This window comes from Chanos chanos, chromosome 2 (assembly GCF_902362185.1).
Source record: "Chanos chanos chromosome 2, fChaCha1.1, whole genome shotgun sequence".
In the NCBI taxonomy this organism is placed as follows: Eukaryota; Metazoa; Chordata; class Actinopteri; order Gonorynchiformes; family Chanidae; genus Chanos; species Chanos chanos.
In genome coordinates this window covers 37,180,327-37,241,274 of record NC_044496.1, presented here as the reverse complement: position 1 = coordinate 37,241,274, position 60,948 = coordinate 37,180,327, and the positions used below count along the sequence as shown (strand labels likewise).

Below are 60,948 nucleotides of genomic sequence, written 5' to 3'. Positions count from 1 at the left end.
GCTGTTCATTACAGGGAAGATACAGGCAAATCAGAGTGCATGTTGAGCTTGCAGTGACAGAACAAAGAGTGTGATCATTCACTGTGTGCCTGTTCGAAATCTGATAATGTCAAAAAAGGGGTTTAGTGTAGCTCTGAGTGATAAAAAAGTCCCTTGTCTTGTATGAAATTGATATGGTAGCTCACTGAAGCGACACCCCCGGCAATTCCCTCCCTCTCATACACAGTCACTTACGTACTCACTCACTCATGTAAATCCGAACAAAGAGTGGGGCAGCAAATTTAGCATGAAAACTTTCCCTGATGTTTGATGTCAGTTCTTCATTATTGTATTTAGTGAATAAAATTATTAAGTTGAAAAAAGGATATTGTATGTCATGTTTTCAGCTAAAAGAAATGTTCAGTTTCATCACTAAAATGACCTTAAACAAGACTGTTTAAATCTTATTAATGCCCTGGATGAGCAGCGATGGTTTAATTATCATTTATTACTTCGTTACTGTCAGTTATTACTTTAGTTAATATTGTTTTCCAGTCTACTCCTGCAAGCCTGTTTATGTGTAACCTTTTAATCCAGCTCTAATCAGGCTGGTGTTCTCACCAGCTGATCACTGAGCCCCAAATGAGCTGAATCAGATGTGTGGATAATGTCTAAACTGAAAATGCTGAGGGCGGATGTGTTGGCTGGAGTGGGTAGGTGAACACTGTTTCCTGCTGTGAATTTGTATGTATCTGTGTCAGCAGTGGAGACTACTGTAGATCTAGGAGCGCCAGCCTCCTCTGGGTGGCCAAGTGTACAGCAAGATTTTATAGACTTAGTTAAAATATCTGGTAGAGTCAGTAAAGGTCTTGTGGAGCATGTGTCAGATTAGGGTTAAAGGCAAAGGTGTAGAAGGGTAGATCACTCCCTTCCAATTCCAGTCACAGATAGAGAATAAGAAATGGTCATCTCAAAAAGCCGTCGAAATCATAGCATTTGCATCCTTTTATTCTGCGTTAGTCACACACACACACACACATAAATTGTATTCTCTGTGCTCCAGATATTTGGTATAACCCACTGCATTTATATGATGTCTGCTGTAAATCATCCTTTAATTACAAAGCCTTTGAGTCAGTTGTGCTAGTCCAAAAATAAGTGGCCCTAGGGGCCTAGGAATGACCTGTCCAAAGTCACTCCTGGAGAGGGCAGGTGTGTGTGCGTGTATGTGTGTGTGTGTGTGTGTTGTGGGGCTGGGTGATTAATCAAATTTTATTTTCAATTACGATTTTGGCTTCTGACAATTACCAAAAAAAAGGTAATCGAGATAAAAGGAGTATTGTGTCGCACTATTTATTTAAGTGTACAGTATATATTTATATATGTGTGTGTGTGTGTGTTTGTGTAATTCATTATTTATTTTATTTATTTTTTATTTGTTTTTTTAGTTTAATTATATTTAAAGTTCAAGGAAATCCCCTGTTAAAAAGACGATTTTTTAAAAAGTTCAACAAATGCGTGATGCTTCCGAAGTCAATGAGTAGTCGTGTTAAATAATCGTGATCTCAGCATTGACCAAAATAATCATGATTATGATTTTTGCCATATTTGAGCAGCCCTAGTGTGTTGCCATTTGGGTTGAATTAAATTCAGTCAGTTCCTGACTAAGACCCAGAATACCAGGTGAGAGTGCTCTTTGGCCACACATCTCCTTTAATAAGTCAATGATCTACTGTGTTTCAACAAAAGCTTCTGCTTACCTTGATCTCCCAGGAATGTCTTAGGACATAACTTGTGAAACAAACAATATCAAACCGACTGTTTAAGATTAAAGTTTGGATTTAACTTTCACTTAGTGGGGAAGAAAAACTGTGGCATATGGATGAAGAATGCTCCAAAGAATCATTCACCAGATTTTTCCAGAATACTCTTCAATGCGTTTTGGCATTCTGGCTTCCTAAGTTTATCAGGCCTAAGGTTTTACACATCTTGAGTTATGAAACATTGATATAGCAGCTGAAGCAGTTTGATTCATTGTCTAATATATGTGTTAACATCCTGAGGCTATCTCTTGAATGTATACATGGCTGTAGTGAATGAAAGCTGTGCAGGAAGCCTCGGGTGTTTTGCCCTGTGCTCTCCACAGGGAACTGTTCATTAGCTTGTGTGCTAAAGCATGACACCTCCCCACTGCTCTCCTTCGCCCCTCTCTGTCCTTGTTTACACTGCCAGGGCCTGGCAAAGCCGTGCGGAGAATGCCCTCACTCTGTCTGCTGCTATTTAGAGAGGAAGGCCTGACAGACACAAACAGACGACAATATTTAGCTCTTGCAGTGCCTCAATAATTCCTCTGTAATGTTTAATGTTTTCCTCTTCCTGTTTTATTTTCTTATTGTTTTGTAATATATAGTAATTTTGAATTTTGTGCTGTCGGTATATTTGCTTTGAATAAGTGTGTGTGTGTGTGTGTGTGTGTGTGTGGGCATGTGAGATTAGTCATAAGCTTCCCTGATTCCTACAGATGACAGCGTCTCCTGATAGCTCCTAACCTCAGTACTGTTTCAACGTACTTGGTGCTGACCTGTGATTTATCAATAAAGAAACATTGATCTAAGCTTTTAGACAGGCCTGCAGAAGAGAACAAGTCTTTCCAGGCAGGAAGTGTTCCCAGCTAATGGATGTCTCATCAGTGAGGGGAAATGAGATGGACTAGCCTTCACATTAACGTGTTGTTGGGCGATGGGTGTCGTCCGCAGATGAGGATGGGAGAGAACGTTTCCTGCAGCAGGGCCACTGCAGACTGCACTGCCCAAGAGACTCATACCCAGACAGAGACCTTTACATGTGCCAACCCTGCATGCCCAACTGTGAGCTCTGTGCTGACGCCCATGTATGTGCCAAGTGTAGAGAGGGCTACAGACTCCAGAGTGGACTGTGTGTGACGGCCCTTTGTAGATCAGGTAAGGCTGACATGGAATAATATTGTCATAAGGATTGTGAGCTCTCTACAGTGTGATTAATGCCGTTCGTGTTGGAAGTTGAGAACTGGTCAGAAAGTGTTATACTTAAGTGTGTGTGTGTGTGTGTGTACATGTGTGCATGCATGTGTGTGTGTGCATGCGTGTGTGTGTGTGTGTTCCTGTGTGTGTGAATTAGAAAAAAAACTTGTTATCTGTGGTCTATGGAATAGAATCTGTTGAGCTGATAACTGATGAATTGTTTCTTTTGTCCCAGGCCAAGTGCAGGATCCTGACACAGGAGAATGTATTGACTGTGAGACGGGCTGTAAAACATGTTCCAGCGGTAAATGTCAAACATTACCAACATTAGCTAACCTCACACCCCTTTCCTCTGTCCATTTAACCCCTTTTCCCAAATATTCCACAATATGTCTGTATTTTAAATATTTGGCCCAACCAAGCTTTGTACAAACTTGTGATCATTTAAAAATGTTTGATTTGATATGATTTCCATTTTTCAGGTGCCATGATTTCTAACGTACTCTTTTGAGAGAGTGTGTGAAAATGTTTTGACCCATTGGTTTGGCCAGTGCTGACCCCGCCTCTCTCTTTTTGTTCCCTCTAACAGATGATCCGGAGCTGTGTGACAGCTGCACTGATGGCTATTTTCTGTGAGTTGACCTCTTTCTCCTGTTTGTGTGTTTTCTCCTCCTTCACCTCATGCTGAGAGGTGCCAATGGCAGTTCAGCTGTGGGGAGCTGAATTCCGTGTGTATTGAGTTCTCCCTGATCCACTCCAGCTCCAGTGTCCTACAGTTACTTTCACAGTAACAAGCGCCCGATTGTGCTTTTTGCAGCCTGTGTCGTGGCCTCCAAGTACTGCATCAGATTACCTGAAACTCACTGTTATGCCTGGCTGCCTGAGCTCTGCTCTCACTACAATACACAGATCTGATTCTCTTACTTTTCCCTACACCCCCCCCCCCCCCTCTCTGTTTGTCCCTCTCTCACACACACTCTCTCACACACACACACACACACACACATGCACACACACTCACACACTTACCTGATCTCTGCTTCTCTACTATGTATTAGGGATTATTATGTAGCGATTACATTTTTACATGCCCTCTCTCTCTTTCTCAGTGTCTCCTTCTCTGCTCTCTCTGTTTGCAGAGCGAGTCATTTCATTAGCTCATTTTTAGTTTTATTTCATATGCAGAGTAGGGACTTGAGGACATGACTCAGTTTGATCAGGGGAGGAGGGCAGGAGAGTCAGGGTGTGTAGTCTCTGATAACGAGGGTTCACTAAGCAGAGAGAGAGAAAGAGAGAGCTCTGAAAAATCCTCTCCACACTCTGCATGCTTTCATTGTCCTTTCCCTGTTGCCATGGCGTTCCTTTGACCTCCGCCCTGTATTTGTCCTTTCACAAGGAGTTTCTCTGTTTCTCTGAGCCAACAACATACATCAGTCTAGTCATGCTCACAAAGCCAAAGGTAATAATGACATTTTTGCTTGAATTGAAACTTTTGTAACAAAACTATTTCATGTGCACCAGTTTGCCCAGTCACTTTTGTGAGGTTAATGTGTTCATTTAGACAGGGTCGCCAAAGAAATGCCATGCACTGGAAAAGCTAATGCTAGTTCTTCTGTGGAACCAGTGAGCAGACAAGTGTTTGTAAGAAGGGATTCCTGCAGCTCTTGAGTGTGCTCTGAATCTCTGAGTCTAGAGCTGTGAGTGTGTGTATAAGGGCATGAATGTGACTGCGTGTGTGTGTGTGTGTGTGTGTGTGTGTGTGTGTGTGTGTGTGTGTGTGCGTGCGCGAGACCTTCCTCTGTCTCAGCTGCTTTGCACAGCAGTGATGAATGCTTTGCGGTGCTCACAGCTGTTCCTTCTCAAATGATCTTAGCGCCATGGCAACTGAGTAGAAAGTACCTAAGAAGTAGTAGAAATAGAAGTAGGAGAGGATGGTGATGTCGTAAAGGAAGCAATGGAACTTTGCACGGGAGCCAATCGGATGTTGAGTTTCAGTCCTATCCTTCATTTCTTGATCTTTTACAGGAAGTACCCAGAAAGACTTCCACCATTATAGAGTTTAAGGGGAGAGGAGTGAGTGGGGAGAGGAAGTGATATTCCATTCGTTATCAGCCTGCCCTCCTTTATCACTCTAATCCCTGTTTTTCTAGCCTATCTCTGCTCTGCCTTCCCGAACATGAGCCTGTCTACTGCTTCTTTTGTGAACTTTGTGAAGCGTTTCGTATTTTAAAGCGTGAGAGAGAGAGAAATGGAGACAGAGAAGAGAGAGAGAGTGGATCAAGCATTGTAATGACTGGAATATTCCACTTAACCACATAGCTGCGACGGACGCCTGCTCTTCTTTGAACTGGAATGAACTATGAAAAACATGAAGACTGAAGAAAAGTCTATAGGCCTTGTTTTCAGTCTTGGCTTATGTCTGTCTGTCTGAGCATCATTTGATTTAGCCTTTGATAATGAAATTCGGACAAAGGTGGAGAGGCAACAGGTGTGCCTTGGCTTTGTAGTTACACTCTGTGATGTTGCTTTAAACTGTGGGTGTGTTGAGCAGGCTCTGGTTACACACTGTCAGAAACTGGCACATGGACTACCTCAGGGCCCTTTACTAGTCTTCAGCCTGGAGAAGAAAGAGGGTCTCAAAAGAGCTTTGATCCGTGACCAGTTCCATTATGGGCTACTTCAAACCTTTTAGGTCATTCAAAGTCCAATGTATTATATTCACATCCTGTCAGTTATGTTTAGTCTTGATATCTAGGTCATAGCATGTTAACACTTGTTTTGCTGAAAATAAATGTCAAGTTCTTCATGCTCACGCACCTCCTCTGTGCATTTTTGTTCAAGTTTTAACCAAGTCATTTGGGAGTCAAATTGTTGGAAGTTAAATTGTGTGATTTAAAATCCTTTGATTATCTCTCTCTCTCTCTCTCTCTCTCTCTCACTCACTTTCTCTCTCTCTCTCTCTCTCTCTCTCTCTCTCTCTCTTTCTTTCTCTCTCTCTGCAGCTATAGGCACCAGTGTCGTCTGCACTGTCCACAGAGGAGTTATGAGGACCGGAGCAGGCGGCTGTGTCTGGGCTGCCCGGAGCCTTGCGCTGACTGCAGGAGTGAGACTCTGTGTCTGTCCTGTCAGCCAGGGCACTTTCTCAGCGGTGCGTACGGAGTCAGTCTCACCCTTCACCACACAGGCCTCTGCGCTCATCTTTCTCTCCCCTTCCCTTCCACCTCCTCTCTGACCTGACCAGACAACAACACAGGCCCCTGAGCTGATCTCTCTCTCCTCTCTGACCTGACCAGACAACAACACAGGCCCCTGAGCTGATCTCTCTCTCTGACCTGACCAGACAACAACACAGGCCCCTGAGCTGATCTCTCTCTCCACTCTGACCTGACCAGACAACAACATAGGCTCCTGAGCTGATCTCTCTCTCCTCTCTGACCTGACCAGACAACAACACAGGCCCCTGAGCTGATCTCTCTCTCTGACCTGACCAGACAAGAACACAGGCCCCTGAGCTGATCTCTCTCTCTGACCTGACCTGACCTGACCTGACCTGACCAGACAACAACACAGGCTCCTGAGCTGATCTTTCTCTCTCTGACCTGACCAGACAACAACACAGGCTCCCCAACACATCTCTCTGTGTTATCATCTGCTTTTCAATCTGTAATTCCTCTGATTTTCCCCTGGTTTACCTACTTCTCATGCTGCCCTGTCTCACCTGCCTTTAACTCACCCCTTTCTCACCTGCCTCTAACTCTCCCCCAACTCTAATTCTTACAACCCTCTAATGTTCACTTGCTTCCAACTCTATCCTCTCATATTCTCATCCACTTTATGTCAAACTCTTCCAGGTCTGTCCATGGAGCTGTCATTTCTTTCTAGGTTTCTTGGCCATGGTCATGTAGTGTTGTCTTAGTCAAGCCTCACTAAATTTAGCATTGCATTGTGCTGTATCCACTGCTATATGGATATGTTATGGTTATAAACAGACAGACTTCTCTGTAACAGAAAAGGACAGATAAATTTACTCAGTAAACTTAAAAGTTTGAATATTAGTTATATGTGTGTAAGCATTATACGTCTTGAGTGTGATCTAACCAGCGTTTGTATGAGTTCTGGTTGCTCCTCCCTGAGCTTTAGTTCATTTGGCTTGGAAATCGTGTTCGTATTGCTAAATCGATGCAAACCTGGTGAATGCAAATAATGCAATGCGGCTCTGCTTTTTTTTTCCTTTCAGAGAGTCCTACAGTGACCCTCACACTCTCTCTCTCTCTCTCTCTCTCTCTCAGGCAAGCCTTGTTTCAGGTCCAGTTTCAGCTGATTTGGGTCACAATTTCATGACTGAGCAGGCTGACGGAATGTGTTGAGAGACACAGAAAGAGAGAGGGAGAGAGAGAGAGGGAGGGAGAGAGAGAGAGAGAGAGAGAGATGAATGTGAGACACTGCAAACAGATTGAAAAGAGCAGTCACTTGGAGAGAGAAAGAGATTGAAAGACAGAATTGAACTAGACAGAAAGTAAGAGAGAAGTGCAGAGCAGAGCTGTGTTTCCACCAGTCACTCTGAAAAAACATTTGCACTTTTAGTACGTGAGTAATTACCATGACCGTAATATGAGAGAACATAGTCCTATTCATTGTCCATTGTAACATATTGTGACTCTGTATTCCGTTAGATGGGACATGTGTGAAGGAGTGTCCCAAGGGCACATATGGTGACACCAGAGGGTGGCGCTGTCAGCCTTGTCACAGCTCCTGCCTGACCTGCCACGGCCCAGGGGTCAGAGACTGTGACCAGTGTACAGGCTGGAAACAGCCCATCTACGGAAAGTGCCCTTCAGTCAATTGCCCTGAGGGCCAGTATTTGGACGGTGAGTGAAGCCACCCAGATATTATGGTGATCACTGGGGTATGACGAAACAATGCATATCTGTACACAGGACTGCTAAAAAAGCACAGAGGTCATATTTTAAAAAATGATTAAATTACTGCTTTGACCTGTTTCACTTTTTATTTCAAATACTTTAGGAAGCATTAGTGTATCTAGGAGAATAGAGAGTTGCAGCTAGTTAGCAACTCCTTCCCCAAATATAGTGAGAGAAAGGGAAAAGAGATTATATATAGTGACAAGATAAATTCCAAGAGAAAATAGATAAATTTGAAGAAAAATTAATTTCACACATGTTAAGCTTTTAGGTGCTCAGTGCAACATCATAGTTTCTGAAGAGGTATATAATATTTGGTTTCATGCATACACAGGGTGTATGCTGTGAATTCTCTAACCATAGATAATGCAACTCTGACCTCTACTGGCAGAAACGAGGTACTGCCTTTCATATTTGCGCAGCTCTTTGCCAATACCTAAAATGAATGCACAAGATTTTTGTCAGTGTTTCTTGTTCACTTGTTTGTTTTACAAATATCCTGCAATCCACAAACAAACACATTATGTTTTCCAAATATGCAGTAGAACTGCCAAACCACTGCTCAACAGTCTACAACTGCATCGTGCTTCACAAATAAGTACAAAATGTTGTACAATTTCAAAAGATGAAAACAAATAAATAAAGCATATTTAGAAAATAACTCTTATTTATTAAGCAAATAGAACATTTTATAAAAAACACAGCTTCCAATAAAATGCAATGAGTATTGTGAATATATTCCCTCTATTTGTGAATCATGTGGTGGCCAGTAGGGTTTTCGCACAAAAAAAGTTTGTTATTTTTGTTGTATATTTGGTGTTGCACACATGGTGGGTGAGACACAGTCCACACCACCAGGTGGCACTATGTCACGCATTAGTACATTACATTACATTTATTTAGCTGACGCTTTTATCCAAAGTGACTTAAAGGTAGGAGTAGTACAGTATAATGAGAGATAGTATACTATTATAGTAGTCCAATATAATAACATGCTTTGTTCAAGCGCTCATGGTCAGTTCATCTTTCTGGTTTTGTAGCAGTGGAACAAACTTGTCGCTACTGTGATGTGACTTGCAAGACATGCTATGGTCCGAAGGCACAGAACTGCTTCACCTGTGCTGTGGGTATGGGCTGCTTTCTATCACCTCTCTGTTTGGTTAATTCTGCCAGAAAAACTCTGCTTTAGAGGATATCAGGAAGGGAGATGTGTCTGAAGAACGGTATGGTTGGGTGTCACTGTATTAGCAGTAGTGGGTTTTTTTTTTTTTTTCTCCTGTAGAGCAGTCAAACTCTATGTGCCCTCTAATGACTATGATAAAAAGACAGCACTGATATCCTCACAGCTCATCTGACATTCGATCAGTATTTGTTTACACTGATATGATCTTTAGGAATCTGTGACTTGTTATCTCACTTTTGCTTCCCTGTTCTTTACCTAGGTTATATGCTGGAACAGGAAGCTGTGTGTGTTGAACGTTGTCCTGCCGGTTTCTTTGCTAATGGGACCAGTTTGCTGTGTGAGACATGCTCGCCCAACTGTGAAGCCTGTGACAGTCATGATCTCTGCACGCAGTGCAGGACAAATGGCTATAAACTCTATTTGCACCAGGGCAGCTGCTGGTCTGAATGCCCAGAGTGAGTGTCAAATGTATACAAACATGTTATTATTATTATTGTTGTTGTTGTTGTGGATATATATATACCCCCACACACAAATATAGAACAATACAAGTACATAATCCTAGAGTTGTAACTTTTATATAAGAGCTGCAAACACCAGTGGCAGCTGGTGAGCTGGAAACAGAGGAGGAACAAATCTTCCCTTTACATCTGTCATTGATTTCAACCAGTTCCAGTTGATCCACGTTGATTAGCAATAAAAGTAACGATTCGCAGGATAATTAACACCAAACGTGTAAACAGAGTAAGTGATTATCAGTGTCGTTTTGTGATAGAGTTACTGTTTTTTACAAACTAGTTGAGGCCTCGGTGCTAAACTTTATTGTGTATTGCCCTCAATGCTAATGCATTATTCAGATAAAAGATCCGTTTTTTCCTAACCTAAAAGTTTATTCTCAGAAATTGAGATCGATTTCAGTAACTTTACTTCCGTTTTTAAATTTGAATTTCCTAACACAACAAAGCTACAATGTAAAACACATTGAGGGATTAGTTTTCCAGTGCGTATTCAGATTATTGCCATCCTTGTTAAACAATTTCATGTGGTGGCTTTCACTATAGCACACAAGCTTCAGACAATCCACGGTGTTTCGCGAACATTTAAACAGCAGAATCTTGCAAATCAGACGAGCCCATTTGACATTGCTATTCCCTGACGACGGTCAGAGAGCGAAAAGTATCCACAAATTACCAGAACATACTGGTATAACAAATGCAACCCAGTTCAGTAAAGAGAAGTAATACTATCACGAAATGACATTGGTAATCATGTACTCTATATATGCAGTTGGTGTTAATTATTCTGCAAATCGATAGTTTAATTGTTGATCAAGGCGGATTAACGGGAAAAGGTTGCAATCACTGATAGATTAAAGGGGAGGTTTGTTCCTCCTCTGTTTCCAGCTCACCAGCCATCATTGGCATACACATACCCTACATATAATGGTACACACACATATGTATGTCCTGTGCTCTTGGGGCCATAATCAAATATGTCCCTGTCCGTCTGGATAGATGTTGGTGACAGCAGGAGTATTGTAGGCTTTGGGGTCTATTCTGGCCACTAAATTTGTGGCTGATGTGACTAATGTGTGACCCACATGTGTAATTACAGAGAAGGCCTGCTGCTGGAGCTCCCATTAGTGAGTTTTGCCTGTGACAATTCTCCAGCCATTTGTCCACTTGATTGTTTTTACAGATTTCAGCATATCCTCTTTATTGCTGCATGCCACAAATCGTGTTCATTTGGCCGTTCTCTCCCGGGTGGAAGTGTCCACACCAAACCTTTTCATGCTGGTTTTGCAGGAATCTTTGAAACAAATTTTTTGGTCTTCTTTCACCCCACAGCTCACCACATACATTTTCTTCAGAGATGCAGCTGTTTTTTCTTCTGTGCAGATCAGCAGAATCACTTTTTGATTTAAGCTGTGATACGGTTTAGGATTTCCGCCTGCTGGATAACTTGAGCAGTTGCTAAGTTTCAGAAGGTGTTAGGTTTCTTCTGCTGCCTCACATAGGCAATCTGTAGTTCTGCTCCACAACGTAGCAAACTCAAGCTAAGCCTGATCATTTTTCGTTCTGATGTTTAGCTGTGGATTGTTCTGAACTCTTTTGGACAATTTACCGAAAGTAGTAGCTGCTTTGCTAACTAAAATGTTTTGATCTTTGATGATGACTGTGGAACCACAGAGGCAAAATTCCATTCCCCTTGCCATTCTGTCCCATTCCATTTCAACATTCCATCTAAGATGATGAACTGTTTGATGGTTGTTTTGTTCTAGAACAGTATTTTTTTTTACACCGGTAATCAAGAACAAAGAACATTTGCCAGGCGTAAGCAAGCTTTTCCATCAGCAATAGCTGTAAGGTGGATTTTATGTGGACATCTAGGGCAACAACCCCAGCAGGGAGAAGTTCTTTCTGTGAGTTCTCTCTTGATTTTTCTTGGGATGTTAGGATGGGATAGACTGTAAGGAAAATCCATTTAAGTGTGGACAAAGACATCACAAGGGGAATCCCAAAAGCTACAACAGAAGAATTGAGAAGGATGTATGGAAGAGGATGGGGTGGAGGCACATCCTTCTTTTACTCCACAGTTCTTTGGAACATTCTCTGGGGTGGTCCCATTAAATGATGTGTAACGTGCATGTTTCCATGGAACAGAGTGATCAGTTTGGCAGATAAACAGATATTGGTTATCACAATGTAAACGCTGGGACTACTCATGCTGCCAGATGCTTTTGTTATGTCAACAATATGATATGAGTACAATATGATTATAGTTTTTAGCTGTCATTATTATATATTTAATTAGAAACTTTCTCAACCATTATTGCTCAGATACATTGTCACTGTTCACTGAAAATTTAGTTTATTTTTGTTATGCTTCCATTTTTACCTCTCTCTTTTCTGGCCGGTCATAGCTCTGTTTTGGTGACTCACCTGTTCAGTCAGATCATTAGCAGATTAACTTGCTTACCTGCCTGTTGTTCATTTACTAGATTTGCCACCCACCCAGGGTTTTCTTGGAATGTTCTGGATTTTGGTCATCTGTCCTGAAATAATCAACTCAAAATGTCTCAGAATATGAGCATTTTCGGTGGCTGAATTTATTGTTATTGCTTACGAAATGTGGTTTGTCGTGTGTCCTTTAACCCGATTTAGTTATTTCTAGAAAAAGACCACATTTCATTGGTTTAGATCACACATTCTATGTCACAATAACTGTTTCAGAAAGGTTTGCTTTTATGACATGATTGAAAAGACTGCAACACTAAACAGAGATCATTTTATGACATTTCTGTTCTGTACAAGGAGACTGGGCAAGGAATGTTGAACATTAAACATTTCTTGGCTGATGTTTTTTGGATTAAAGTTTGCCTGCATTTGTATCCACTTTCTCTGTGAATTTGTGACGGGTTTTCTGTGTGATGAGCCAAGAGCACTGGCACTCTCTTTTTACACCATTATTCAGTTTATTACATCTATATTTTTACATTTTTCCAGTTTTAAGACCATGTGACTAAATCAGGGTTCAAGTGGGAGGAATAGTCTGATCTCATCCCTAAGGTGTTTGTGCTGCATGTTCTGTGATTTGTTAAGATCCTGTTTCGCTTTTCTAGTGGTTTCTTCGAGACGGAAGAAGGCAAGTGTGAGATGTGTGATGACCTCTGTATGACCTGTGATGGTGGAAAGGCTCAGTGCCTCTCCTGTAGAGAGGGGCTTTACCTGGAGAATGGCGTCTGTCAATCAAACTGTTCCCTGAGGAGCTACGCTGCGGAGGATGGAACCTGCAGACGCTGCCCCGCCCACTGTGATGTCTGCACAGACAGCAAGACCTGCACCCGTGAGTGCTGTGTAGACCCTGACCTCACTCAGACTAGGCAACAGGAAGAGGATCATCAGTTTAACAGAAAGGTTTTCATCATGGTGGTACTTGATAGATTACAGGACTTAAATTTATTTAAAGCCTGAGAAATCTAAGAGTAGAATAGAAGATTTCACAGGAATAGAAAGCTACAAAAATGAGGTAAACCTTATCAGTTTGCAGTGCTGTGCAAGTTCACACTTCCCAAGAGCTAGCTCAAAGTTCAGTGCACGCAGATTAAAATGAAGAAGTTCACATTCATAGTTCACAATTTTGAATTTTGAACAAGCGCACAGTCCCAGTTCACAATTCCTTTTTTTTTGTTAAATTAGCTGGTCTAAGCTCTTTTTCAGTAGAACCTCCTCCTACCCATTCATCCCCAGCCCCCAGTCATTGCCACTTCCCACTGGTTGTGTATACTTACACTAGTAAAATACATAACTAATGAATGTATAAGTGCAAGAGCAAATTAAATTCCTTTTTTTTCTCATGTGCATGTATATGTACATCAATGCACTCAGTAGTCACTACTCACCTACTAAAAACCATGTATAATACTCTTCAAACAAAAGCAACAACTGATTACGCATATCCTGGCCACCTTGCAGGAACTTAAAAATTTGATGGTGATGATGTGGCTGACGTTCAGATTTGTTTGTTCAGACTTGGGCACAATTTGCATAAAATTTTTTCCTGTCAGAATCTGTACTGAGTAGTTCATAAAACTCCTTCAAATAATCATATGAACTGGCTTCAGCAGTACCGCCAGCTGTGTTGTCTGAATTGCCACTTGCACTGGCCATTTTGCAAAAAAAATGGTTAAGACAGCCAGTGTTGTTTACAGTGCGGCATGTGCGCATGCACTGTGTTTTACCGCACCCGAGTATTCCGAATCTCGCGCATACCTTAACGATGCTCGAGTTCACGTTCTTTAGTTGCAAATGGATGCAATCATGTTCACCGAAAAAATGAGCACGTTCAGTGAACGCACTCTTTTCGTGCGATAACGCAATAAACAGCTGTTCATACAGGCTGACATAGACTGTAAATTACTGGTGTCATATTTGACAGCCATAAAGAAAGGAGTTACGATCCTTTTACGATAAACAGTGACACGACTTACAAATAACACATATTACACACGTAACTTTCATTGTGTTTTTTTCTCCCAAATGCATATTGCAAATCGTCTTTTTTCTTCATTAATTGTAACTGCTTTCAGAAAAAAAAATGAAGACTGGCTTCCCATGCTAAGTCAAGTGCTCAGTGGATATATGATTGATGATTGTTGTTATTCTTATGCTACATTTAGTGCAGTATGAGTATGATAATAAATGTATTCTTTACTTCTCAAACTATTGTGTTTCTGTTAACCTCTGTTTAGGGTGTAGTTTTCTCTACCTCCTTCTGAACGGTGCGTGTAAGGCCAGCTGTCCGGAGGGTTACTTTGAGGACCTGGATAAGGGGCTTTGCGTTCCCTGTGACCCCACCTGTGCCACCTGCTCGGGGCCCCTATCTGACGACTGTGAGAGCTGCTCCGCCCTGACCCCAAAGCTGTATGAGGGCTCTTGCTCTGAACAGTGCCCGGCTGGCACATACTATCAGGTTACTGAGCACGAATGCCAAGGTTAGGTTTTAAAACCTGGCTGTTATACTTCCTTAATTGTTGAAAGGTATCTGCAAACATCCTTGAAAGATAAGATTTGCAGAAGGTGAAATTTAATATGAATGGGTATTTCTAAAGAAATGTACATAGGACAACTGGTGTATCTGTTGACTTGGCAAGTTTAATGGGCAAGGCATGTGTAATTCATTTTAAATAAAGACACCTTACAAATGTTGATTATACTGAAGTTCGGCAGATATTGCAGCCACTCAGCTTAATTATATTTGTGTCGGTAGGTATGGACAACTACCTCCAGGCAGGTTAAGAGGCTACTTGACTTAACTGCATCTTTTTGGCATTTGTTCAAAATAGACCAGAGTTCTGCAGTGCATTGACAGGATGGGCATACTGAAATATGTGTTGTACTCAGGGTTCAACTTATCTTAGAGCTTCAGGTTGGAATTCACACTGTATGCTGAGTTCTGACTGTAAGACAGTTAATGTAGGTGATCCAACTGAAAGCTAATGTCATAAAATAATCCAGCACCAACGCTCAGTGAATCCCACATCTTGTGTGGCTTCTGTATGTAGAAGCTGTGGTCATGCTAATATTATTGCTAAATCAGTTCTAAAGGAAACTCCAAAGCTAATATTTACTTGACTCGGTGAAGCCCACTGGACTGAATGAGTGCAGCCTGAAAGGGATTAAATTATTCATTGCACACACATGTTTTTCTGTTGACTCTATTCAATACATTAAAGACCACTTGTGACAAAGACATGTCCATGCAGGTGTATTAGTGTTGTCTTACAACAGAGATACTCGATCAAGGGAGATGTCAGGACCAAGGAAACCACAGTGGAGATTGGATTCACTAGTACTATTAATTCAATGAAATGAGAGGTTTATATTGAGGGTTATGAGTTGATTCAATGAAATAAGAGGATGGTGTTGAGAGATCGAGTTGATCCAGTGAAATAAGAAGTTGATATTGAGGTATTGAGTTGGTTCAGTGAAATAAGAGGTTGATATTTAGAGATCGAGTTGGTTCAGTGAAATAAGGTTGATGTTGAGGGACTGAGTTGAATCAGCTGTTGTGTTTGAAATTAAATGATGTACATTGGAATAGACACTTAAAAGCCCTGATCGTTTTTCTTCTCTTCCAGAGTGTCACCAAACATGTGCCCAGTGTGTAGGACCTGAGGCCACCCAGTGCTCCCAGTGTGAGAGAGGTCTGGTGCTGGATCCTAACACCATGATGTGCGGTGTCACTGGTGACTCGGACTGCCCTCCCAGAACCTATCTCCTTGACAACCAGTTTACCTGTCAGGCATGCCATGGCGACTGTCAGTCATGCGAGGGCCCGGACACAAACAACTGCGTGACCTGTGCTCTGCCCAGGTTCCTGTACAGTAAGGAGTAGTCTCTTGTCTCACTGTGTCAACACACTACACCTTCTCTTTGAGGGTCTGCTTCATTCGCCGCAGTACAAAGGAGGTCAAGCTTATCTCTATACATTTAAACCGGTATCGAACATACACAGATAAGCCACACCTCTTTTTTTTTTTCTTTTTCTTCTTCTTTTTTTTTTCGCTTTCATCTCTGCATTCTCTTTGAGGCTTCCATTGACAGCCAGGCTTTGAAAGGTAGACTGAAGTGAGTTTTGTGAAGGAAAAACTCAGGCGTAAAGTGAATGAGGCTAACTCAGACCCGGTTTATGAAACTGCATTACATGTCACTGAATGGACTGTGTAAGCGTAGGGTGAAGCACAGAACAGTGATCTGATAACCAATCAGATTGCACATGTCCTCCTAATGCTGTCCAGTCCGCAGGTCTTCCTGAAAAAGGAAGATGACTTCTGTACAGACTTACCAATCTAAAAAAACTGGAGACATAAACCTAATTATGTCAAACAAGTAAGACAAAAGTTTGATGTGGTTCATAAGCCAAGTAGCCAGGAGCTGCTTTACGATAATTCTGTTAATAAATTATTATTCACGTCATTGTGGGTTCTTTTAGGCTTTATATGTATGAACAACATTTTTTCAGGAGCATGATCCATGCTTTTCCTCCTGCTCTTAAGGTCACCGGTGAAATATATACTTGTTCTTTTGTTTGATTTTCATAATAGGACTGTTGCCACAAATTTACATATGAATCCATGATTGACTGGGTACGTGCTGTTGAACTGTGGGTTTTATTGCCGGTAATTCAACAAACTGATTCTGAGAAATCACTTTTCCCGGAGTTCTCACACCCTCTTTATCAATTTTAGTTTTCATTTTAAACAATAGAGATGGTGATGGTTAATCAGCTTTTTTTTAAATTAAGCCATGTAAAAGTACCTCTCTTCTTTCAAATGTGACTGTGTACGTCACATTTTTATGCTACAGTTTTGAGATGAACTACTTCAGTTGGTTGGAAGTCCACTTAAAACATAAATGTGCAGGAAACTGCACAATTTTAAATCCATGAGAGATATCTTTCTGCCAAAAATCACAAGGTGTATAGCTAGACTTTGATACTTATTGTCTGACTAATAGCTTTTTATCTCTGTTCTCTATTTCCTTTTTAAGAACTTAAGCTATATATGTATAAATACTTATATACATACACGCGCACATATATATGAACATAGTCTTTTTTATCTAACCAGAACAGAACATACATATTTGTCATAATGACCTATTTGTCAAATGTCACTATGTCATTACCTGGTCTCTAAGCCCTGTGACAGCACAGTCAGAAGGATGTGTGTGTCTCTGTTTGTGTAACAGTGGGCTATATGGTCACAGTGATGCATGCAGATCATGAAGATCTGTGAGCAGTGATGCCTGGATGATTTCTTGTGTCAGTGACACGTCTGCTGGTTGCAACCCTTTCACTGAGTCAGCCTTGTGTGGATACCGTATGTTGGTACTTTATTTCCCACAAGCCTGATTGGTTGTCTCTGTGTGTTTCTGTTAGGAAAGACGTTGTTCTGAACACTGTACCAAGAAGTCTTTTGTTTGCTTCAAAGTAAAGTGCGCACTGATGCTCAGTCAGTATGCTGTGTTGTGTCAACTTTACTTTAGAAAAAACTGGCTAAACAAAAGTGTGTTCCATTATGTTTAAATTTCAGAAAGAAAGCAGAACAGCCAGTGTGGCAATAAAAAGAGGAAACTAGGCTTTGCCAGTGACTTGTCTCCCCCTTTGTGCTGTACAGTAGACCAGTTAGACTATTCTGTGTGTGTGTGTTTTACATAGCTCATGTTTGAGCAAGCATATTCTGTGTGTGTGTGCTGTAGATAACTGAGGTGTGAGCAAATGTACTCTCTGTGTTTGTGTTGTGGATAGCTGATGTGTGAGTGAGTGTACTCTGTGTGTGTGTGTGTGTGTGTGTTGTAGATGGCTCATGTCTCAGAGAATGTATTTTTGTGTATGTGTGTTGCAGGCAGCTCATTTTTGAGCCAGTGTGCGTGTGCATGTGTGTGTGTGTGTTGCAAACAGCTCATGTCTGAGTGAATGTATTCTGTGTGTATGTGTTGCAGATAGTTCATGTCAGACCGAGGGTATTCTGTGTGTGTGTGCTGTAGATAACTGGTGTCAGACCAAGTGTATTCTGTGTGTGTGTGTGTGTGTTACAGATAGCTCATGTCTGAGTGAGTGTATTCTGTGTGTGTGTTGCAGATAGTTCATGTCAGACCGAGGGTATTCTGTGTGTGTGTGTGTTGTAGAAAACTGATGTCAGACCAAGTGTATTCTGTGTGTGTGTGTTTGTGTGTGTTACAGATAGCTCATGCGTGAGTGAGTGTCCAGAGGGCATGTACAGTGCCCATGAAGAGGCAGACGGTGTTGAGTTGGGTTTCTGTCTGCCGTGCGATCACGTCTGCTCCACATGCATTGGGGCCTCTCCCAAAGACTGCCTGCGATGCTCTGCAGGCTACCTCCGTCTTCTTCACCTCTGTGTTTCCCACTGTCCCACGGGGTAAGACCGCTCACAATACTGAGTTACACTCACAACAGCCCCCCTGGCTGCCACTGACCAGTGCTGTTCTTCTTTTCATGGAGTATCAAATGGGATATCATAGTAACTCATAGTAACAAACTCAAATTATGTGGCTCTTATATGTTATACTTAATTATTTTAAGTTTACCTCATAATACCCTGAAATCATTCATTTCATGAACCAAAATTCTTGAGAGCGTAAATAGCCATTTTCCTAGTGTAAGTGTTTCAAATAACCTACACAGTCTTTCAGAGACATCAGAAACTTTTTGTTGACTTTGACATTTTATATTTGATTGAACTTAATGAGTGGTGTTTGAAGTTTACAGCCTCATATCTACACTTCTCCCTTAGTGGTTCACAGCCTGAGTGATGTAATTCACATATTTGTAGGAAATCTTTTGACTTGAGAATGTAAGAAAAAAAATAAATAAATAAAAACCGAACCATAGTCTGACATACAACTTCAGGTTCATTTATCTTTTGTCCAGCAAAACCCTGAATGGATGTGGGTATTTATTTATTTTTTTTTTACATGTAAGAGGAGTCTGTGGACTTTCTAGGCGGTGATGTAGTATTTGAATTACATTACATGGTATTGTTTTCTGTTCTCTGATGTCATAACAGCATCCTGGAGGCTCACCTTGTAATTCTGACAAACCAAAACCGTAACAAGAGATACCATAAAAGCCATATTTGCCAGCTTTTTCTGAACAAACAAGGCGAGAGTGACTCAGCCCCTCTACACCTTTGCAAAACATGTATCGGCATTTAGAGGAGCTGCCTTTAATATTGCACTAGTCTCCTGCCTTGGAGGCAACCAGTGTTAAAAATTAGCCCATTTCACTGCTCAACAGGAAAGTCTTTCATTACTGACTATTACAGTCAAGTCTGCCTGTCATCCAGAACCAGCGAGATGCCATTTGTCATTCAGGCTCAGCGGATCCATGCAAGTTACAGGGATTGTAATCAAATGCATTTTACAAGTAAATCAAACTGAAAACATTACACTCTGACAGCTCTTTTTTCTTTCACAGATACTACGATGCAGGGGGCCACTGTGCGAAATGCCACCGCTCGTGTGAGCAGTGTTTTGGGCCAGGGCCAGATGCTTGCAGGCCTTGTACGCCTCCACTGCTAGAAGTAGAGGGAACAAGGATGTGTGTTGAGCGATGCCCACAAAGGTTCTATGAGATGGGCCAAAGATGTGCCCAGTGCCACACCAGCTGCCGCAGTTGCACAGGTACCTAACCCAATCTAGCTATAACGTTAACAGCCTGTGTGTTACATTTATTAGTATATAATATGTATAGTCTCTCTTACCCTCAGTTACACTCAACAACTGTCAGCTTTCCCTAACACCCCTAAAAACCCTAAAAATCCTGAAGTTAAAAAACTTGTTAAATGTCGTGGAAACACCAGGAAATTACTGAACTTAAAATTTAAAGACAGTTGTTTCTATGAATATTTTTGTTGATGCAACAGACGATCTGGCAATAAATTGAAAACACGGCACTGAGACAGGTGAGGGCAGCGTCACACGAGTGGGCCGGTGTGACTTTCATATGGCATTTGTATAAGTTAAGCTGAGATAAGCTACATAAGCACACGATGAGAATTAGAAAACCTGTGTACATTTACACTTGTGTTGTGTGGGGCTGTGTTTACCTGTAAAAGATCACGGAAGATAATTTCTTATGAAAAAAAAACAACAACAACAAAAAAACCCAAAAGTGTGGAGCCTTGAAGTGTACCATGGATGAACTATAGTGAGATTTCCCCAGTGCTGATCTAACAGTAGAACACTGGCTGTGACTATGGTCTGAGACCACCCACTGTAAACACAAATCTGACAGGCCTCAAATTGCCCATAGACGACTGAGCTCGCACTGACGCTGTGAGGAATTCTGTGGGTTGCTTAATGTTGCTGTTTTATCACACTGATAACACTTAAATAATATCACCTCATGTTATTAAACAGTATTATCTTGTATCACAAATGCAAATGGCACAAACACACTGATTTTAGTCTCGGCTATTAACAACAGCACACTCATTTTACTCTTAACTACTGAGAATTCAATATTCAGGTCTTTGTCTTAATCATGCATTCAAATATTTGATTAAAATATTTGATTTAGTAATCATTTGATTATAATATTTCATAATATACGATACAAGGTTGCTGATATTTTAATAACTGAACAAGTCCATCTCAGTTCCTTTAAAGTGGGTAAAATCCGTTCTAAAACAAGTACTGAGAAAAAGGTCAGCAAAAAGGGACTATCCAAGTCACGCTGCTCAAATATGTTTAGTTTGAAGAAAGTGAGGACAAATATGTGTGTAGTGTGCCCAGTCAGCAGTCACTGGAACATTTATATAAACAATGTAAATCAAAGCATGGGGGACATTAAACGAGTATGTTTTGCCATCTAAATCAATAAAAGCAATAAAGCTATTATTCTCATTGTTCCTCTTTCTGACATTGAGAGCTTGTTAAAATGGCTCTCCATGAGTTCTGCTGTTCAGTCACATTGTCTGCTATTGCATAACATTCGTTTCGTTTGGTTGATCTTCTGATAACATTTTACTGAAACAAGTTTGCAGGCCTTGCTTCTTCCGCAATCGCAACAGGTGTAACATTTGTTTAACATTACAAACAATGTGTATATTACTTCATCTCTCGTGCGTGTGTGCGTGCGTGTGTGTGTGTGTGTGTGTGTGTGTGTGTGTGTGTCTGCATGCGTATGTCTTTGTTTGTAGATAACACACCCCAGGGGTGTGTGACATGTGACTGGGGCAGCATACTCCAGGATGGTGTGTGCTATCCACGATGTGAGGAAAGGCGTTTCTTCTCTCAGAATGTGAGTGGAGCAGCAATAGAGCTTCAGTGTTTCTGTCTCTCCGGAAACCTGTTACAAACAAGCAGACATTACCCGTCTTTGTGTGTTTGTAAACATGGCGTATAATGAGGTGTGTGAACTTGTTGACACAAGTGAACCATGCTCATAACCGTACTCATACTGTCTCAGGAGGAGTGTGAGCTGTGTGATGACTCGTGTAGGCACTGTTCTGGTGCGGGACCTGAACACTGTTTAACCTGCCACCCTGAATTTGCCCTTCACGCCATCGACGGCCGCTGCATGCGTTGCTGCCAGTCTGCGGAGCAGGACAGGGAAGCAGACGGAGACTGTTGTCTCTGTGACACAGGCTCAGGTATAATAAAAACAAATGACCAAAACCCGGCAGTTACTGGTCTGTTTTTCCTCTGTCTAGGGTTTAATCCTTGCGGAGTGTTTTTGCGGTCCATTTGATTGGGAAAGGTTAAACTGTCCAATTTGTGATTGAGTGAATCATAAGACACAGTGGCTCCCACACCAGCCCTTTAAACGGAAGTCATTCCACGCTTTTATTGTTTTACTGCACAAGTCCACCTGAGTCAGGTGGTCATGGTCTTAATTACCGTATGAATGTTAGACTCTGTTGTGCTGATACTTAACATATTATAGATGGCAGGAGATCTTTGAGAACTGCAATTGAGTTCCCCATAAACAAGTTCACCAAATTTTTTATCTTTTCACCATTGCTGTCATTAGCGTTCTTAGTTTGAAACAGCGGAAATACATTTGAAGATGAGTTTTGAACAATACTTGGTGTCTGTTGTAGTATTAGTCAAATGTTAGCTTTAAAGTGAGAATTCCAGAATTCTAATCTCTCTGTCTGCGTTCAAAGCTTTGTGTCTGGAGGTGCCAATTATCGGCCGTGGCTGGACGGCCAACGGAAACCTCAGCTCTCAAGCGCTACAACATGCCTCTGTGGCTCTGCCCACTGCTCTGATGGTAGCTCTGCTTCTGGCGCTGGTTGTGTTTGCCCTGGTGCGGGCTCGAGCCAGCAGGAAGCTCTGCTGGAGGCAAAGCTACGAGAGGCTTAGCGGGCTGGCCAGCGAGGGAGTCAGACCTGCCCCCCACATGCCCCACGGTGTCCCAGAACCAGAGGATGGTGGAGAGGAATCGGACGTGGTGTACACAAGCAGGAACGGTTCTGTATACCGCCGCTGCGGCTTCATCCACGAGCCAGACACCGAGGAAGAGGAAGAAATCAACGAATACAGTCAACTGAATAGAGCATAGGGCTATGAAACCACCATAAAACTTTTGTAGTCACGCTTAGATTGTATTTAATTGTAAACATATAAATGTTAAAAGAACATTTTATTACCTTATTAAAGTGACAGTAGCACACTTATCTTTCTCATATCTCACACTATAATCTTATGAAGACACTAACGAATTTGACAGCCTCTTTTTTCTTTGTTGTTGTTGAGTGGAGTTTACACAAGAAACTAATATGTAATGATTTTAACTGAACAGGAGGCGCTATAACAGGTTGTTTGGATCTATGTTCTCAGTAAAAATCATTGTACACATATTGTACACCTATGAATCCTCGCTTTCCCCCCCAAAAAAGATCTTCATTGGTAATAAGACCTGCTTTCCACTGTCTATAAAACACGAAGTAGAATCTTTGTCTATGTTTTCATAGAACTTTTTGTAGTTCTAGAACATGTTGTAGTTGATACCTTTTTTATATCTTTTGAAACTTGGAGAAGGTGAGAGGGTCGTTTCAATGGCCAGTTCATGTCATATTTTGAACATGAATATGAAAGTCCCCATTGTAAATATAAATGATGAAATCAATCTGCAAAAGAAAAGAAGATATTGAACGTCAATGAACTGCAGTTACTATAAGGAATGGTTCTTGAATATATAAAACATTTTGTAAACCAAACACTCAGAATACATTCCAGGCTATTTTGTTTTCTGTTACATTCACATTTTGTTTTAAGTTTCTTTTTAAGTGTCAACCCATGTCTGGTTTTTCACAGTACATGTTTCCCTGTTAAACTTCCTTGTCAGTAATGAGCTCAGCAAAGTTTAAGGCAAATTTAAGGAAGTGATTTTTATCTCTGCCCTCAGGGTAATAGACTGTGGTGTCTGCCTCATTTTTTTTTAAATTCAAATTTGCCGACCAAACTGAACACAACTCAGCACACATAAGAAAGTATTTATAACATACACTGACCTTATGAACACAGTCCTAGTCAACTGTTAGAACACAAACAAACAAAAAACAGCCTTAGAATTCAGTGTCGCACAAGCAGCATAACTTAAGCCAAGCAGAGATATTTAATGTAATATTGAGTTTTTCAAATTAGGGCAAAAACAAAACCAATATTGTCTTTTATCGATGTACTTACTTAAACCTAGTTTTAAGTACCGTAGGAAAACAATTACATTATTTTCAGTGACTTTTTATATATATGACAATATAATTGTAATTATTTTCTATTATTTGTCTGTTTCTGTTGTACTCACTCACATGCTGTGACAATGTTCTGGGTTTTGAGCAACTATGAATATCAAAATTTAGGAAAAATTATTATGGCACTATACAAATAATTCCTACTCTCAAAAGCCCAAGATCTCTGTGTAGTGACGTCTGTAGAGACTTAAGCCATGCCCCTTTGACCACACAAGTTATCACACAGCCCCTCCCCTTTTTCTCAGAACTCTGCTGCCCTGCCCACTTGTATTTATACATTGCATACCCAGCTAATTGTCAGATTGCTCATGCCTCATTTATGTGTGGTGACCGCTACACATCGCTAAAGGGTGAATGTGGAATCTGTACATTGATCTTAATTATTATTATTACTATTACTATAATTATTTAAAAAGTTTTGATTTAATGTGACATGGCTCTGGTGAAATTCTCCAAGAGACAGAAAATTCTAAGAAACATCTCTTTCATTCTTCTTAGCACTTGTCTTTTGTTTGTGATATGGAGAAGTCAAAGGAAATCTTGCTCCAAAACCAGTCAATGCTTGGAAGTGGACCATTTGTTGACAAAGGATCCGGTGGAACTACAAGGTTGTTCAGCCATCATTCGAGGAGACATAGAAGGGCTGGACAGGAACATTTTAACCAGTCTTTTGGCTAACCACAAGAAGAAGCCTCTGTCTGAGTCATTCTTCTTAAACGCCACCACAGACTGCAATGCTTATGTCAGAAAAAGAGGGTTTCTCACAGTTCCACTCAGCAAAGAGGAGAGAGATTTCCCTATCGCCTATTCCATGGTGATCCATGAAAAAATAGAGATGTTTGAAAGACTCCTGCGTGCCATATACACTCCGCAGAATGTCTACTGTGTACATGTGGACCAAAAGTCCTCTGAAGCATTTGTGAAAGCTGTGAGGGCTATAGTGTCTTGTCTGCCAAATGTATTTGTGGCCAGTAAACTGGAGTCTGTGGTCTACGCCTCATGGTCCCGTGTCCAAGCAGACTTAAATTGCATGAAGGATCTTCTGAAGTCACCTGTTCGGTGGCGATACCTTCTCAACACCTGTGGCTCTGACTTTCCCATTAAAACCAATGCAGAGATTGTTCGTTCCCTCAAAGTGTTGAACGGAAAGAACAGTATGGAGTCTGAGGTCACAAATGAATACAAGAAGGGTCGCTGGCAGTTCCATCACAACGTCACAAACTCTGTGGTGAGGACAGGTGTTAAAAAGAGTCCACCGCCTATCAGTACGCCCATGTACTCTGGCAATGCTTACATCGTGGTGTCGAGGGACTTTGTGGAGCACCTGTTTCAAAGCGCGGAGGTTCAGGTGTTTATGGAGTGGGAGAAGGACACGTACAGTCCTGACGAGCATATGTGGGCGACCCTCCAGAGGATGCCCGCTGTGCCTGGGTCCAACCCTGCCAACAGAAAGTATGACATGTCGGACATGAACTCCATCGCTCGGCTCGTGAAGTGGAGCTATTTGGAGGGGAGCTTGAAAGACGGGGCTCCATATCCACCATGTGCTGGTGTATACAGACATGCGGTATGTGTCTATGGAGCAGGAGACTTGAAATGGATGCTACAGAAACATCACCTGATTGCCAATAAGTTTGACCCAGAAGTAGATGATCTAGCAATAAAATGCCTAGAACTGTATCTAAGACACAAAGCTCTGTACAGAATGGACATTATCAGAAGGTAATATTCACAATATAACTTCACTGGACTTTTATTTAAAGATTGGTGTTTCACAGAGGATCACTGTTTTTTTTTTAATTTACATTTAAGTGTTTTTCTACAGTGCCACAATGATAGTACTGTAATTCATAGTAATAATAATAAGATGAAAATGTGGTTCATGGACTTAATTTTATCTCAGGTTTACTTGAATCTCAGGTTTTCTTGAATGAATGAGTGCTTAGTAGCCTATTACATGTAATTCAATTTATTCGAAGGTTTCAGCCTACATTTAATGGAATACTTAATATACCTGCACAGATTTCAGCACATTGAATCCATACAGAATATAAAATCAAAGATGTAGATTTTAGAACAATAGAACAAGAGTTAGTGTTTACAGCAGACTTGGGGAAAAAATACATTTATCTTGTGCTTGTTCAAAGATGAAACGATAGGCCTATGTGCTCAGAGAGGAGCAGAAAATTGTAGGCTAAATGTGGAGAGAGAAAAAGCGAGGAACTTAACTCATAATAGCTAACCTGTTACAGGAGAGACGAGGAAAGCAAATAAAAGGGAGGGCTCCACAGTATTTGCCACACAAATCGCTGAGATAGCCTATCTAAAGTTGCCTGTGGTCTAATGTTAAAATTACTTGTCTATCGCGATTTATCGTCAAGTTTGTTATTAATACCCGGCTCCCGCACGTTATTGATAACGCGGCGAGGTTATGCAGGTTATATTTAAAAAAAAATTACGATGGACCAAGGCACTTTATGGTGAATAACTATTATTCGAAAAATTGTCATTTTATTCCCTCGGAAACCATGAACTTGACGGCAAATCTCAAAAAGTCAGTACTTGGCCTGTTTGTCTACATCTCTCCAACACATCTCCTGAATAACTTCTTTGTAGTCCCGGATACTGGGCACGGAATAACTTTGAATGTACGCAGATTATTGAAAACACATTTATTTAAAAAGAAAAGAAACTATAAAAGATATAGTATAAAGTGTCCTATACTCGAAAGGCTACTTGTTTACAGCGGTTTATCATCTAGTTTACTATTAATTCCCCTACCCCGCACGTTCTTGATAATGGTTTTATTAGTTGCATAAAATGTTGTGCAATATGTGGTAGGCTGAATTTCAAAAGTTACGATTAACTCTTTTTGAAAAGGATGCTGCTGTTCCACTGGTTCACGAATGGGCTTCGGTCAGCTGTAGCGACGCGCGGGTTGGGCGGGTTCGGGTAAGCTTACGACTAAGTTACACATATCTTACAGAAACACTGCGTGCAGTAGACTTTGCGTTTTAAGCTCTCCGAACTGCGTGCAATAGGCTAGGCTGTCCACCTTCCACCATCTCTTCCCCTCTGTCTGTCACTGTCTCTCTTTCAAACACACACGCACGCACCGGAGCGTGCAGGTCCTCTTATGCCTTTGCTGTCAATAGTCTGCATTACCGAGCTATATAGTATGGAAGCCCTAAAATACCATGAATTTACACTCAATTTAGATTCCGTTTTCTCGTGATGACGTGTATTTTTCTTTGTTTTCTCGAGATCTCGACTTATTTAGGCCTATGTCATTATCAGGAAGTAACGAAACTTTGTTTTCTCGAGATCTGGACTTATTATCATTACATAAGGATGCTTTGTTTTCTCGAGGTAACGACATAATTAATTCGAGATGTCGAGAAAACAGTCTTGTCACCTTGTCCTCCACCATTCTAGAGAGGTTTTCCTCGGGTATCCCTCTCTCCCTCAATGCAGCATATTCTATACTACGGTTCATCCAGTTCTAGAAGTTTGAGAGAAAGCGCGCTGACATGCGATTGCTCTTTCTTCTGTACTTGATTACCCTGAACGACATACAGCAAAGCACAGAACGCTTGACTATTATTTTGTTATCACGAGAAAACAGTTGTTTTCTTGAGATCTCGAATTAATTATGTCGTTATCTCGAGAAAACACAGTTTCATTATTTCGTGATAATGACATAAATAAGTCGAGATCTCGAGAAAACAAGAAAAGTACCACGTTATCACGAGAAAACGGAATCTAAATTTAATGTAAATTCATGGCATCTTAGGACCTCCATAATAAAGTAACCTACATCTATCACCTCTCTGCAGTCAGACTATAATTTATAATGCAGTAGGCCAGGTCGTAATTTACAGGCCTATAGCCTGGCCCAACAGTTCATCAACAGCTTCACCATCAGTTTCCGATTGTGGTTTTGGTCAGTGCATGTGTTTTAGAGTGTTGATAATAGGCTTCACCCAGGAGTTTCTCCCTAAGTGGTATCAGTAGCTTTTGTTTGGATTATACACCCCCAAAACTTTTTTCGGTCAGAAAGAAGAGGCTACCACTGACGATATGGCCGACTTAATCAGAAAAGTTAAAAACGGACGATGCTAAGGTTGCACGCAAAGTGAGCCCAAAAAAAATAACATATAGGAGAGATTCGGGCAGGTTGTCCTGTCCGATGACACCATTACAGACTACGTTATCTGCTTGAGTTGTGAGGCACTGTACAAATATGATGACCATAAGACATGTACATCAAACCTGAATCGTGTTGTCATGGCGTGTCGAAATAGGTTAAATCCTGGAACTGTGGAATCCGTTCTTTCAATACACAGTGAAACCAAACAGCTAAAAAAGACAGTATAGACCTATACATGCGGGCTACTATTTTGTTACAGTTCACCTTTAAGATGTGAAGGATGCATCGTTTGTGTGTGTGTGTGTGTGTGTGAGAGAGAGAGAGAGAGAGAGAGTTCATGTCTTCAATGAAGGGTTACTTGTTTTGCTGCTGTGCAACAATAAAGAACACCGTGTGGAACAATTCGTCTGTTTATTCAGTATTAGAGCCAGACACTATTAGGCTAAGATACAAGAGGCCATGCCTTGCAATCAATGTATTATGCTAACGTTTGGAGAGACAGCCCAGAAACGAAACGGGTCAATATCGCCGTAGGGTGCCTTTTGGTATCCTGCACATAAATAATTCATTTGCCATGTTAACATAAAAATGACTATGAAAAGGTTTGTTATATTGGGCTAAGCTTTTATATTCATTAAAAAGCATTACTTGGCTCTTTAGATACTTTTTTTTTTAGATTTTTTTCAGTTTTGTATAAGAAGATGCATGTTATTTTGCTATGTCTCATCCACGGCTCATTCAGTTTCAATGTGAGTAAAATATAGTCAAATCATAAAATTCCAAATTGTATTCATATTATTACTCTGTTAAATAAGTTATTACTCAACTTAAGTGCGTTGATTACTTGGTAATAACATCATATTTTTATTTAATAAAAAAGAAGAGTTTGTGTGTGTCCCTTAAATGATTGTCCACCCTGTCATATTGGGGAATCCTCCCCTTTAAGAAAAGGCCATCCACTCTAGTGACATCACGATGACAGTTTTTTTCTCTCTTCAGTGGTGGGAAATTCAATGGCTGAGGTGAGTGAGTAACTGGCCTTCCTATTGACAAATGTTCTTTGTATAAGTTTGCTGACTTGCTCTGCCCAAGCTTAGCATGTTCACCCTGTTGGCATAAAATATGCCGGAAGTTATTAGAATACAATATTTTCAAAGTACGTAAGTTTAACTATACCAAATTTTCTTTAACAACCAGACTAGGTAGTTAGCTATACACAGTTTGTTGCAAGCTAAAGTGCTAACTGAAGCTCAAAATGTCCACCCTATCATTGTCCCAAAATGTCCACCCCGTCAGCCACTTAGACCCAACAAAGGGGACATGCCCACGACAGGGCGGACATATCGTTCATTTGTAATTTTTAGATGGATGTTATTTTATCATCCCTTTGATCATGGACCCAGCCACACAAACACACACACACACACACAGTCATATTTGTCTAAATTAGTCTTAATTTCTCAGGACATGCCTCTGAGTGCAGCAGAAATTGCACAGCGACATAGAGAACACCGGAATGCAAACCCTGAACGAAGAGAAGCATACCTTCAGAAAGAAAGGGAGAGATGGAGGAGAGATAGAGAGACAGGGAAGAAGAATTGAATTAATGAACTCACTGAGAGAGGAAAGCAAAATGGAGGGAGGCAAAGAAAGCTGAGCTAAAGCTTGCACAATGGTGAGGTTGAAGACTCCTCCCCCCAAGTCCTGAAAGTCCACCACAGCCAGGGCCCTCAAGGTTTGCATAAATGTAGGATGGAAATAAATGAATGAAACATAACTCTTAGCCAAACAATTTACTGATTACATTCACCTATATAATACTCACCTATATATGATACTTACCAAATAGGCTCCCTGGGAATAGTTATTAAATCTGCATATAGAATTTCAACTGGAATTATATTTTACATTAGTAATTGTACTTACCTCTAGAATCATATTTCATATTATTATATCTAAACTGTTATATATCTGTATATATCTGTAAAGACAAGAGTTGGGCAAATGCATATGGTACCACAATGCTGTTGGATGTAAAGTCTCCTAATCCTATAATCTCCCACAACTATTCATCCACTCATTGTTAAAATAAATATATTGTGATGTCATTGAATTCTCAATATCGTTTCATCTCTCCTCTCATCACACATCAGATACCTGCCATCGCTCCAATAAAAGGAAAAATGAAGGTGCATCAGGTGCTAAGTGTGTCACCAGGCAAGTTCAAATACCGGGACATCACATGTCTCTGCAAGAGAGAGGCAGATATGTTGGAATGTCCCTGTTACCAGTTAATGGAGGCAACTATAAGCGAAGAAGATAACACTTTCCTTGCATCTGATGGCACAACTGAAACCAGACAGCATCCACAATTCATTTAGGCAAAACACATTGGAGAATGGTGTGTGGTGAATCATGATGATGAAGCCTATCCTGGCATTATCACTGGAGAGGAAGAGCACAATATAATGGTTAAGTGTATGCACCAAAACAGGATAAACAAATTCCTCTGGCCTAATCGACATGCACATCAACAGATTCTCTGTCTTATTCCAGAGCCACAAGTCCTCAATAAACGCTCTGTACAGGTAGACAAGGCTTCATGGAAGTATGTAGAAGAGCAGTTGAAATGAGCCAGAGAGCAGGAATTCATGCTGGTGTTCAGCTGTTCTCTCTGGTGTTTACATGACTTTTAAAGGTTTTTAAGGTGTACTTCTTCAAGAATGTGTTCAAGAATGTGTGTTTATGTAAATCATCACATTTTTATACCTACAAATAAATTAAATTCTAAAATGAATAAGCAAGGGGGAAATTATTTATTTTAAATAGACTGAGAATGTACCCATTTTAACAGTTGAATAAATGTTCCATTTTCATATTTTGTCACGCTTTGTGTATTCGGCTTTATCTGTCCACCCCGTCATGTGCTAGTCTACCCTGTCATGCACTGGTCCTGTCATCTTGATGTTTTTACATAATAATTCAATCATAGTGTGAAATATCTGTATATATGATCTAGTGTGTTCAACAGCTAAGTGGCGGCTATAATATGCAAATAAAAAACTGCATCCAAATATCAAAGTTTTCTCCAAATTAAAAAAACAAATGTATGAATTGTATGGATTTCTTTAAAAACAAATGGTTTCCAAAAAATATTTTAATTATTTATAATTTAAGAGCAAACAAATAATCCTGTTTAGGAAAGGGATATCATATCTTTCAGATAATGTAATTTTTTATCCTAATATTGCAATGAAAACATCTTTAACAGTATTGTATATGTCCATGACAGGGTGGACATATCTTATAGTTTATTCTCCAATTATTTGCCCTTAACTACCTGAAAATATGTGTGGGAGCTCAACTAATCTATATTTCTACAAGTTGAGTGTCTACCATTTATGATAAGACATAACGGTAATGGGGAAGTATGACCAAAATGTGTATTGTGAGGGTTGAAAGGCACTCTATGGTGATATTGACCCCAAACGTGCAACACTGCTAACTTTGTTGTAGCCTATGGATCGTGCAAAACCTTGTTGTCTACACGAGTCTGTCCTTTTTGAAACGTCCACTAAATAAGAAAACGTTCTCTCTTACTCTATATGGATGCCATCGCTATACAGGCTAAAGTTGGCGGTTTGTGGATCGGGTTTGGTTCGGATGGTTGATTAACGCATATTTTGCGGGTCGGGCGGGTGCGGGTATTAAAAATCCTTGACCCGCACATCACTAGTCTGCTGAGCTGCCGTTGCGTTCCATTGTTTTAGCAATCAAAAACAAAGCAATCTAAATCAAATCAAAATCACTGAGTTTATAAAGTTCTCGAGCGAACTACTGTGCTAAAGGTTTACTTTCAAGAAATAACATCCCAAAAACATGTAGGCTACAAGCATGAAATTCAGTACAATTGAAGAAAGCAAACTGCTGTGCTAAAATTAACATAAAAGCAAAAGAGACAGTTGGGTTGGCAAAAAGTTACAAAGAAAGTGCTTAAAGGATGTTCTTAAACCGAATGGTTTCTGACTCGTTGGAAAATGTGTGTAAATTACCTCGGTTGCACCGATACATTGAATTGTTCAAAAGGAAACTTGAATATATCTTGAGAGAAATTTACATACTGTACTACAGTGGGACAATTTATAGTTCCATTACAGAAGTGTAACAATGATTACATTTAGTATGTCAACAGATTACCTACAATGCTGAAAGACAAATGTTCATGATTAATTGAGGTGTACGTGAAGAAAAGTCCTTTTTGTGTTATGTACCAGGAAAGGATATGTATTGCAATGAAGCAAATTTAAGATGACAATCGCTTTGTCTTGCTTCAAAATCTGTATGGATTTATGGTAGTAAGAGAAGTATCTAAACAGCTGTAGATGTTTTCAGACACTGACATTTTGTCTTGAAATATTCCTACTAAATCCATTTCAATTAGTAATTTTTGTCATACTCACTGTTTGAAATCCCAGTCAGTTTGAGAGCAATATTTTATCTTTTCCGACTTTTTTTATAGAATTTAAATCTATGTGAAATGAGGTCATCTTTCAACCATTTTACAGTGTTGGATACCTTGAGTTCACATCATTTGAGGTACAAAGTACGGATATTGTGGCTGATTAAAAAAGTCTGGCACACTGTCAACGCCAGTGTGAATTCCTGTAAAAGCCATATAATCAGTAGGTGATTTGTTATTTTTTAACAGGGGCATGGCCCAATGGTCACTGACACTACTCTACAGAGTACATAGGGTGATGGCAGGTTAATATGGAGGATGCATTTTGGTCATTATGTTAATAAGGGGGATGGCATTCCCCCCTCATCCCCCTGCAAATCGCCTACTGCCTAAAACATTTACATGTTACCCAACTATTTTTGACCGAGGTGCATTTCACCAATCATCTGAGAGACACAGGCATCTACAAGTGACCATTACAGGCCAACCGCAGTAACAGTCACAGTCTCTCTCAACAGCTGGGCATGACCTTGTGCTTGCTCAATGACAATAAAGTTCTTGAATCTTGAAACTGTCCTCTCTCCCCTTTTGTTGGTTGCTGGTAAAATATTTTCCTAAATATTATGTTTTTTTTCTCGTTAAATAATGACTTTTTCTCTTTTTTTTATAGAAATAATTTAAATCTATGTGAAATGAGGTCATCTTTCAACCATTTTGCGGTGTTGGATACCTTGAGTTCACATCATTTGAGGTACAAAGTACAGATATTGCGGCTGATTAAAAAAAGTCTGGCACACTGTCAACCCCAGTGTGAATTCCTGTAAAAACCATATAACCAATAGGTGATTTATTTTTTAACAGGGGCATGGCCCAATGGTCACTGACACTACTCTACAGAGTACATAGGGGGATGGCAGGTTAATATGGGGGATGCATTTTGGTCATTATGTTAATAAGGGGGATGGCATCCCCCCCTCATCCCCCTGCAAATCACCTACTGCCTAAAACATTTAGATGTTACCCAACTATTTTTGACCGAGGCGTGTTTCACCTGTCATCTGAGAGACACAGGCATCAAACAGGCGATACCTACAGGCCAACCGCAGTAACAGTCATGACAGGATGCGGTCAGCCTACATCTTTTTCCTATCGTCTTTTGAACATAAATACCTTGGACCAGGACGAAAACAACAGCAGCCGCCATGATACTAACGGCATTTTGACCTATACAGTCAACAGCAGAGCTGATGCTAAAACTAAAGGTTTCACTCATAACTGTGGTTGACTGTTTTGGATGTGTTTAGGTGGGTGTAAGTAAATACCTTCCTAGGACAGGAATGTCTGTGGGCTTTACACAGGGGTGGTATACAATGACTATCAGGCAGTAGTTGACAAAGATCAAGAGGCCTGAGTCTGAAGAGTAAAGAAAAACCAAAGACCATAGCTATACATGCAGAAAACATTTCAGTGTCATTTTAATTTTGATGCTCCAGAATGATTTTCATATTGTTTAATGGAAATTTGATATAATCTTAAATTGCTCAAAAACTGCCACATTGCTTAACCATCATGTTGCTGTGCAACTACAAAAGATGCAGGCAACCAGACAAAGGACAACTCTCAAGGTGGCCGACTGTTCTCCAGCTGTAAACAGACATACTCGTTTATATGTATGTGTGTGTGTAAATTTACTTTCAAGAAATAAAACCCCCAAAAACATTTACAAATGTGAAATTCAGTACAACTGAAGCGCTGTGAATTATTTTCAGGCTTGAGCTAAATGTCTGTGTTGAACTGGTTTGTTTCATGGTTTCTGTTCATTCTCTTGACACTGACATGACACTCCAGTACTTCAGCATGCACAACCCATACACATCATTCAGCAATAAAAGGCTAACAGGTTTGCCGCAATATGACACAATAATCACACATATTATAGACCTAAAAATAAAGTTCCAATCAGAACAACCATAAAAATATATTAATCTCTCTCCTTTATGACCTTTCAGATATAAATATATATTTAAATGTAACGATGAACATGCATCAACTATCTGAATCGGAGTGCCTTGCACATACAGGCAGGATATGACAGTAACTATGGCAACAGTGGGAAGAGCTACGTTTGAGTAAATGCATAAAAAGGTTTATACGAAAAAATACTTCAAGCTGAGCATTTTGAGATTTGCAATCAATCAGATGTCTTGGTTAATACAACCGCCAAAAACATCAAAACAAAACAAGAAGGTTTCACAATGTAACAGGCAAATGTTTGTAGAAAGGCACTTCTCAGACGTAGTGAGATTTCATGTTCTCTATCAGAGAGAAATGCACTGAGGATTTTTTTTGTCCCAGCAGTCTTCTCTCTGTCTGCTTCTGTGGTCCTCCTCACTCTGGTACAGCTGCAGTTGCAATTTCCACCTTTCCATGCATTTCCTGGTCAATCCTGCAACAGAACAATAATGACAAAAAAAGGTCAGACTATTCCAGTCAGCAAATCAGTGTTCCTAATTACTGATCTAATTAGAAAAGTGTGTTATCACCAACATGGTGAAGCAGACAAAGCAGGCATGTTCAACAATGTTTGTTTGATCTCATTTGTCTATGATCTGATACTCTGAGAGAAGCATTAGACCAGTTGCAAATTATATCTAGTATTTAAAAACCCAAACAGTGGTAAATCATATCTAATATTTAAAAGCTCAAACAGAGAGTCTGTTTGGTCAAAAAGGAGTGTGTGACTGACATGAAATTGCTTTTTGAACACACACACCAAGCCAAGCAAAATACAAAACCACCAAGAGTGTCAATGAAATATTTGTAATTTTTTAACATTTAGTTGCTCCTCAGTATCTAAAAAGTGATTTAGCCAACAGTGCTTTTCATGGATTACAAGGGAAACAAAAACAGATATATCCCCTCTACCCAGACAATCCTCTCTGTCCAGGGCATCTAACAGAGATTCATGTTTCTTTAAAGTAGACTAATGAAAAAGTGGATTAGTTTTTCAATTCTCAACAAAGGAAAGAAAGAGAGAAAAAGACACTAAACTGAACATGACACTCTATTCACTTACCATCTGACTACAAAGTTCACTTACCATCTGACTAGACAACACCCATCCAGCAGAAGCCTATAGTATGGAGGCTTTGTTCCTCCTCTAATCCCATTCAGCTAACCCTGCTATTCACATACTCCTCTTTCTCACAATCAGCTTTGTCTGAGGAGAGCTGGAGCAAAAACCAGTGTACCATGTGGCTTAGCAACAACAAGGCTGCTCACCCTTAACCTGATAAAACCAGAACGTAAACCCTCTGACGTACTGTCAGGTCAGCAAACAACACGTATACCGTTTGGATTTATGTTCAGCATTAGTCTGCGCATTACCACATGCTCTGTGAAGTGAGTGATTTGTACAAACACACAGTGAAGGTGATCAGCAGAGAGACATGCAGCTAGCAGGGAAATGTGTGCAGTAGCCATGTCTGGAGGCTTAGACAAATCCCCCAGGTGATGTGTGTGTGCGTGCGGTGGGGGGTGGAGCCACCATGCACCACTTGTGACTTAAACCCTTAAACAAAGTGAAAGATCAACATTCACATACATTACCAACTTACAGTAATGACAGTGCCACTGAGTGAATAGGCCCTCAGCATCCATATCTGTTTAATGGTAAATGAAATAAATGTATGTTCTAATCAAATCTGCCCTGTTCACTTTGAGTACATTTGTTCTTTAGGCACTAAATATCCCCATTGATGGTAAAAACATAATCTAAAGTCAATTACCCAATGTGATTTTTGCATAGAGATAGCGGTCACATTTACCTAAGAAATGAGACCTAACTTCATAAAAGAGCACCGAAGAGGAGTGCAGTTTGTCTCCTTTCATCATAAAGAACAGATATCAGGGACAGGAGAACAATTTTAACATACATTTTGTAAGTTTGTCAAAAAAAAAAAAATCTGCCTAAGAACAAAAATCTTCATTCATGTATAATTAAAAGGGTTCAGATGGAAACTGGTCAATCATTAATGAAAAGGATGCCCGTTGACATCTGCCACTGAGCCTAAGTCTCACTGAAGTCTGGAACGAAGTGATGCAGGTTCACCCCACCTCTGGCTTTTGACTGACAGCAGATCACTGAACTTTGGTATGTTTGGTCACAACTACACGGGTTCATGTGATTGGTTTTAAGACCTCGGAGGCAGGGCAGCATGTCACATGATGAGATTTAAGAAGTAAACAGCAGTGCCAAATCACATATTAGCATGTAAAAAAAAAAAAAAAAAAAATCAATCAATCAATCAATCAACAACCAAAAAACTAATCATTTTAATGAGTGATTGCACTCAGATGCAGCACAAACGGAAGAGGGAGTGATGCAGTGATTTCAGGTTCAAAGCCAAATCTAGGGGGCGGTGTGCAAAGTGAGGAGTTTAGTCATGTTGTTCAAGGCCAGTCCAATGACTTGTTAGTTTGGTGCAATGCTGTAAAGGCCTACAAAACCCTGGACTGAGCCCTGGGGAGAGCATACAGGTACCTTTTACGTCTTTTCCTATTTTTTTCTTCGTCAAACCTTAGAGGAAGGGTAAGGAAGAAGGTGTTAGGAATGGAGATGTTGAAAGTTGAACAGCCAAACAGCAGATAACCATCTGAAGCAGAGTACAGTAAAACAAAAGAAACATACCACCGCAAGCACCCGGGCAAACAAACACAACTGCCGCGCTAACACATTTGATCAATGTGATAACGACCAGAGAGAAGAGGCGTTCTGGAATATTTAAAATGGGTAAAACTAGTTCCACAAAAAGACATATGCTCTCAGAAACACAGTTTCTCAGCAATGGTACTGAAGAGAAGATCTGGTTTTATCTCAGAGGGGAAAAAATGAGGGTTAAGGCTTTATATTTTTCTTTATAAAACAAAAGCAGTTTTTAACAGAAGTTTATACTCTCTACATGCCTTGGTTAAAACAAACAAAAAAGAGGCTTGTATTCTTACAATGTATTGGGAGATCATTTTCATAATTTGTTTTGTCAGTGTTGGTTTTTCAGTCAGTCGTTATCTAAACGACACACAGAAGCAGGTACCATTGCTAAACAAATGTTGATTTTACAAATGTTGATTTTACAACAGACCAATAAAACGGTTCATGAATGAGGGAAAAATGAATACTTACTGTTTTATGCACTCTGGTATGGAAACATACTCCATTGGAACCAGCTCTGCCAACTCAGCCAGGCTAAACACATACTTAATTTTTTGGCTAAATTTTGAGCTGTAGGGAAAATATTAATATTTGCATGTTCAAAAATGTATTTATATTATTCATATTTATATATAAACAGCATCTGTTATTACATTTTTGTTTGAAAGTAAAGAAAATATGTTATGTTCTCTATTATATGTGTTAGAATTTGTAATGTTATTCCATTAACTGACCTTATGAAAGGTTTTGTTAGGGCCAGAAGAGTGCGAATAAACCAGGAAGGGTGAACGATTATCAAAGATTTCAAATTCTTTCTTAATCTGGAGAAGAGAGAAGAACATCGATCACTTCATCATAATACTGACAAATGGCATTCAAAGAACGAGAAAGGACAAGAGAGAAAGGCCAAGAGAAGAACTGAACTTTCGGGAATCCGTGATGATGTAATTCTTGAGTCAGGCTCACCTTCGGTCTATCTGCTGATAGCATTTCCTGAGCCAGCCCACACTGGGCATCTTTCGACGAGACGTGGCCCCATTCAGATAGACGATCATGTAGTTCTCTGCTACCAGCAGCTCCAGGGTGCCAATCACGTACCTGGGGTGGGTAACATGGGTGGGGTTTAGTGAAGGTTGGCATAACACTGCACCTATATTAATGAAAAAGAACTTAGAGGAGCAACAATTCACTTGAAGAGATTGTCCATGATGTATCTGTAGTTTGGTTGATTGCTCTCAGGCATAAAGCAAACGGCAAACACAATGATGGCATTCAGTCCATCGCCATAGTAACCTGCAAACACAGGAACAAAGTTTCAGCCGACTCGCAAAGATGCCATCATGTCTAGCTTTTTTTCTTCTGCTGGTTTCAAAAGTTAATATAACTAAACATGCTGAAACAAACATACTTAAAGCTGCAACAAGAAAGCAATTGAGACATGAGAAGGCCAAAAACAAAGAGCTGTTAGAAAGAAAGTGTCAAAAAAGCAGAAAAAGAGTGACGAGAGAGAGAGAGAGAGAGAGAGAGAGATGTAAAATTTCATTAAGATGATCATGTTAATAAAGCTGCTGTCTAAGAAAAAAGGAGGGGAGAGAGTTTTTTTTAGGAATGTAACAGTCCTGGTCACAGCACTACATCCAAATTTTGTAGATCTTGAGAAATGTGAAACCTTTTAACCGTCCTCATGACATATTCAACTTCACTTTTTCACACTGTTATCTTGGAGCATTCAGCCAGCCTCAAAACCCTGCCATCTTTTAAAGGACATCTGAAGTTTACACTTGACTAGAGTTAACTCTTTTGCAGCAGAACCAAGTTAGCTTGTGATAAAGCCAGTGTCCTACTCCCATAGCCCTGGCAAACACTCTCTTTCACTCCGGAGAGTAGACCGTATGTGAGACAGGGCAGTAACACATCGCAGAGGTTATGTAAAGGTTTAGGTTTAATTTCCAGCAATCAGCCCACGTGAGATGTTTATGGTTTTACACATCTGAGAATGCTAATCCAGAAACTCCAGTATGTTACACTGGCGTTTTCTCAAGCAGAATGGTGTCACTGACCTCCATGGCTGATCACTCTCTTGTAGGGCTCAATGGCTTTCATGTCCACTCTGTGTTCCTGTTCACCGATACGGAAGATTCTCCAACGTCTGCCCTCCTCTCTCTCCTCCGCCGCTGAAAATTCACGGACCGAGTCCACGCCTTTCTGCAGCAGGTCTGTGCTCTTTGGCTTTGGCAGGTCGTCTGAGCAGGGAAGAGAGGACCAGCTCCACAGTCAGGATGTGTGTGTGAGTGTATGCAAGCATGTGTGTTTGTATGGTTTGTTTTTTTGTTTTTTTTTACCTTTGGCTATGGCCTGATGGCATTTCTGAGAATGGACTAATTTTAATTACTAAAACTATACACTATATAAACTATATACAGTAACCATATACTTCTACCATGAAATTCACAGTTGGGGTTTATATTGCGTTAGTGTCACATATGAACTAAACCAAATCAATTCTGTGTTAAAGCTCCAAGTTGAACACTTTTTTCCCCCCCAAAGTCTTCTTCTGAATAGGTGGTACACCTGCGTCATTTGATAACAATTTTTCAAAAGCACAAATTCACATCCACAATCAATATCCCATATTCACAGTGTAAATCTGGTTCATAAACAATTCTCTGGTAAATTTGCCATACATCGCAAAATCAACAGAATATCAGTGGAGATGCATGCGCTAATCAGAATGGAAGGATGATTTCAAACGTCACACAAAAACAAAACGGACAGACAGACATAAGCTCTACAACACTGTGCTCCCTCTTCTTAGTCCAGTGGTGTTACTTATGTTTACCAAATGACTGTCACCAAATGACTGAAGCCATTGTAATCTATGTCACCAAATGCCTGGGTATGAAAAGAATTTGTCTTACTGGATCTGCATTTCATTGGCTTTGTACCTGTACTCTGCACAATGACAATAAAACTGAATCTAATCTAATCTAATCTAATCTAGATTTAGAAACTCTCAACTATGAAATTAGTGTCGAGTGTCAAGGTGATTTCTAATCTAATCTAAGATTTAGAACACTACTATCAAGTTATTGTCAAGTGTCAAGGACTTTTGAAATGTTTTTGAGGTAGAACAACCAAAACAAAAAGAGAGAGAGAGAGTGCTCTGGAGCAATGTGTCAGTTGTGCAAAGTGGCTTAAAAAACGAAAATAAAAAAAAGGTATGTGGAGGAAGACAAAAATTCTCTCTAATTATGTGCCATTTTCCACTCAAATTTTTAAAACCATAGCAAGAGCATTATTTGAACAAGAAAGGTAAACTAAGCTTTACTGACATTAACATTACATTCTCCTAAACACTGCAACAACAGTGCCCACAGGAGAAGGAATTCCCGTGTCTGTCCGTATGCGCTGAAACACGACTGATTAATGTACACTGATCAGAGCAAAATGTACAGAGTGGTACATGCAAAAACAAAATTAAAATCTTTAAAATGTGTCAAATATTAAAAAAATAAATAAATAAAGGGAAAGTAACCACCAACCATGACACACTGAAAAAAAACCCCAAAAAACAACAACAAAAAAACACAAACAAAACTTGATTCTACTGGCAGTGCTGATGGAAGGCATTTCAAAATAAACTCAAAAGTAAAATTGTTGGCACTGATTTGATTGATGTTTGAACAGGGCGAAGGAGGGTGGGGAGCAATGAGGAACTGCCCCATAAAACCTTACCAAGCAGTGGGGGCCTAGGACCTGTTCCCAAACCCTCAACAGAAATAATCCTTCCAGCACAGACAGAAGAACGCAGCAAGGTGGAGACACAAAACACACAAGACAACACCATTTTAAAGCACTTACGTCATCTGTTCCTGTAAAAACCTGGCTTCAAACATGCAGGGAAAAGGTCTATACAAGAATCCAGAGATGTGAGTTTGCAAAGTCAGTTAAAACACAGACATAAATGAAAATACTGGTTATCTGGAGTGAATAAAGTTCAGAGTTCCTTAGGAAACATTGGTCCCGGGGGTTTCTATGGAGAAGCTATGTGGCTCACATTTCGCTGACCAAGAAAATGAGAAACGGCATAGAAAAGAGGTCCAAAGAGGCTTTGTCGTTTGTCAGACTCAGTTGTGTACTAGGAAAACAGAAAAACTCAATGTTTTTGTGGACTACTCGTCTTACCTTCCCATTCAAACTCATTGCTGTTGTCTGAGGGTGTGTCCATGTCGTCCAGGTCTAACTCTCCGCTCTCCTCCAGCTCATCAGACAGGATGGAGCCCTCACTGCGGTCCAGGTTCAGACTGATGTCCGGTGCTAGAAGCTTCTTTTTAGTCTTCTTGGTACTGTTCGCTCCATACCGCTGAGAAACTGAGGAGAATTACAGTGCAAATGACAAAAACGCTTGATGAGCAACAGGTTTGCAAATGTTTTGAGAATAAGACGGTTGAATGTGTGCTTCAGATACAGTTTTGTATCCTTAGATATCTGACATATGGAACATTAAGTTGCAGTAAAACTGCAGTCTAAAAAAAAAAAAAAATCCAATTTCCTCCCAAAATTACTCATGATTCACATATTCAACTACGACATGTGTTACTGTTAATGACATGTTTTAACACCACTATTCATGAAAAATCACGGAGTCACCTAACATGCTGAGAGGAGACTGCTGTTTGGGCAACAATACCCAAAAACACTTGACCATCAGTGAGCACTGACTAGCAGTGAAAGAGAAACTGATCTTGGATGACAAATCTGCCCACGTCCAAGTGGTAAATCTGTGCTCCCTTGGACCACACCGTGATATACAGTGCATAAAAGTAAAACTGCATTTACCACATCTTAACACAAGAGAACCAGCTTTGCTAACTTTTATACTATTTGCACCCATACAAAAGTGATAAGATGGCCTAAGATTAGTGGTAAGAGAAGCATGATATAGTCCATTTATGGGCAGTACCAGGCTCTCCTTCCTCAGATGTGCCAGTAAAGAGATCTTCATCCAGCTGAATATCCTCCTCCTCCTCCTCAGGTAAAGGCCTAGCAACAATCACAACACAGTTATCAAACACATGCTACAGGTCTCCCTGGATATACGCAGCATCTGTATCATATTCACTGTAATAAATCCCCAGAACACAATACATCTCCACTTCTGATCCCAGCTATAGGAGTCACGCTTAAAAAGGATTTATGCTGAGTAGTTCGGATGACATATCATTTGTTGTGTTGTGGCTGGTGATAGCAAGACCTGCGAGTAATTTTTTAATTTAACTTTGTGCAGGAAGGGTTAAAAGATGAGTTCTATTTAGGTCTGCTTGTTCACGGAAGATGCCTGTACGTAAACTGGGCTTTCAGTGGTGTTTGAGTTTGCATTTGTGCATGTTTCATGACAGAGGTTTCATTAAAATAGTTATTAAAATACTTTGTGTTTACACACAAGTCGCGTTTATGAAACTAGCCTGTAAAATAAACATGTCATCTGCCTTTATCTCCGTCAACGACAACAGCGAAAAAAACCCATTTATTTTTAAAACCATGAAAGCACCTGCTAATGTGTGTAATTCATCTGAAATCACATGCTGACGAAATGATAATGATAGACATGAAATGGTAAACATGAGAATTATGCAAAATGCCTCAGAATTATCTTGACTATACACATGTGCGGTTCCGTGTTGTACTAAAACAACAAAATGAAACATGAACTCAAGCACTCAAGTGTCTTTTTTCAGGAATTAGACCGGAACACATAGTGTCATAAGATCTTAAAGGAAATAACAGAAATGCTAGTTTGTGGTAGAGTCAGATGAGAAATAATACAGTTAATTTGCCAGGTGCTTTAGATACCTTGGGAAATCTTCATCTTGCCACTCCTCTTTAAGCTCCACCCCCTCCATTCTGAGTCGCGCTTCTGTAGTGGCCACTGATTCTTGGCGTTCAAGACTGTCAGACAAATGAAAACAACGACACATCGTTTTTATTTCTTTAAAGAGAATATGACTATTTTGGGATTACAGAAAAAAGTACATATTTCATACAAAAGCTACATATTTTCTAGGACCAGTTGTGGACTACTGGAGGCCAATGAATACCCGAGAGAAGGGCCTGGAGCTCATCAGAAGGATGTCTGACATAGAGTGACCAACGGTGAGCGAGCCAATGACTGGTTGAACCAGGTGCATCAGTGCAGGGCTAAATAAAAGTCTAGTGCCACGAGGGTCCTCAGGACTGAACTTAGAAAGAAAACACAACTTTAGACAACTACTTTGATTAATGTAGCGCTTTCTTTTCACATACAACATTCCCCTTCAAATTAAAAACAAGAAAAGGAAACCAAAGTCCAAAAAAAATAGTGAGAGGCAGCTACAACCAATGGTTTCAAACAAGACATCAGCAGGTTTAAGCTGACTCTCTGTAGCTGAGGGTGTCATTGCCTTATTAATAGTGAGACATTCATTTGAACCTGTTTCTGGCCCAGTCTGCATCTACTGTACACACTGTCTGTCACATTTCAGCATGTAAGATGCTAAGCAGCACAGTATTAGGACTCATACGGTTTTAAAAAACACACACACACACACTACAAGAATTAATGCAATGCCGAAAACTACTACTCATGTGCTCTGGAATTTGTATAGTATACAAAGCCTCTTTGATGCATTAATCCTGTGTACTAATGTGCTTGCCTTCCTGGACACACAAATATTCAAAGCATTCTTGACACAACTGGCTTATCATCTATTACATATTCCGTCTTTATGAGTCCTGTTGGTCCTATGAGGCACCTTGTTTTTCACAAAACAAACAAGGAAGACTCTTCTCACAGTCAGACTGTTCAGGTTGACATTTTTGCAGTACAGAATAAAACATGGAGCCCTGCTGCTTGAAAACAGAGATCAGTTTATCAGTCGAACAGGAAACTTGCTCATGTTGGAACCGAAGCAATTTCACAGCTTTAACATTTGTAAAGAAGGGCTTTTTGTCAATATTGCCATTTCAATTTACATATTCAAAAATCTTTTTGTGCAAACATTGGGAGCAAAACACCCTTGGCTAAAATCATTACAATGGTTGCCACAGTGAAAATAAAGCAATAATGCAGAACAACTGGACAAAAAAATATATAAATAACCGATAAGAATTCAAGCAAGAAAATTAACCTTTCATTCAACATCCTGCATTAACATGCCCAAAACATAATTCCTTTCAATTTCAAAAGAGGATATCTTTATTAACTTCAGTGTGGCTGTGACTCCAGTTGGAAATTGATTTGGTTTACAGCACTGCATTCATGAATGAAGCAAAAAGGAGTCATTCATTCACCAGCTGTTAGTCTATTTCAAAAGGAGACTGACACTAACACTGAGACCTACACACAGGCTAGCTAATTACCATGCTGTCTGTGTGTTCACAGTCACGATATCTCAAAAGCTATTTTTTTTCTAATTTTCAACACCATCCTTCCTTTTTTTAAACTCCAGACACACAATACTAAGTTTTAACACAAAAGATGTCAAGACAGGTAATGAGAGGTCTTGATATCATACACTGTTTGTGGTACTCCATTTCCCCAAGTCTCTTTGATTTCTAAGGTTAGTTTTGTAGAAAAGGATTAAGACTATATCCCAGATCAAATTCAGTGCAGTTTAACTTGAGACTACCTTTATGCTTGTTTGATGAAACAGCCCTTGAGGTTCTGTTGTGTTTATGCGAGCAGTGGAGGGTGCTAATGGGTCTATTCTCAGAGATCAGTTCCACTTCACTGTTTGCTGGGCTAACTCCAAATATTTATATCAGAGGTATGTAGGGTGTGTTTTGAAAGTTTGACTGAGCAACAGAATGTTAGTACATCTTGTCTAACCACTGATGCAAAAAAAAAAAAAAAAAATCAAAATGGCACTTCATAGCATAACCTTACATTCTGCAAGACCTGTAGCAAACAAATACAACGAAAAAAGTCATGCCCACTTCTGCAGACCCACAGGTGGCTGCAGTTCTGAATCTGTTCTGACATGCAGACGTTGAAAAAAAATGATGACTAAGTTAAACGGACTCGACATGACATGATCTACTCAGGCTTTGTCAATATAATTGCAACATTACCTTCCGTTTAGATCTACTGATGAAGATTGTGGTTGAGCAACGGCAAGTGGAGTTGAAGCTTGCACCTCCGTCTGTTCTTGTTTTTGTCCATTGTCTGAGGTCTCCGTTTCCTGTGGCGGGTCTCCTGTTTTGGTTGGATTGTGTTGCGCACTAACATCCCCGTTTTCCACAGAAACCGTCGCCTGAGGAGTCGAGTCTTCAGACAGTTCTTCCTCACCTAATTTAACTGAAGATGAGGGGCTAATTCTTGGACTGTTTTCAGACGTCTCAAATGTCCTGGGTGTGTCTGATTCTGGGCAGCTATTGTTCAAAGTCATATCGCTTTCATCATTCTGCCTTAACCCTCCCTCACTCTCAGTCACATCTGTTGCCATGAGAGCGGAACAGTCACGGCCTTAACTTTTATATCAGAGCAGAAAAAACGATAGCGAACTAATTACTAACTAATGCAACGGGGTAACGTTACAAACAAAGAAATGGGCTATCTCGTACAATTTCCAAAACAAGAACAGAGATAACACTTTAATAAACGATCTATGACATTGTTTAGTTTATAAAGCGATTTAACAGTTTCTGCACTGAGGATAAAGTTACTTGGTTTATGTAATCTTCAGATTTTTTCCCTATATTAGCAAACCAGCGCTTCCATGAACTTCCCTGCTTTGTGGCCCAGTTGTGCGCAGTCTGCTTTTCCCTTCCTTCCTTCCTCTTCCTACTTGGGCACTAATATCGATTGTAGAGGACCAGCAAGCAGCAATTCAGTGGCTATTTTTGGAGCCAGACGTTTCAGCCGCTTCATACACAAATGTTTTCACTGTTACTAACGCTGCGATCAATCAAAAACTCAGATCCATTATGAACAACATAACTTCGACTATAACCGGCTACTTTCCGTTACACGGTACCTCCTCCAGTCCAGTTTCTCAATCTGTCACTGGTCTTTTTCCTCTCTCCGTTACTCACATAACACGTCGTCATCTCCTTCGAGTGGAGCGTTACACATTTTTGGCTGCTGCCATCTACCGATTGGGAAACTAAGCAACGTGTGAATGGTCGTAGAGTATGAGGGCTAAGCAGATGAGTGGTTGTCATGGCACAACTTTTGTAGCGTATTTTTAAGCATGTGGCGTAATAACGGTTTCATCCACTTTTTCTTAAAAGATATCAGATTAAGGCGTTGCTGGACCCATCACTGCATTGTGCTAGTTTACTTGAGGACTAATGGAAACTGAGGAAAACATTTTCACGGTTTCTGAGGTAAACTAGAGTTAAACAAGGCAAGGGCATCTTCCATTTGTTTTGTACTTTTCTTTGCTCATTCGTCAAAGAGGCAGTTGTGTCCTTGAACCTTTATTTCATCACCAGATAGTCAAACAGTTTAATAAATAATGTCGAATGCAACATCTCTGCTTGAATCTATTTGCAAAGGTTTTGAATTAGATCTGCATTATCCTTATCGATGTCGTCCTAAGCCAGCCAAATGCCAAAGTTTAATGACTTAAAGGATACGTTGAAATTCTCGTAATGGCCCAACATGACCTGAGAGAAGTATTTCACCCTTCAGAATAATGTCATTGTAAGTATACCTCTCGGGCACTTTTTATTTTAATGGTCGGCTCTTCTTCATTGAAGACTGTCCCCCGAAAAAAACAGGGAGGCCTTGCCGTGCTCTGAGGATTCAATACAAACTCGGAAGACACCTATTATGTCCACTAGATGGCAGCAGATTATCAAGTAAAATATTTAACGACAGTCTTGTTCAAACTGTCCATTTCTGTCAAATTACATTTCAAGAAATAACAATTTTATTGTCAGAAATTGAGAAACACTCTATATCATGTCCGCAATGATATGAGGAAATTAAATCATGGCGTGTTTAAAAAAAAACAAAACTTGGTAGGCCTATTGAATTAGGTTATTTCAAAAAAAGTCAAATTTTGCATGTTAACCGCTGTCTATTTTTTAACTTAATTTATTTTATTTTTGTAATGAGAGCAGACCTTGTGGTAATTAGCATAGAACTGATTATTTGCATTTTAGCTTGTTACATATATTTGAGCAGGATTATAAACCTTAGGGACTAGTTTCATTCTTATCAGACACAATGCTGAGACGGTCCTCTCACACAAGCCCTCGCCTTCATGACATGCAGAAGTCGTTTGGTCATTAAGGAATTGGCACCTTAGGATGGTTTCGCAATCAAAATTTAAAGTCAAAAACAGGATAAAGAGTCATTAGTAAATGAGTGTAGTGAAGCGCTGGTCTAAAGATTCCACAAGCCTTATTTAGATAAAATGTAATATATTCTAGAAAAATGGTTCCTGCCCTCTGTTTTATGAATCTTGCTTCTAACACTTCAGGTGCTTCTCCTGGATACAAAACAAGTGATAAAATGCATTTGTATAGAATTTATTTACTTATTTATTTATTTGTACAACCATAGTTTTCCGAACTTTAACAAACACTACCTATTGGCCTTGACATTTAGAATACTCCCAAATTAGTCTTTAGAACTGTCCCTGCCCGCAGTTACAAATTAAATCGAATTTCAATTTCAAACTTGAACAGTTTAATTAGCAAATTTAAAAATAATTCAGTTAACTCTGCTAACCACATTTCCCCCTCCGTTTATCACATAAAACATATAACAAACATATCGGAAGAACATGTTTACTAAAACATTCCTTACAATGAATTACATTCTCCTGAAGAACTGCATGTAAAGATAAAAGCCATAATTCATTATTCTTGTCTTATTATCAAATGAGGTGAGTTCATACTACAGGATAAGAACAAGCAATTAGCGTATGCTAATTAGGGAGGACTGTGGTAAGCTTTCTCTTATTTCTTGACAGACGAACAAAGAAAAGTGCTCAGTGCCTTTACGGGACGAAGACTGGTATTCAGTACCAGATGAGGGTGAGTTAGAGTAATAGCTTTAAAGTACGGTTATATGAACTCACAGAATTAGTTTAGAGGACGAATATCACAGAAATATAGGGCCTTGAATATGGCTGTCGTTTTTCTAACGTAGGTTAGCATTTGAATTATAGTTTGGTTTAAAGCAGGCTCACTGTATGAAATACGTTGCGTAGCTGGAGATATCTGAACGCTGCGATTCCTGATGGCCACGTTAGGTCGTGCGATAAAAGCAGAACTTTGCGCGTAATGCTCTGTAATACCTTAACTGTGTGCTGTGGAACACGGCGACTAATCACTAATTAACACGTCGCTGTTTACTCAGTCTGATCATTAGTCTTTGTTAAGTAAAAGATAATCCCATTAAATTGAAAGTTTACAGTACCTTTTCATCCCTCCCCACGCCGATGTTTGAGAAGGCTTCATTCGCGCCGTTATTGGCAAATAAAGGACAGTGCAGTCTTTGAAGTCTGATTTTTTTTCTACTACTGTGTGTACCGAGACGAAGCAAATTATTTCAGCAATTTGATGACTGGTTCTGTATTTCTCATTAACTAAAGCAAATTTACTCATTAATGCATTGGACGACTTTGAGGAATCTGCAGCAAACAAAATGATCTAAGTTTTATGGCTCACATTGTACACATAAAAGTGTGTCACTGACAGTGCATGATATTTAGAAAGCTGTCCTAGTGTGCAGTGTCTTTTTTGTAATTAGTACAATTTTTTGTAGCTAATATTTCTGTGAAATATTGTTTTGAATGCAATGCAAAATGACTAATAGCATGCCTAAATCAGGATGCATGGATATGAAACACTGAATTTGAGGAATGACTGTACTGGTCACCTCTCAGTGAAAATAGGTTCTCTGCCTCACACTGCTTATTGCTGGTGCACAGTAAAGACAAACTGGCTTTCCTGTCCTCAAACATTTGGAAACCTGTGGGTGTATGTGCAAGAGAGAGAGAGAGAGAGAGAGAGAGAGATGTTTAGTTGACTGTTAAGGTGGGGCTGTAAATCTATCTTGCAGTTACTGTGCTAAATTTTTCAAAAGCAAACTTTCTTTCCCTGAGTAGAGAATAAGTTCTGTAATGAAATGTTCGATGTTTTTCCTCATCTAGTGCACACAGCAAGATGTATTGAGTTGTAAATTCATGAGGATATAACACGGAAACTATTAAGCAAACATATTTCCCAGTTTCAGCTGGTATGAAAGCACACCACTCTGGGCAAGATCCCCAGTGGCTTGGCTTTCAAAAGATAATTGCTTAAATGTTTACAAGTAACTGATACCAAAAGAAAATTAAACTGCATTAACAGTTCTAAGAATGTAACATTTAGACGGGGAGGGCTGGGACAAAAGAAATTGAGTTAATGTAAAAATCTATTTTTTCTTTCCTCGTTAAAGCAGCAGGCTGCATCCTGTTTGAGTACTAATCTGGTAGGGAGTGTCTCTATCCAATTTCCACAAGTGGGGCAGTGGGAAGTGTTTAGGCTACTTGAAGTATATCTCTTAATGAGAAAAGACAAAAAGGATTCATGTGCATGTTTTATGCAGTCTGTGTCTGGGTGCACATTAATAATTATGTATGATCGCAGAGCCTAAAAGGGAGACAGAGAGAGGGAAAGAGAGTGAGAGAGAGAGAGAGAGAGAGAGAGAGAGAGAGAGAAACTGTTGAAAAATTTAAAAGGAGAGTTAAATGAATATTTAAGAGCAGATGAAATATTTAATGGAAACAAATGAGCAAAACATTTAAAACAGCATGATAAATAACAGTGAGTGTGGTTAGAGAAGTGTACTCCTCTGTGTGTGTGTGTGTGTGTGTGTGTGTGTGTGTGTGTGTGTGTGTGTGTGTGAAATGGCAAGTGTTTGGCATGGTCTAGCCACCAGGCTCTCAGAATTCGCACCACGATCGCTGTGGTGGCTGATCTCAGACTTAGCAATTTGTTTTCCATATGCTAGCCATTACAGGGGCACGACATGGTAGAGGCTGAATATGCGCCGCTTGGCCCACTGCAGAGGAATATTAGCTTTTTGTTGAAAGCAGTCTGGACACATGCCACAGGCCAGTGAGGATTTAATGCTTCCACTGGTCTAGTGCAAGTTTAGGGCAGGACGCTGGCACTGACAAGAGAGACAGAGAATGTTTTACACCAGAGGAGAAGACTCCACATCGAGAAGCCAAATGAGCTCTTAAGCACCAAAGACTTTAATGGCTTTTTCTCCCTCTGAGTGCTACACTCAAACCAATGATGAAATTAAGGAAGTAGTGACTTTACATTTTGTTGACTAAAATGAATGTATTTTTCATGTTAAGATGTTCCAACAAGGTAGTTCTAAAGAAAGAGTCAGTCAATAAAGAGGAGGTTAACTCCAAGCAATCATCCAAGCTTGGCTGTGGCACCAAGGGTGTCTTTACCTCGAGCAATGGTTGCACAGGTGCTAAGTTTGTTTCCAAAGAATGTAAAGCTAGGAAACAAATGGCTGACTAATCTGTATTCTCACATCTACTTTACATTTACCAGCTTCAGGGTGCGTACAGATGTTAGAATCACAAACCAGCACGACTACATGTCAGTTACACTTTTCAGTGAATACACTGAGGTGTGAAAAGCAACTCAGCAGATACAAGCAACAGTAGAACACCAACACGAGAACAGAGGTAGTCCCCTTAAGCATTTCTCTCTCTCTCTCTCTCTCTCTCTCTCTCTCCCTATCACTACTGAAACTTTAAAGCTAGAAGTTCTACAGCGCTCAGAACTTCTACAGGTTCTGACGCAAAAGTGTTCACAGTTTATACCCTCTCAGACAATACGGGCAGCGAATGTTCCTTTTGAAATTTTGAACCATTAAAAGAAAGTGACAGCTTGGGTGGAAAAAGGCTGTCTGGAAACACTGATGTTTTGGAAATAAACCTTCAGCATCTTTTCATTTTGGGTTATTTTATATTGTTTTCTATCATTTATGCTTGAGCATTCTCATATATACCAGAGAACTGTGAAAAGTCTATGTTTAAATCTCATATCTTATGCTCTTTCTTAAAATGCATGTCGGATCCTCAGTACAGTTTCCAATCAAACACAGATCTCAGATCTCCAAACTCTATCACTATCAAAACAAAACATTAACCAAGATGCTTTAATGACAGAATTCATCACAGTTAGAATGACATTACTTTGCTTGTCAGTCAGTCTTACTGGCCTTTATTTAAAGCCTAGGTCATGACAACAAAAGGAGTTGAAATAAAAGTTAGGTTAAGTGAGGTTAAGCTGTTTGAAATCTAGATAACAACATTATTTATTAATAGTAAAGTATGTCCTCTTTACTGCTGTCTTTGTGTGGCAATGAGTTTAGCTCATTGCAAAACAGCACACACACACACACACACACAGTCACAGAAGACAGACAGACACACACACATGCACACACACACACACACACACACACACACACACACACACACACATGTGCGCACACACACACACACACACAGTCACAGAAGACAGACAGACAGACACACACACACACACACACACACGTGCATGCACACACAGTCATTGCCAGTGACATAGTGCTCCTCACGTGTAAAAGGTCTTTTACTGATTACACCCTTTATTTCAAATTATTATATTTTGGCAACAGTCGTTGGCCTCTTGTTTAATTTCCCCCTTTTTTTTGGTCTGAAAATAATTAAATCAGCAAACAAATAATTAATTGAGTCAATGAGAACAATTAGTTCAAAGACGCCTTTGAGAATTGGACGTGCATAGTGAATTGGTTAATTATCATACTACAAAATAATTGAGTGGAGTGTGGGCTCTCTCTCTCTCTGCCTCCTCAGAATATAACAACAGTAAGTACCTCTTCAGTATATAAACGTGAATGCTGCTACATTGGAACCTGTATATTAATACTTTAAAATGTACTGTTATGTGCACAATGGAGTTTAACATAAGGTAAGGCTATCAGTCTCTCAACTATATCACTGCTGTTGTTACCACATTCACTGTTTCTGATGTGTCTCTGTAAGCCTGCATTTGTGCCTATTTTACAGTGAATTATTACTTTTATTAACAATCTTAATAATAATAATAACAATAATAATAATAATAATAATTCAGTCCAGTCCCACCTTCTAAACTGTCTACTTCTGTTTGCAGTCTTTGTTATCTGTCCTCAAGACAAAAACACAGGTGTGTCATATGTATCTTATGGTGAGAGAAATGTGTTTTACCCATATTTGTGAGTGTTTTGTGATTCAAACTGAAGGTTGTGACACTAATGTCTGTGACCTGTGCAGCCAATACATCAGACAGGCTCTTTCTGACGACACTGTGGTGTGTCTAGGGGCTTTGGCGTTGCGCTGGCGAGCGGCCCGTCTCACAGCAGAGTGATGGGGGTTGAGGAATAACCCTGGCTGGTAGCTGGAGATCATTACCCCTGTGACCGATGGGCGGGCAGCCCTGACTGAACACTTTTTATTTCCCTGCACGAAGGCGGACGCCTTGGCTCGTGCTAGCATGGCAAAGGGAGCCCCTTCACGTTGTGTTAGCATTGCAATGGCTCTATCGTAAAGATGGGCCATCTTTCTCTCGCTCTCTCTCTCTCCCTCCCCCCTACCCCTCCATCTTCATAGCAATTCACAAGCCATCAGTCTTTTCCGCCTGGTTAGGTTGGCTGGCTGCGTTTCCAATCATTTTGGTTGCAGGCTGTTTGTCTGATCTTATCAAAGCGAAAAGATTCTTCTGTCGGCGATCAGCTTGTTAACTGTGAGTATGATGGCCCTAGCACATTGAAATCTGGCTGTGTCCTGGACCTGTAAGAGGTCAGGAAAAATCCGTAGGCCTACTCAGACAAGTTACTGCAGTTTAACATTGGAACACAAGAACATTATTATTAAAATTGATCTCTTCAGTTTACCAACAGGATGCCCTGTCTTTGAATGCGTTTTGGCTAACAATGGGTAATTTACTGCAACAGATTGTCGGTAGAGTTACATAAAGTGTAATCATATCTGAGGCAGGACAGACTCACTGATTGGTTCGTTGTTCTCTACTGTTGAAGACAGGAGCTGGAGGTGTGGATTTAATGTTCCTAAGATGTAAGACTTACTCTTTATGTCAGTTTCTGAAATAATTCAAATCCATTAGCTGTATAAAGGACGATCACATTAGAATGCTTAATCGGTATATTTCTATGGAACATTTGCTTGTTAAACATGATATTTCATGTATATGCTAAGATTCAATTCTAGGCTTTTGAGCTTATTAACCTCCTCATGCTTTATTGGATTCTGACTAAGACGACTCCCAAAAGGTTTGGCCTTTGATAAATATTCTTTCAGGTTTCAGCCTAATTAATGCATTGCCACGCTGTCTCTCAAAGGCCTTTTTCACTATCTAACCCCAGTAGCAGAGAAATAGACTTTTCCTACTCAAATGAAAGGTCCTGAGAGAATGCTCACATATGTCTGCTAATGATACTGTTGAGGTGGGCAGCAGCTTAAGCTGGAAGGATGGGGGTGGGGGGGGTTTAGGGGGAATGTCTTCCCTGAAAAATAAATTATATGTCCATGAATTGCTAATAAATTAAGAAAGGAACCTGTGGAATTAATATTTTTTCCAAAGTGACTCCCAAGATGGGCAGAACACAAACCAAATAGACAGTCCAATATGACTTGCAATTATATAGTTACAGTTATGTGTTTATGGAATTATCAGCGTGTATTTCACAAGTTGCAAGTATAAAACCCGCTGTAATTACTGTCTGTTGATCATATCTTTTTTAAAAGTAAGCAGTGTGATTAGCATCTTTACCGATGCTAATGAAAAAAAAAGAATGGAAATCTATAAAGACTGCATTCATAATACCGTATAACTCTACTTACATGCCAGGGCTCTTGTTATGAACAGTTATGGGGCAAATATCCTTTTTCAGATCATAATGAGCTTGCGTAGTGTGTCGATTTTCATTGCTCAGCATATGGTATGTTATACACTAATAATGGAGCTTTTAAATAAATTATTAATGGTTAAAATAATCAGTAATGCATTTTGTTTAATAGGATCAGCGGAAAGGGCTGTTAAAATTACTCTGAAATTATTTTTCGCATCATTTTATTATGAAATATCCGACTGATGCACTGATTGTAAGTCGCTTTGGCTAAAAGCGTCTGCTAAATGTTAAATTGTAAATTGTAAATATCTCATGACATGAAAAATCGAAGACTCAAAATTTAATCTTTGTATATGTGTTTAAATCATACCATTCCTCTAACATGTTTTTCTTTTCTCTGTTTGACTATGGTTAATCCTCTGAGCACTGCCACAGTTCCATAGCCCTCAGCCAAAGCCAACTTATTCTCTGTGGTTCCTAATTATTTCCAATGGGGGGCGGGCTAGATCATTGATCTATGGTGGCCTGCAAGGATCAAAAAAACAAAACACACAACTCTTGCTTTGTCCTATTCTCTCTCTCTCTCTCTCTCTCTCTCTCTCTCTCTCTCTCCGACACCAGACAGAAATTAAGGTGATTTTCATTTTAATTTAAAGGCCAGGCAGGGTATAAACCTTCAGTCAGATTTTACAGCAAAGGTGAAGTGTGACACAGGAAGACAGAGAGAGACATTAGCTGCTCAACTGTACGTGCCATATAGTATTTTAAACAGAGCTCATAAAACAAGAATAATGGGGAGTGCTTGGCTCTAAAAGACAGCTGTCAGGGCAAGGCCTGTGCTTTGGGTTCAACGTGAAGCGACGGTTTGTTGAATGGCGTGAACGGGGCACAGCGGGACACCGTGGCTATGCCATCCCAAAAATTAATTACTCCGATTCAGCATTTATTTTTTTCAAAAAGCACTGCTTAATTTTTCCATTTACTGCCTGCATAATTAAAAGATCAGGTTGTGTGACCTCAGGGTCCATGCAGAGGATTAATGAATGGGAGCAGGGCATGATGGGTCTAGACTCCTGACTTCCCTCAGAAACTAACCATCACACGATATCAGACACGGGCAGAGGAGAATCAAGAACAATGAGGTTGTGTTTTGTCTCTTATAAAAATCTCCTAAACAGAAAACGTTATTAGAAAACCTATAAAACATGTTATGGTTTAATAAGGAAGAGTAATTTTTGGCAGTTGAGGTTTCCAAACAGCTGTTGTCACGCATGTTCAATGTATTCTTATAACCATGAACAGAAAAAAAAAGAATATATATCTTTGAAAATAAATCAGCAGTTAATACATCAAGGACAAGCATGTGCTTATAGTTTGTTGTCCCTGGAATACAGCATTCATAATATTAGTTCCACGGTAAACTATAGATGCTTTGGGAATTACAAATGGCAAATGTTTTGCAAAATTAAATATAAATATGTCGGCGCCACACAAAACCCCTTACAAGGGTTTGAAAACAAGAAAAAGAAAAAAAAGAAAAGGTTTGTTCTTCTCCATCCAGAGAATTGTCTTTGTTGTGAAACACTACTCAAGCATTTTTTTCCCCTCTCCCTGACAAGCGTACTGTCAGTGGCTTGCTTTTGATGTTTCCTTCAAGCTGTCTGTGTGAACTGAACTCTGTGAGAAGTCGGTTGATGACTGTCAGAAAACTGTTCGTAACTGGGCGACAGAAAATGGATGGCGTGGCAGTTAAACTTATAATTGCACTTGCTTGCCATGGTTTTTATTTATTTTTTATTTTATTATTTATTTTTATTTTTCATAAATGTTTAACTAATTATCCAAACATAACTACAAATAAACAACAGGAGTTCTTTCATCTGCATGCTCGTCTCTTCATCCTAGTCTGTTCCATTAAGAATTTAATGAAATCTCTCACAACCAAACAATATGCAACTACAAAAATACTTATTCCTTTCTTTTAGAGAAAAAAAAGAAAGAAAGATGAAATATTTTCTTTGTGGTTTTTGAGACCTTTCTCTGTATTTCAAGCAATACTGACCTAAAAAGGTTGATCAAAGACTGTTGGAACGCTGCAGCCCGCAGCGAGTAATAAATTGGTCCATTCCCTGTTTTGCACCGACAAATTATTCTCCTGAGCCCTAACATTCTTGGTAGCAACTCAATTAGCTAGAGACAGATGTAGCAAGTATTCAACATTTATGTTTAATAGATTTTTCAATATTTTATCATTCTGCTTCTAGTTAGAATGGAAATTCTTCCATTTTGTGAAAATAATAACTGTTTGCTTATAATTCCCACATAAACTCTGAGTTTGTGCTCAGAACGTGACAGAAGCATATCTAGCATAGACCCGGGCTCGCTGTTAAAATCCCTGAAGGCTATATTGCAGTGTTGAAGTGGCTTCCAGCATCACCTCTTTCATGTGGCTGTTAAAAGACTATATTTCTCCTTTTTCACCGTGGATAGACTTTCTCCCGACACTATTCCCCTGCTTTATATAGGAATGATCTGGAAGTTGACAGACAAGAGAGAAGTAACAAACCTAACAAGCTTCGACGACTCACATATCAACTCCCTTTTGCATCAGAGGAGTATATTTTCCTGTTTTTTTATTTTGAAAAACATATATTTTTTATAATTTCAAAAACAAACATACCTTCTGTATGCAAAATTCTGAAGGATTACACTGTGGTTTATTGCTGTAATAATATTAATATTATACTATATTGCTGTAATAGAAAGCTTATTGTTACCAGTCTGTCAGTATGATCCACCTCATTAATTCACATTTCTCTAAAATCATTCTAAAACCTGCGTAATGCGATTCCATTTAAATGGAAAACTTGATGTGTATTCTACATCTACTCTTCTGTCTTCTGTCTCTCTGATGAAATATCTGAATGGATTTGGACAAAATTAAACAAGGTAGCTAAGATGACCAAACCGTTGCCAATCAGTCACTTGCTGACAAGATGCTTTATTCAAACCGTGGGGTCACAGAGGAAAAAAAAAAAGAAAAAGAATAACCTCAAGATTTAGTATGTCATTGTAATATTCTTCGTCTAGCTCATATTTCACCCCTCCAAAGAGGCAAGGTTTCAGAATGACAGATACCTCCTTAAACAGCCTTTGTTTTGGATAGAGCATGTTGTATGAAGCTCAGGTAATGAGGCCCTACGTTGTGCTTGAAGCCAGATTCGTAATGCTGAGTGATTTCTGGACTCTTCAGGCCTCATTTATCACAGATGGCTTTAAGGCAGTGGCTCAAGGTGCCGTGCCGTAATATGTCGACATCTTAACATGCAAAAATGACACACATTGAGTACCAGTTTAGTCTGTGCTGTTGCGGAGATATTATGTGGAACATTTTAATTTTGGTTGACCAGCCTGTATTAGCGTTTAGGAAAAGATGTGTGTGTGTGTGTGTGTGTGTGTGTGTGTGCGCGCGCGCGCGCGCGTGTGTGAGAGAGAGACTTGTCTGAGAGAGACAGGATGTGTGTATCTCATCTCTCATCTTGTGGTGTTATGTTTTTGGTATGATAGCTTTTAATGCACAGCTACAATGTCATTTTCTGGCGCTGAATGGAATATTAAAACACTGTGTGAGGGCCAGTCAAAACACTCTCACATGCTCCCGTGCCTCTCCCCGCTGCTTATAACAATTATAACACCTTAAAGTGAGAAGCAATGGGTTTTTATGACGCAGTCTCATTATAAATATTTAGTTATTGCTCAGTTTCAATAAACACAAGTACAGTTTTACGGCCTAATTATGAAGAGTTATGAAGAGGCATTTGAGGACCAGACTGACTTGATCCAACCGCACAACAGCATAGTCATTAGTGCTAAACGTTGTGTTACGGATGACAGCTTGGTTCACATGATGGCTTTTATTGACAAATCTTAACTTTTATTAGACTTAAGAGTTATCCTCACTAATTCTCATGGTTTATTTGGTTTATGGGAATCCATGCACCCTGGCTCCCATAAGACTGAATTCAAATGAATTCAAACCGACAGAGATTTGTTTTTTTTGGTCTGAATTTAAAAGTGCAAGCAAGACCTGAAAATACAACATCTGCATTTTGTCATGTGAATTATAATGGTTGTATTAAAAGATAAAACAGTACAATTCAGAGGATTTGACATGTATTTCAAAGACTTGTGGCATATTTCATATGGCTTTATGGATATTTAAAAAAAATGCTGAAACAATGTGAAACAGCACTTCAGTATGTTTTAAGCCACACAGGACTTTAGAGACATGAGGAAGTAGAGACAGAGGCCAGTGTGTGTCAGAAACAGCATTACAAACAACCTGTTTACTATCCCACTAGAGCAGAATCATCCCCCTGTCTCTGAGGTTAAGTGGAATGCCAATATCATATTGACAAAATGTCACTTCTCCCTAAGTAGAGTTCTCTGCACTGCAACTCCCTCTCTCTCAATGAGGATATAACTGAGGCCACAGTGGCCAGACTGGGTTTTTTTTGTCACTGAGGGAACAGTTTATCTGTCACTGGGATTACAAAGGATTACATTATATTTAAGATTATGTATCATGTGAAGTTTAGAAAAAAAGAAAGACAGGTTAGATTTTTTTTAGATTGTTTTATTAAACACATTGATGTATGCAGTGTGACTGACTCATGTGTGAAAATATTTAAAAAACAGTCATATAATTACTGTAAAAATGTGATTTTTTGCTATTTTAAATTTGTGTATGTGTATAGAGTGCACATATAAACACCCATAAATGCAAATATGTGTATATGTTTAAATGTGTGTCTTTATTTGAATATTACAGTCTGCATAAGTAGCCTGTATCACATATGTATATTACATTAAGCCAACATTATAAACAGTTGTGTGTGGAAAATCTGGCAATCACAACACTGCGTGTTTGACCTAAGCATGACCCCTTCATGTGGAGGGGCTTATGTGAGAGAGGCTGTCTCAGACACGTTTATTGTTCTATTGTTCAGAAGGACAGCTCAAAAACAGATCGCTTCTAACTCTCCAAACAAGCCACGCAATTGCGCTCTCTCTGTCTATTTTCTCTTTGGAGAGGGTCTCACCGGCTGCAGTAAAAGGCCAACCCATTGGTTTTTGCTCTGAATACAGTTGTTAGAGTGAATTGGCAGCTTTAGATTGGTTTTATTGCTCCACATTTTCTCAGTAGGTCTGAGTCTACCATTGTGCATAATTAAGTTCCACTGAAATGTTCCCCCGAGTCTATCTGTCTGCTTTATTAACAAAGTAATGCTGTTACATTTTAATTGGCCGTTTTATTGTTAGCCAAATTAGATAAAATGATAGAACGTGTGGGTAATGAAAAGCAACCATTATTTGTGGCTAAGCCCATTAGTAGATGTCAGTGCGAGTCCTCAGTCCACATTTTATTTGTGTTTGTTTGCTGACGAGAACCGAGCTTTGAGAATGAAGTCTGTTTGACCTGCCTGGGTTAACAGCAGTACACTAGGCTTTTGGGGACTGGTATTAATCAAATTTCGGTATTGTTCATTGTAATGATTGCACCAGGAGACCTCCTCCAATCCTCAGTCCCATACAAGCCGGTTTGTGATGTTTTATTCACTCTGAGGTCTTGCACTCCTGGGTGTTGTCATTTTTTTTTTTTTTTTTTACCGTGCTTTCTCATATAGTTCGTCACACGACTGACAGTTAGTTAAGCGAAACTGTGAAAATGTGACATTTTCAGTATGGATAACACCAGTTTAACACCGTTCAAGGTCTTCTGTAAACTAATTGAACCGAAATGCAAACATAGTATATCTCTGACGGGAAAACTTTCCTCGGCGAAGCTTCCAAACTAACATTTACAGTTCCGGAATGTTTTTCCTGCGGCGGAAGGAGACCTCTCAGCGATAGAAAAATGGCAGCGTTCTTTTTGGGCTGTCAAGCTTTCCTTTGAGCGATTAGACATGTCACACAACGAGAGTCGAAGCTACCCACTTCTCGTCGTGATTAAGATGGGTCGTAGACGACATGTTTGCTCTGCCCTGCCGGTCTGTGCCATTTAGCTACACACATATTAATCAAGCTCCCATGACAGTCTGAATACAATTCGGTGAGGTTGGTGGTTGTTATAGATGCATTGGAAATTTGTAGTTTTGCTTTGTTCCCATTCTATATGACTGCTTTGTTGCTGCATGTTGTTAGGGGGCTTTAGTTAGAGGCAAGTAATCACATTTTTCCAGATGTTTTTCTGCTGAAAACGCAGACAGCTTCTTCTTCTTCATTTTTTTTTTTTAAATAAAAATTATCCTCAGGGCTAGCCCCATTTTCATTTAGTCCTCCTATACTCCCACAGAGGAAGTATGTTTAATATATGAGGGGGTTTTCTATAATGAAACTTTGATTTTGTTGTGTATGTTGTATTTATGAAATGATAACATAGCAGTGAATATGCCATTACTGTTACCACTTCATTCATATTAGCTTGGTGTATTCAACTTATTTTCATAGACTGATAGGAATTTCTGCGCTGATTATACTGAATGAATGCTAAGATTTTATCTGTGAAGGTGACTGGAGGAAATTTAATACGTGCCGGGCTCTGTATCAGGGATTATTCTTAATTAGCATCCTTGTGTTTATTTTAAATACCTACCAAATACATAGAACACTCTGTGGAAAAGAAAAAAAAAACCCTGTTGTGAACGGGTAATTATTTACATCGTTCCAAGATACATGTGCTCCACATCCTACTACCACATGTTTATTTCTGAAAATGTCACTGAAGTCTCTCAGATTAGGTCACTGAGCTTTTAGTGTGAATGTTTTCCACCTGC

General features: G+C 39.7%; 3 protein-coding genes and 1 long non-coding RNA gene across 5 annotated transcripts; 3 read left to right on the top strand and 1 right to left on the bottom strand.

Moving 5' to 3' along the window:
• Positions 1-2,851: 2,851 nt before the first annotated feature.
• LOC115828345 (uncharacterized) lies at positions 2,852-6,038 on the top strand. The gene is made up of 4 exons (XR_004025944.1): positions 2,852-2,939; positions 3,214-3,282; positions 3,568-3,610; positions 5,981-6,038. It is a non-coding gene; the product is annotated as an uncharacterized LOC115828345 (long non-coding RNA).
• Positions 6,039-19,735: 13,697 nt separating this feature from the next.
• LOC115804813 (proprotein convertase subtilisin/kexin type 5) lies at positions 19,736-22,676 on the top strand. The gene is made up of 3 exons (XM_030765307.1): positions 19,736-19,789; positions 21,579-21,762; positions 22,279-22,676. Exons 1-3 carry the CDS (start codon positions 19,736-19,738, stop codon positions 22,674-22,676), a joined length of 636 nt encoding a protein of 211 aa, XP_030621167.1.
• Positions 22,677-24,301: 1,625 nt separating this feature from the next.
• On the top strand, positions 24,302-25,594 carry gcnt3 (glucosaminyl (N-acetyl) transferase 3, mucin type). Its single transcript, XM_030765306.1, has one exon. It carries the CDS (start codon positions 24,302-24,304, stop codon positions 25,592-25,594), a length of 1,293 nt encoding a protein of 430 aa, XP_030621166.1.
• An 8,354-nt stretch (positions 25,595-33,948) lies between these two features.
• On the bottom strand, positions 33,949-46,208 carry bnip2 (BCL2 interacting protein 2). Of its 2 annotated transcripts, XM_030766071.1 has the most exons (11): positions 45,298-46,208; positions 43,042-43,137; positions 42,152-42,231; positions 41,374-41,559; positions 39,249-39,431; positions 38,379-38,481; positions 38,155-38,286; positions 37,923-38,009; positions 37,660-37,758; positions 37,021-37,056; positions 33,949-34,923 (listed from the first exon to the last, which is right to left on the bottom strand). In XM_030766071.1, the coding sequence occupies exons 1-11, from the start codon at positions 45,669-45,671 to the stop codon at positions 34,866-34,868; spliced, it is 1,434 nt and encodes a 477-aa protein (XP_030621931.1). In that variant the 5' UTR covers positions 45,672-46,208; the 3' UTR covers positions 33,949-34,865. The 2 variants fall into 2 exon arrangements, with proteins under 2 accessions (XP_030621931.1, XP_030621932.1); XM_030766072.1 differs by lacking the exon at positions 37,021-37,056.
• Between the last annotated feature and the right edge of the window lie 14,740 nt (positions 46,209-60,948).

Coding starts and splice junctions, on each gene's coding strand:
- gcnt3 (XM_030765306.1), top strand. CDS start 24,302: ATGGCTCTGGTGAAATTCTCCAAGAGACAGAAAATTCTAAGAAACATC.
- LOC115804813 (XM_030765307.1), top strand. CDS start 19,736: ATGAGATGGGCCAAAGATGTGCCCAGTGCCACACCAGCTGCCGCAGTT. Junction 19,790..21,578: donor CAGCTGCCGCAGTTGCACAG/GTACCTAACCCA, acceptor ATACTGTCTCAG/GAGGAGTGTGAGCTGTGTGA. Junction 21,763..22,278: donor TCTCTGTGACACAGGCTCAG/GTATAATAAAAA, acceptor CTGCGTTCAAAG/CTTTGTGTCTGGAGGTGCCA.
- bnip2 (XM_030766071.1), bottom strand. CDS start 45,671: ATGGCAACAGATGTGACTGAGAGTGAGGGAGGGTTAAGGCAGAATGAT. Junction 42,232..43,041: donor CAAGATGAAGATTTCCCAAG/GTATCTAAAGCA, acceptor GATTGTTGCTAG/GCCTTTACCTGAGGAGGAGG. Junction 38,482..39,248: donor GAGAGTGATCAGCCATGGAG/GTCAGTGACACC, acceptor CTGTGTTTGCAG/GTTACTATGGCGATGGACTG.